Source organism: Leucoraja erinacea, chromosome 7 (genome assembly GCF_028641065.1).
Source record: "Leucoraja erinacea ecotype New England chromosome 7, Leri_hhj_1, whole genome shotgun sequence".
In the NCBI taxonomy this organism is placed as follows: Eukaryota; Metazoa; Chordata; class Chondrichthyes; order Rajiformes; family Rajidae; genus Leucoraja; species Leucoraja erinaceus.
In genome coordinates, this window is record NC_073383.1 from 15,893,343 (window position 1) to 15,965,431 (window position 72,089).

At 42.6% G+C, this 72,089-nt stretch overlaps 1 protein-coding gene across 5 annotated transcripts; it reads left to right on the forward strand.

The window, feature by feature from the left end:
• Nucleotides 1–23,494: 23,494 nt before the first annotated feature.
• Nucleotides 23,495–56,080, forward strand: zswim2 (zinc finger, SWIM-type containing 2). Of its 5 annotated transcripts, XM_055637826.1 has the most exons (12): nt 23,495–23,761; nt 27,343–27,442; nt 27,579–27,654; nt 28,697–28,879; nt 31,027–31,103; nt 35,763–35,803; nt 36,685–36,904; nt 46,936–47,187; nt 48,525–48,609; nt 49,031–49,158; nt 50,581–50,740; nt 54,808–56,080. In XM_055637826.1, exons 4-12 carry the CDS (start codon nt 28,730–28,732, stop codon nt 55,591–55,593), a joined length of 1,899 nt encoding a protein of 632 aa, XP_055493801.1. In that variant the 5' UTR covers nt 23,495–23,761; nt 27,343–27,442; nt 27,579–27,654; nt 28,697–28,729; the 3' UTR covers nt 55,594–56,080. The 5 variants fall into 5 exon arrangements, with proteins under 5 accessions (XP_055493801.1, XP_055493802.1, XP_055493803.1 ...); XM_055637827.1 differs by lacking the exon at nt 27,343–27,442; XM_055637828.1 differs by lacking the exons at nt 27,343–27,442; nt 27,579–27,654.
• The last annotated feature ends 16,009 nt before the right edge of the window (nt 56,081–72,089 follow it).

A 72,089-nucleotide genomic window follows, 5' to 3' on the forward strand; every position in this document is an offset into this window, starting at 1 on the left:
CATGGCTATTCCTTGAAATTCCATTTCAAGCAGGGTGCAAGGCCACCAAATTCAAGTGCAGTTTCTTACCACTTTGAGCAGGGTGCAAGGCCATCGAATTCAAGTGCAGTTTCATACCACTTTGAGCAGGGTGCAAGGCCACCAAATTCAGTGCAATTTAATACCACTTCAAGCAGGATGCAAGGCCGCCAAATTCAAGTGCAGTTTCATTCCACTTCAAGCAGGGTGCAAGGCCATCAAATTCAAGTGCAGTTTCATTCCATTTCAAGCAGGGTGCAAGGCCACCAAATTCAAATCCATTTTCCTACCATTTCAAGCAGGGTGCAAGGCCACCAAATTCAAGTGCAGTTTCTTACCACTTTGAGCAGGGTGCAAGGCCATCGAATTCAAGTGCAGTTTCATACCACTGAGCAGGGTGCAAGGCCACCAAATTCAGTGCAATTTAATACCACTTCAAGCAGGATGCAAGGCCGCCAAATTCAAGTGCAGTTTCATTCCACTTCAAGCAGGGTGCAAGGCCATCAAATTCAAATGCAGCTTCATACCATTTCATGCAGGGTGAAACCACCATAAACCCAAACAAAACACTAAACTCACAGTTCAGTAGACATTCAGTGTGTTCAGTTGATTCACAGCTCAGACAGTCGTGACCTCTCTCACCCCCATCATGCAGAGACTGAGCCACACCCATACTTCCCGGTTTTATAGCCCCGCCCCCTCCCACCGGAAAAGGTGAGGCCTTCATGGCGTGATTGACAGGAGAGAGATTCTCAACATTTTTTAAATACTAATAACACTATTATTTTTCATTGATGGGAAGAATTCTCTGCACCTGCTGAGCAGAGGGGGACTGAGTAAGGTGGCCAAAAATCACAGCCGTAAGTGGTAGCTTATCTAAAATATCTAAAATCAATATACAGTGCAAACAGGAAGTGCATCTGCAGTAGTGCTTTTCAAACAAGCCAAAGTACCCAAGCCACCATTTGCAGTAAGTAGTGCCTTTCAACTTCATGCCAAAGCACCCAAGCCATCATTTGTAGTAAGTAGTGTCTTTCAACTTCAAACCCGAGCACCCAAGCCACCATTTGCAGTAAGTAGTGCCTTTCAACTTCAAGCCAAAGCACCCATGCCACCATTTGCAGTAAGTAGTGCCTTTGAACTTCAAGCCAAAGCACCCGCCACCATTTGTAGTAAGTAGTGCCTTTCAACTTCAAGCCAAAGCACCCAAGCCACCATTTGCAGTACGTAGTGCCTTTCAACTTCAAGCCAAAGCACCCAAGCCACCATTTGCAGTAAGTAGTGCCTTTCAACTTCAAGCCAAAGAACCCAAGCCACCATTTGCAGTACGGTCCTTTCAACTTCAAGCCAAAGCACCTGCCACCATTTGCAGTAAGTAGTGCCTTTCAACTTCAAGCCAAAGCACCCAAGCCACCATTTGCAGTAAGTAGTGCCTTTCAACTTCAAGCCAAAGCACCCAAGCCACCATTTGCAGTAAGTAGTGCCTTTCAACTTCGCCAAAGCACCCAAGCCACCATTTGCAGTAAGTAGTGCCTTTCAACTTCAAGCCAAAGCACCCAAATAACCATTTGCAGGCAGTGCCTTTTTACTTAAAACAAACCATATTTCCATTTTCAAACCACATTAAGGGGACTCACAGTTGAGTAGACATGTGTTCAGTGTTATTCGGAGCTCAGAGAGACGTGACCCTTTGGCTTCATCCGCCTTGCAGAGATTGAGTGAGGCACACCACTTCCTGGTTATATAGTCCCTCCCCCTCCCTCCAGCAGGGGCAGCAGAGAGAATGGTGATTTTTTAACAAACATTAATATCTCTCTGATTTCTCATCGATGGGAAAAATCCTCTGGCCCATGAAGGCGGAAGGGGCCTCTGAGCGAGGTGGCCAAAAATGACAGCCGTAGGTGGCGGCTTTCTCTCGGAAATCGCAGCACAGTGGTCCAAAAGCGGTCAAGATCAGACTTTTAGTAATATAGATAATAATGGCAGATGACTTTGATTAGAATTACTTTGCCATGGTAGATTGCCAAATCCATTTTTACATCTCAGGTAGACTAGTCTGGTCCGAAGATAGACACAAAATACTGTGGTAACTCAGCTGGTCAGGTAGCGTTGCTTGAGAAAAGGAATAGGTGACATTTCAGGTCGGAACCCTTCTTCAAACTGAAAGATAGAGGTGGTTGGAGAGGGGGGAGAGGGGGGAGGAGGAGGAGGGGGGGGGGGGGGGGAATGGGGGACGGACAGACTGGTCTGGTGTTGAAATGACTTATCTGTATTCTAGGTAGGCTTAGAAAATGCCTACACTACATCTTACCAAATCGATCCATATTCCAAACGTATTAATATGCTAATGTGGTTCTAAATGCCAGAGTTCACCCGTCTTTTGAACCCTGTCAGTTGGAGAATTCATGACAAGATTCTGTACTCGTGGAATAGCAAGGTACTCACATCTAAAGTTCAACAGCACTTTTCAAACACTCTTGAAGAGGGATAAGGAAGTACAGATGCATTTCTTACAAAAATAGCTCAACTAACAACTGCAGTATATCATCCATCTTACTGGACTCTTGATCAAGCAATGTTGAACTATACGCAGTGGCGGACTGGGTCTAAAAATATTGGTTGTCAGGGGGCCCACTTCATCAGGAGCCCACTTGCCATCGGGCAAGCTGACACCCTGGCCAGTCCGCCACTGACTGTACGATTACTGGATGTTTCAAATTTAGAGCTTACATGCAGCTGTAAATTCAGCGAATGAATTCTAAAAATAGCAAACAAAATCGATTACTCTGGTGAGAGTGTGGCCAGTTGTAGCCTCAGTATTATAGTCAGGATTTGGAGTCACGAGAAATAGTGCAAACAATATTGCAAGAATAATGCCTGAATTGAGGCTATAAATAATCAGGAAAGACCAAATGGAGTGATATCTACAATATTCTCCAGAAGATAGCTGAACAGTGACTTCATTATGATCTTTAAGAATTTTGAAGGATTTGACAAGGTAAGCATGGTTAAAATATGTCCACTTGTGAAAGAGTTGGCATTTGTGGCCTTCATGAGACAATCACCAATCTAATGAGGGTCAGAAGAGATATTTTACAGATGAATAGAATGCAACATTTTTGTTCCACCAGAAGTATTTCAAGTTAATAATAATGAGGCATTTAAGAAGAAACTAAACAAATACATATGAGAAAAGAAGAGAGGATTATGTTCATATGATTGGATAGAGCAGGATTACTGGAGGTCATTGTGAAACCTAGACCAGTTAGGCTGATGGACGCTGCTGTGATGGATGTTCAATGTTATTTTATGTTGCAGATGTTATAGAATTGACAATTCTGGATCCTGAAGGCAATGTCAAAGTGCATTTTTTCAATGAGTGTGGTTCCAGGGCATTGGAACAAATTAAATTCATAAAATCATAAGTGATATGAGAGGAAATAGGCCATTCAGCCCATCGTCTACTCTGCCATTCAATCATGGCTGATCTATCTCTCCCTCCTAACTCCATTTTCCTGCCTTCTTCCCATAACCTCTGACACCCGTACCCATCCTAAACAGATACCAGTAATTGTACTTGCACAAGGAATCATGAGCAAAATGCAAAGTGCTGGAGGAACTCAGCGGGTCAGACAACATATGTGGAGGGAATAGACAGGCAAAGTTTTGGGTCGGGAACCTTCTTCAGACTCTTTGTAATAGGGGAAAGACAGTTGGAAAAGAGATGTGGGGGCTGGACAAGTGATACAGTATGTGGATACAGGTGCGGGGGTTTGATTGGCAGATGGGTGGAGTAAATAACAAAGTTTTTGGACATACTGGCACACGTTAGATTCAGTATATCAATTTTGTGGAGGTCCTACCATTTTGGAGTGGAGATTCTACCATTTGAACATGCTCAGCATCTCAGCTTCTATCCAATACACAATCCTCAAAAGAGTTAAACAAAAATGCTGAAAGTCTTAACTAAACAGCATAGGAGTACCTTTAGCAAGTAAACTGCAGTAGATCAGCATTTATAGAAAATTGGGTAGCAAATTTACACACACCAATGCCCCACAATTTGTGATGAGATAGTGACTGAATTGTCTTTGTGGAACATTACTGTATATTTTACTGTAATTATGATAGTTGAAAAATAAATATTGTTGAGGCACTGATGAGTGCTCCCCTGCTCTTCAGATTAAGAGTCAAGTCAAGAGTGGTTAATTGTCATATGTACCTGGAATAAACAATGACATTCTTACTTGCTACAGATTTCAGGCACAACAAATAAATCTCTATAATACTAAAACCCTTTGTCTTGTTTGTGGCTGTGTGTGCTGTGTGTGTGTGTGTGTGTGTGTGTGTGTGTGTGTGTGTGTGTGTGTGTGTGTGTGTGTGTGTGTGTGTGTGTGTGTGTGTGTGTGTGTGTGTGTGTGTGTGTGTGTGTGTGTGTGTGTGTGTGTGTGTGTGTGTGTGTGGGCCGTGTCGTGGGTTTCCAGTGGGGAGGGTGGTGCTGGAGCTGGAATGTGGGCCGAGTCGGGGGCTTGGGATGGGCCCGAGTCCGGGGCCAAAAAAGAAGCCGCCACTGGAACCAAGGACGAGCCTGGGTCCGTGGTCAGGGACGAGCCCGGAGAAGAAGTTGTAGCCTGCACTATAGCCCAGGCGGCGGCCGAGCTAACGGCGTGGAGACTACAGCCAGGGCCAGGCCGAGTATGAGAACCAGGCTGAGTTCCAGGCCCTGGCACTGCTCTATGACCTGGTTAGGTCCTGGGGCAGGGAATGGGAGTGAGGCGAGGAGGATGAGAGAAATGAGGAGGAGGGAGATGGGGTGGGGAGTGGGGTGGTAGAGGGAGATGGGGGAGTGTGGAGGAGGGAGATGGGGAGGGGTGGAGGAGGGAGATGTCCCTTCCCTATCTACCCTTCATTCTCCTCCCACTCAACCCCCTCCCTCTCTACCCCCTCCCACTCAACCCCCTCCCTCTCTACCTCATCCCTCTCTACCCCCTCCCTCTCCACCCTTCCTCCCCCCCCACTCTATCCCCCTCCCTCTGCCCTACTCCCTCCCTCTCTCCCCACCCTCTCTACCCCTCTCCCTAACTAACTACCCCCCCCCCCTCACTCTACCCCCTCTATCTCTGCCCCCTCCTTCTCTACCCCCCCTTCCTTTCAACCCACCCACTCCCTCTCGACCACCCCTCCCTCTCTACCACCCCTCCATCTCTAGCCCCCTCCCTCTCTAGGGACTGAAGAGGGAGGGTGAAGAGGAGGAGGAGGGAGTGCTGGGGAATGAGGAGAAATGAACCATGCCTGCGCAGTTGGGGGCTATGCATGAGTGGTGCAATATTGTATTGAGGGAACGGCTTGCGTTGAGGGAACAAGTGAGTGGTGGAATCTTGCATTGGGCGAGCAGACCCGACGGGTCTGCACTTGGTCTCGTATACAATAAACATGAATGCAATAAACGATCAGTTATACTAGGTAACCAGACCAAAATAGTGAAAGCCGAAGTATATAGTGCAGCATATAAAAAGTTCATTGCTGAGGTAGGATTGTGCAGTGTGATTCAAGAGCATAACGGTTAATGAGAAGAACCTGTTCTTGATCCTGGAGACAATGGTTCTCAGGCTCCTGTTCCCAATGGTAGCAGCGAGATGGGAGCATTGCCAGAGAAGTGTGGGTTTTTGATGATGTTAGCTGCCTTCACAAACCATGGTAAAGGACATTTGGCATGTTGAGTAGAGCAATCCCATCTGTACCATTCTTCAGCTTTTAGTTGGGTTTTGAAAATTATCCTCTGTCACGCACATTTCCAATTTCCTTTTAAAGGCAGTTATTATTTCTGTTTCCAGCAGTCCTATATGCAGCAAGTTGCAGATTATGTTTACCTTCTGACTAATAGAGTTTTTGCTCACATTGCCCCCCTTGCCCCAAAAATGGTTAATTTGTCTCCCTGGACAATTTGGTAATGGGAACAACTTCTTTACAATGATTAGATGGATTACATTGCCTCTACTTGAGAAGACAAACACAGTATCAGTTTCATCGAAAGGACAGCATTTCAAATAGTATTACACAGGAATGTTGGCCTAGATCTTGTGCTGTCATCTCTAGAGTTCAGGCTATGAAGTGAGAAGGCATCCAGTGAGGTAAATACTTGGAAAAGGGGAAGGACAACGAGACCTGGGTGTCCTAGTACATCAGTCACTGAAAATAAACATACAGGTGCAACAGGCAGTGAAGAAAGTTAATGGCATGATGGCCTTCATAAAGAGAGGAGTTGAGTATATGAGCTTAGAGGTATTTCTGCAGTTGTACAGGGCTCTGGTGAGACCACACCTGGAGTATTGTGTGCAGTTTTGGTCTCCAAATTTGAGGACGGACATTCTTACTATTGAGGGAGTGCAGCATACATTCACGAGGTTATTTCACGGGATAGCGGGACTGTCATATGATGAAAGAATGGAGAGACTAGGCTTGTATTCACTGGAGTTTAGAAGGATGAGAGGGTATCTTATAGAAACATATAAAATGATTAAGGGATTGGACATACTAGATGTAGGAAATGTGTTTCCAATGTTGGGAAAGTTCAGAACTAAGGGCCACAGTTTAAGAATAAGGGGTAGATCATTTAGAACTGAGATGAGGAAAAACGTTTGCACACAGAGAGTTGTGAATTTGTGGAATTCTCTGCCTCAGAAGGCAGTGGAAGCCGATTCACTGGATGCATTCAAAAGAGAGTTAGATAGAGCTCTTAGGGCTAGCGGAATCAAGGGGTATGGAGAGAAGGCAGGCAGTGAAGAAAGCGAATGGGATGTTGGCCTTCATAACAAGAGAAGTTGAGTATAGGTCAAAGAGGTCCTTCTTCAGTTGAACAGGGCCCTAGTAATTCCCAAATCTGAGGAAGGACGTTCTTGCTATTGAGGGAGTGTAGCGTAGGTACCCAAAATTAATTCCTGGCATGGTGGGACTGTCAAATGTTGATAGAATGGAGAGGCAGGGCTTGATGCTCGCATTTAGAAGGATCAGAGGGGATCTTATTGAAACATATAAGATTATTAAGGGTTTGGACACGTTAAAGGCAGGAAACATGTTCCTGATGCTAGGGGAGTCCAGAACCAGGGGCTACAGTTTACGAATAAGGGTTAAGTTAATTAGAACGGAGATGAGGAAAATCTTTTGCACACAGTGGGTTGTGAATCTGTGGAATTCTCTGCCTCAGAAGGTAGTGGAGGCCGATTCTGTGGATGCATTCAAGAGATAATTGGATAGAGTTAAAGATAGTGGAGTCAGGGGATATGGGGAGAAGGCAGGAACAGGGTACTGATTGTCGGTGATCAGCCATGATCACATTGAATGGCGGTGCTGGCTCGAAGGGCCGAATGGCCTACTCCTGCACCTATTGTCAATGTATCTATGTATCTAACTTTGAAAAAATCTATGTTAGAACTGGCCAGATGTCAGATATTAATATAAAGATCTAATCCGTGTTCCGACCGCTGCCAATCCTTGTATACATTTTGTATCCAGAACCTGAAACTGATACCAAGCCCTCGGTGGAATTATCTTTCGTGCTGGGCACCCTTTACAGTGGGATGAATATTTAACAAAGGGAAATGTTTTGGTTTTGCTTTTCTCACATCTACTAAATGCCATTCATGACTTTAAGTAATTTTATAAGCACATTTTGCCTTAATAATATTACTGACACATTTGAATCATTGATGCCACAACCTGATAGAATACAGGGAGGTAAATTGAAGCTTATGGTGATGATACGACCATTTATTTCTTTAATTTGTTGTAAGGACGTGGGAGTCATTGGTAAGGTTGGCATTATTGCCTGTCCACAGTTATCCTGAGTGGGTGGTAAAGGTCCACCTTCTTGATAACCCGAGTGGTGTGTTTCGTAATTCAAAGGCAGTTAAGAAACAATTGCATTAGCGTAGCACTGGAGATGGGGATTAGATAAAGTCTCTAGGCTTCAGTTTTAGTTTAGAGATACAGCGTGGAAACAGGCCCTTCGGCCCATGCTAACCAGCGATCCCCGCACACTAACACTAACAAAGACAATTTTACATTTACACCAAGCCAATTAACCTACAAACCTGTGCCTCTTTGGAGTACGGGAGGAAAGCGGAGCACCTGGAACTGGGCTATTGCAACAATCCAACTGTCTTCTTGCCACATTTTTCTGATATCATTTTTTAAATATATCTTCCTTTCTCTTATATTTCATCTCTGACTGTTGAGCCGCGAAGCTGCAATTTAAAGTTATCTTCCCCCCCCCCCATATTTGTGTCCAAGCTTTTGAATCGCCTGATGCAGAATTTTAACAGCAAAATATTCCGTACCTTAATTTCTGTTTGGGCTGAGATGCAGAAAAGAAATCTCTTGTTTGACTCACCTGCTTCTGGGGATGTTGGGGTGGGGCAGTGGAAGAGGAAAGATACAATCAACACATCATTTGTTTGAAACTAAGAGACAAATAGTACATAAGATCTAGGAGCAGAATTAGGCCATTTGGCCCATCAAGTCTACTCCGCCATACAATTATGGCTGATCTATCTCTCCCTCTCAACCCCATTCTCCTGCCTTTGCCCCATAACCCCTGATACTCTAACTAATCAAAAATATGTCAATTGCTGTCTTAAAAAAAATCATTCCCCTTCATCCATACCACGTTTCTTTTCTAAAGAATTCCAAAGATTGGTCTAACACAATTTCTTTGATTCAGAAAACCATGGTGATGCTCATTACTCCATGCTCCCTGATTACTTGGAATCTTTCCAGGTGTCCTGCTATAACAATAGTTTCTACCTGGCTGGACACATCCTGCTTTCTCTCTGCCTTTTTGAATAATAGAGCTGCATTTGTTTCAGAGATGAGGAACCGTGTAAAGAACAAAGAACATGCCTGTGATAGGGTGCAGAACAAGAGAAACTAAACAACTTGTGTAGGTGCAGAGAGCAAATGGTTGTTAATCCAAATTATTTCTCTGTTGGAATAGCAAGAAGAAGAATGAAATGGATTGATACAGAGTTGAAACAGGCCCTTTGGCCCCACGGAATCTTGCCAATCACCCATTACCTATTTACACTTGTTCTATGTGTCCAATATGCATATCCACTCCATATACACTGGGGCAATTTACAGAAGCAATCAACCTACAAATTGACGCATCTTTGGGATGGAGGAAGAAACCAAAGCATGTGGAGGAAACCATTGCGGTCACAGGGAGAGCACACAAACTTCACACATATAGCACCTGACGTCAGGATTGAACTTTGGGATGGAGGAAGAAACCAAAGCATGTGGAGGAAACCATTGCGGTCACAGGGAGAGCACACAAACTTCACACATATAGCCCTGACGTCAGGATTGAACTGTGGCTGGATCTAAAATGTGAAATGGAAATTCTATGGGGCTCCCTGTGGAATATAAGACCATAAGATCAGAAAACATAGGAGCAGAATGAACCATTTAGATCATCGAATCTGATCAGCCATTCAATCTAGCTGATCTATTTTTCCCTCTCAACCCTATTCTCATGCCTTCTCTCCTTAAACTTTGACGCCCTTACTAATCAAGAACCTATCAATCCTGCTTTAAAAATACCCAATGTTCAGCCATCTGTGGCAATGAATTCCACAGATTCATCACCCTCTGGTTAAAGAATTTCTTTCTCATCTCCATTCTAAAGGCACGTATCTTTATTCTGAGGCTGTGCCCTCTGGTTCCAGACTCTCCCACTAGTGGAAACATACTTTCCACATCCATTCTATCTAGGCCTTTCATTATCCAGTAGGCTTCATTAACCCCCCTCCCCCATCATCCTAAACTCCAACAAGTACAGGCCCAGAGCTTTCAAATGCTCCTCATAAATTAACTCAATCATCCACGGGATTATTTTTGTAAACTTCCTCTAGACCCTCTCCAACACCAGCACATCCTTCCCTCGATATGGGGGCCAAAATAGCTTCCAATGTTCTCCAGCACCTTATTAAGCTGCAGTATCACATTCTAGCTTTTATATTCTGGTCACCTCGCAATGAATGTTAGCATTGTGTTTGCCTTCCTTACCATTAACACAACCTGAAAAATGAACCTTTTGGGAATCCTGCTCCAGCACTCCGTTTGCACCTCTGATTTCTGGACCTACTGTATGCCTTTATTCCTTCCACCAAAGTGCATGACCATACTCTTTGCTATACGCTATTCCATTTGCCACTTCTTTGCCCACTCTTTCAACCTGTCCAAGTCTTTCCACAGCCTCCTCAATACCTGCCCCTTCACCTATCTTTGTATCATGGCCACAAAACCATCAATTCCCTCATCCAAATCATTAACATATAATGTAAAAAGTCATGGACCCAACACTCACCCGTCATTTCTTTGTTCACCATTACTACTTCTCCAGTGTCATTTTCCAGTGGTCCAAAGTCCATTTCCCGGTGGACGGTGACATCGGGAGCTCGCGGGTCCCTGGTGGGAGACCGCTTTTCGGGGCTTCCGCAAGGTGACTTCTCCCGCCCAAGTTGCGGGGTTGAGGATGACCTGGAGCGGGGCCTTACATCATCCGGCGCGGTTTTAAATGGTCACGAGACTTACTAGCGCCCACCGGGGGCTCCAACATCAAGACCCGGAGCATGGCCTTGCATCGCCTGGAGCGGCTTGAATGGCTGCGGGACTTACTTACCATCGCCCGCTGGGGGCTTTGACTTTGGCATCAGGAGGAGAATGGGGAGTGCAGGGGAGAGATAAGACTTTGCCTTCCATCACAGTGAGGAGGAGATTCGCTGTGATGGATGTTTGTGTAAATTGTGTTGTGTCTTGGTTCTTCTACTTGTGTGTATGACTGCAGAAACCAAATTTTGTTTGAACCTCAATGAGGTTCAAATGACAACAAATAAATTGTATTATTGTATCATGAAGATCTGGACTGGGCTACATAAGGGATGTGTAGCATGCATGATCTGTGTGGTGATATATGTATAGTAAAGGCATACTAATCTACAATAAGGTCAGAAGGAATAGGAATAGAATTAGGCCATTCAGCCCATCAAGTCTACTCGGCCCTTCAATCATGACTGATTTCTCTCTCCTTCCTAACCCCAATTCTCCCCATAACCTCTCATCATCGGCGGTCACTCGAGACAAGTATGACTGTCCTCTCTATGGAGAACGCCTGTGTATGACTTTGTTTAACGTGGGGAAACTGGTGCACAGGCAGCCACCACACGGTCCTTGACAGATCTGGGTCAAGATCCAATGGCATGGAGTCCAAGCCGACCGGGGGCCCTTTTCTGCTGCAGCCTTCACCTGCCTTCCCAGCCATTGTGGCGCTCCACTAAAGTCAGCCATCATCCTCCGCCTATTTCACCGTTGAGGTCTTGGTTGGATTGCTCTTTGTCAAGGACCTCCCCCTTGACCTTACCACCATGGGTGGCCCTACCAGGAGCATAGCTGCAGACGGCATCGCTCTCAGGATCTCAGGACCACACAAGCTTCTCCGCCACAACAAGGTGACAATCCACGGAGAAGCCATAACCTCTAACACCTGTACTAATCAATAACCTATCTATCTCTGCCTTAAAAATATCTACTGACATGGCCTCCACAGCCTTCTGTGGCAAGGAATTCCACAGATTCACCACCCTCTGCCTAAATAAATTTCTCCTCATCTCCTTCCGAACAGAACATCCTTTAATTCTGAGGCTATGACCTCTAGTCCTAGACTCTCTGTATAGGGGTATATGGACAGGGAGATGGCACCTGCTAAGGACCTGTTGCAATGATAATAATAGTAATAATAATAATAAATTTTATTTATGGGCGCCTTTCAAGAGTCTCAAGGACACCTTACAAAAATTTAGCAGGTAGAGGAAAAACATGTAAGGGGAATTAAATAAATAGTAGAGACATGACTAGTACACAAAGTAAAGACAGAATACAATTCAAAACACAATATGAGGCAATTAATGCACAGATGAAAAGGGAGGGGGATGTGGGGCTAAGGATAGGCAGAGGTGAAGAGATGGGTCTTGAGGCGGGATGGAAGATGGTGAGGGACACGGAGTTGCGGATCAGTTGGGGGAGGGAGTTCCAGAGCCTGGGAGCTGCCCTGGAGAAGGCTCTGTCCCCAAAACTGCGGAGGTTGGACTTGTGGATGGAGAGGAGACCGGCTGATGTGGATTTGAGGGACCGTGAGGGTTGGTAGGGGGAGAGGAGGTCAGTGAGATATGGGGGGGCCAGATGGTGGAGGGCTTTGTAGGTGAGGATCAGGATTTTGTAGGTGATCCGGTGGGAGATGGGAAGCCAGTGAAGTTGTTTGAGGACTGGAGTGATGTGATACCAGGATTTGATGTGGGTGATGAGTCGGGCGGCTGCGTTCTGGACCAGTTGGAGTCGGTTGATGTAGGTGGAGCTGATGCCAAGGGGAAGTGAGTTGCAATAGTCCAGTCGGGAGAAGATGAAGGCACGGATAAGTCTTTCAGCAGCGGGAGGTGTGAGAGAGGGTCTGAGTTTGGCGATGTTGCAGAGATGAAAGAAGGAGGTTTTAATGACATGGCGGATGTGAGGCTCAAGGGAGAGGGTGGAATCAAAGATCATACCAAGGTTGCGGGCCTTGGGAGATGGGGAGACAGTGGTGCCGTCGATAGTGAGAGTGGGGTTATTGATTTTGCTGAGTGTGGCTTTGGAGCCTATGAGGAGGAATTCTCTCTTATCGCTGTTGAGTTTGAGGAAGTTATGTTGCATCCAGTTTTTATAGCTGACAAACAGGAGTTGATATGGGAGAGAGGGGGGGTTGTGGGGGGATTTGGTGCCGAGGTAGATCTGGGTGTCATCGGCGTAACAGTGGAAGTCCAGGTTGAAGTGGTGGAGTATCTGACCAAGGGGGAGGATGTAGATGATGAAGAGGAGGGGGCCGAGTACGGAGCCTTGGGGAATGCCTTGAGTGACTGTGGCTGTAGCAGAGGTGTGGTTGTGGAGAGAGATGAAGTGGGATCTGTTGGAAAGGTAGGAACGGAGCCAGCTGAGTGCAGAGCCTTCAATGCCGAGGTCGTTGAGTCTGGTGAGCAGGATGTTATGGTTCACTGTATCGAAGGCTGCGCTCAGGTCGAGGAGGATGAGGATGTTGAGGGAACCAGTGTCAGCAGAGGTGAGGAGGTCGTTGAGGACTTTGAGGAGAGCAGTTTCTGTGCTATGGAGGGGGCGAAAGCCAGATTCGAGGGGTTCAAGTAGGTTATACGCAAGGAGGTGGAAATGAAGTTGCGACGTAACGATACGCTCCAGGGTTTTTGAAAGAAAGGGGAGGTTTGAGATTGGGCGATAGTTAATGAGAGAGGAGGGATCAAGACCAGGTTTCTTTAAGATTGATGTGACAGCAGCAGTTTTGAAAGCGGAGGGGACAATTCCTTGGGACAATGAGGAGTTGAAGAGATTAGTGAGGTAGGGGCAGAGAACGGGGAGGCAGGACTTCAGCAGGGGAGTGGGGAGAGGGTTGAGGGAGCAGGTAGTGGGTTTGGATGAGCTGATGAGTTTGGAGATTTCAATAGGGGTGATCAGGTCAAACTGGGAGAGGAAGCAGTGTGGAGGAGGGGTAAGGAGGTCAGTGGAGATGCTGAAAGGAGGGGCCTTGGTAGGTGTTGGAGCAGATGCTGGGGAGTCGGGTACAGGGGATAAAGATTGATAGATGGTGCTGATTTTATCAGCGAAAAAGTGGAGGAATGAGTTGCAGAGATCCGGAGTAGAGGTAGGGAGAGTGTTTGCTCGAGGCTTGAGGAGGGTGCCCACTGTGGAGAAGAGGGTTCTGTGGTTTAGGCAGGGATCAGTGAATATGGAGGAGAGGTAGGCAGATTTTGCAGCAATGAGGGCATCTTTGTAATCAGTGAAGTGGAGTTTGTAAGCTTCAAGGTGGACTGTGAGAGATGATTTCTTTGTGAGTTGTTCAAGTCGGTGACCAGTCTGTTTCAGTTTACGAAGTGCAGGTGTGTACCAGGGTGAAGATGTGTTGAAAGTTACGGTTCTTGTTTTGAGGGGGGCCATAGTGTTAAGGGAGGTAAACAAGGTGAAGTTGAGATGGTTTGTGAGATCATCAGGAGAGATGGGGGCTGAGTCCAGGGGGAGAGTGGTGGAGAGGAGGTCAGAGAGATGGAGGGGATCAATGGATTTTAGATTACGGAAGGTGATTTCTCGGAGGAAGCGGGGGCGAGGTGTCGGAGAAGGGATGGTGAACCATATAAGCTTATGATCAGAGAGGGGGAAGAGGCATGGTCGAGTACCGGTTGATTTCTGGAGCAGACCAGGTCAAGGATGTGACCTTTGTCATGGGTGGGAAAGGTGACGTGCTGAGTGAGAGAGAAGTTGTCAAGTAAAAAGGCGAATTCAGATGCGAGCTTGCAGGTGGGGGAGTCCATTTGAATATTTAAGTCACCAAGTAGCAGCAGGTGTGGGGAGAGGGATGAGGCAAGTGTGAGGAGTTCAGTGAAGTCAGATAGAAAGGAGGGGTTTGGTTTAGGTGGCCGGTAAATGAGGGTGACTGTCATGGAGGAAAGGGTTTTGAAGGCGAGGAATTCAAATGATGCTACTGTGGGGAAGGTGAGTTCAGTGATCCGAAAATTCTGGTTGAAAATAACAGCGAGGCCACCTCCATGGCGGGAGGGGCGGGGTTTGGAAATGTAATTAAATCCAGGTGGGGATTTAATGATAGGTCAACTGCTGTCAATTAAGGCAGTCAAGGTGGAAGACAAATGGAAGAAATATCCTTTCCTAATTATTCATCCTGACATTTTTCATTACTATATTTCCGTATTGTACCACACTCATGAAGTATCAGGTTTCTCCATCAGGAACCCAAGGGCAAAATGATAAGGTTGCAGAAGATTACTACAATGGTAAAACCTGTTCAATAACTTCTAAATTCCCAGTAACCTGCCATGTAATAAAAAATGCAAATGAAAAATTATATTTGTTTTCAGAATCTAGTAAGCCTTAAAACTCATCATGAGTTTTAAGGATTACTAATTTTGCTCATCGTTTGTTATACTTGGATGATATTTTCTATATTTAGGAATTTGATTTTAAATATAAAATGATAAGACACTTAACTAAGGAAGCAAAGTAGCATTGCTCATCATTTTTGCATGCAGTTCAGGGAAAATGTTCCACTTCCCTTTTTTGTCAGGTTACTCCCTTATTGACAGGTTGAGAAGGAGTTTCTTCCCAGAGGCAATTCTGACTGTAAACGCCTATCTCACCAAGGACTAACTCTACAGGACGTTTTTCCTTCCATTATTTATTATGTAAAAGAATATGTGTGTTATGATTGTGTTTATAATTTGTTTGGTTGTTTTGTTGTTTGTCTTTTGCACAAAAGTCCGCGAGCATTGCCACTTTCATTTCACTGCACATCTCGTATGTGTATGTGACAAATAAACTTGACTTGACTTGACTTGACTACAATGATGTTATTGAGAGCTGTGTAAATGAATAAGCCAGACCTCAGGTTAGTGATTTACCTGAAGGGCAGAATCTCCAACAATGCTGTGAAACATCTGGGCGGCACGGTGGCACAGCGGTAGAGTTACTTCCTTACAGTGCTTTCAGCTCCAAAGACCCAAGTTTGATCCCGACCACGAGTGCTGTCTGTACGTAGTTTGTACGTTCTAACCCATGACCGCGTGGGATTTCTCCGAGATCTTTGGTTTCCTCCCACACTCCAAAGACGTACAGTTTTGTAGGTAATTGGCTTTCGATAAAAGTCTAAATTATCCCCAGTGTGTGTAGGATAGTGTTAATGTGCGGAGGTTGCTGGTCGGCACAGACTCGGTGGGCCTAAGGGCCTGTTTCCACGCTGTATATCCAAACTAAGCTCAACTAAAATAATTTGACAAAGATCTCTGTGAAAGACAAAGCCCTCAAAATGTTGTTAATTATTGTGGTTGAATAATATGAAGAGCTGAGAGATACTGTAGATATTCATTTTAATGGTTTAACAGTTTTATGAAGATTTTGTATCCATGAAATTGAACCTTCATATACTTGCTTGAGAATTTGCTCATAACATGAAGCCTATCTAGATGAATGAACGTCTGTGGTGGGCACCCTTGCTTTGTATTGTACTGTTTATACCTTCCACTGCCAAGAGCAAAGGAAAAAGATTAACAAATAGATTGACTTCAAAGCACACAGTGGTTCTCTGAAATTCTCTCAGTCACTTTGTATACAGGATAGCAGCTTTTATATATTGGATAGATGCCTTTAGCATCCGTGGAAGTCAAGTACTTGACTTTCATGATATCTGACTGATGAGTTTCGAAGAAATGAAAATAGACGAAGGCGACTAATCTGTTATCTTTCAATAGACAATGGACAATAGGTGCAGGTGTAGGCCATTCGGCCCTTTGAGCCAGCACCGCAATTATATATTGAAATATACTAGAAAATCGAACAAAAGGGAACCGAAGGTACTGGATTATGCCAAAGATAGACACTGAATGCTGGCGTAACTCAGCGGGTCAGGCATCATCTCTGGAGGAAATGGATAGGTGACGTTTCTGGTCCGAAGAAAGGTCCTGAGCCAATTTTTTCCAGAGAGGCTGCCTGACCTGCTGAGTTACTCCAGCATTTTGTGTCTATACTAGAAAACTTGCTATTCTTAAATTAAAGGTTACTTTGAATCATCAAGAAATATTACATATTTATTCAATAAACTGATAGACATAGTTAAAATAATTTACTAGTGAATAAATTTGACTATTCATTCACGCAGATAATCCCATAATTTTTGAGTAATTTTCCCACTTTTTCAGCAAGTACAGCAAACATTACATGGATAAGATAGGTTTGTAGGGCCAAACGCGTGCAGGTGGGATTAATGTAGCTGGGACATGTTGGCCGGTGTGGGCAGGTTGGGCCGAAGAGCTTCTTTCCACGTTTTATCACTCTATGGCTATGACATTACATATATGGCTGATACCATTGGCTCTTATTTATGGGAACTTAATATTCATGGCAAGCAAGTATGAGAAAAAAGGACTGAAACCTCTGTTGCTATCTGTGCATAACATAACATCATCAGTGAAATAAAAAACGTTTTTTTAAGAAGATTTACAAACAGTTTCTAATGAGTGCAGCTATTATTTTATGGGTTACCATGCAGTAATTTTCTGCAAATATTATTAATGAAAATTAAATGGCAAAATAAGTTTATCAATATGCAAATTATTGCCCCGATAAATATGTTACTGATTAATCGGCACTTGTTGGAAGCAATTTAGCCTTTTGAGTCAGAACATTGATGGTACAATTTGTACCTTGAGCACAAAAGTCTTGGGTGACTCTTCAGTGATGTACTAGGAGAGAACAATATAGCAGATGCCATCTTTTGGCCCCACCTTCCTGCTTCAAGAGTTGCAAAATGTCACAAACCATAACAACAAACAGAGTAGTGGGTTATCCCCAGAGTCTTGGCTAATAGTTATACCTTAATCAATATCTTGAAAAGAAGTTGGTGACCGGTCACCTTTTCACATTTGTGTTTGTGAAAGCTTGCAGTGCATAAATTGGCTGTTATGTTATATCACAGCAGTAACTACAATTTAATACCGTTTAGGTTTTGGTTCATTATTGTCACACAAAACCTTTTGATTGGGTCTAAGATGCTTTAGGATATACGAGGATCGTGAGAGGCGTAATATAAACAATTCTTTCTTATTCTGCAAATATATTGAAAATAACTGGCACTACGGATGTTATCATGTTAGAATCGAATGCACATCACTGAATCAAGGCATTCAGGTCATTGACTTCCCCATCCCTTGGTCGTCTAATCCTATGAGTATAATCTTTCTTGAATTACTTTTATGAAACCGAGCTATTTGACAAAACTAGTAATTACATTTGAAAATGAATATCAGTAAATTTCAAATATCAGAAATCTGAACTAAAAATAGTACTCGAAAGCAGTACCTGTGGAAAGAGAATACAGCTGATGTTTCAGGTCTTCAAAAATGGGAGAAAGCTGAAATAAATCATTTGCATTGTAGAGAAGGTGAAGCAAGGATGGATAGAATAAAGGGAATATCACTGGTAGGGTGAGGCCAATGTTGCAGTTGGGATAAGTTGAAGAATTTATGTAGTCTGAATTTATGCAGTTAAGAGGAGCAGTTAGAAAAAAAGTGACCAACTGTGAAATGAGTTAAAGGTTGGTATTACAAGTGACGAAACATAAAGCAATGTGAAATATGGAGCTTCGGGAAGGAAGAACAAGTGCTTGACCTTATGGTGCATCTGGTAATAATGCAGGAGGCTGCAGGCAGATAGGTCAATGTGGGAGTGGGATGGAGAATTAAATTGGCAGGCAGCTGGGAGATCTGAGTAGCCAATGCAGACTAAATGCAGTTACTCCATAAAGCAATCACCCAATCTGTTTGTGGTTTCTCCAGTATTGTGCAAAGCTAGATAGGAAGAAATGAACCACTGTTTCACTTGGAAGGACCTCTCACTCCCTTCCTTCTTGGACAAAGCAAGAGAGTTACCCTCCACCCCAGCAGTTTCTGCATTCAACAGGTCATTCTTAACAGTTTCAGTAAGCTTTAAAAAGATTCCACCACCAAATCACATCTTCTCCATCCCTGCCCTGTCAGCATTTTGAAGGGATAATTTCTATTGCAATTCTCCGGTTTGCTCTTTTATCTCTCTTTCTTACAATCCTTTCCCAATGAAGACACTGGAGATGCAACACGTTGACTTTTTACTTTGTTCCTTCCTACCAACCAGAAACTCAAACAATTTTAAAATACTGTACAATATCTACCAATATATTTCTGTAATTCCAACTACCTTAAACAACAGCACCACCCTGTGGCAACACTATACAATTTTTTGCTTTAGAAATATATCATAGATGGAACAGGCTGCTCAATTATCCTGAAGCAAAATAAATCCTTGAACTAAATGGTTAAGAATTTACTGCAAATACAAAACATGGATTTCTAAGCTCTTTAAAATCATTCAAATTTATTGAATCTTTACGAATCGTGATCAATCATCCTAGTGCACTGCTGGCCTGTGGTTTGTTGTCCAGTCCCAATTACTCCGGAATGAATGGTGGAGTTAGGAATCACATTGATGTACCAGGCATCACATTTAGGCCAGATCAGGTAAGGACAGCAGATTTCCTCCCTTTGAAGGATATATACATGAATTAGACAGACTTCAATGACAATCAAGATGGCGGATGTGCAGGAGTGGGCGCCATCTGTGTATGGCAGCCTGCCCGCAGTCCGTCTCTTCACCTTTTTTTATTTTAAGTCCTGTTAAAAAAATGTTTGTTAGTTAGTTGGAGGTCTTTTATGTGGTGGGTGGGGGAAACTTTATTTCTTAGTCCCCTACCTGGTCGGAGAGGCAGCATCCCTCCAAGCTGCTTCTCGCCCCGTCCTCGCGGCCTGCCATCAAGAGTGGAACGACGTTTCCTGTCGGGACCGTCCGGGACTACAGCTTCGGCGACGGTGCAGCGCTGGGATACCAACAGGGGGCGGACGATGCCTTGCCGGGTCGCCATGCGGTAAGCTCCGGAACGCTGTGGCCGCCAACTCCCAACATAGCGGAACTGTGGCTGCGGGCATCCGGCCGCAGGCGGCGCTGGATTTGGAGCGCCGCGGAGCCAGGGATCGAGTTCGCCAGGGTCAGAGCTCCAACTGGCATGGCCTGAGGGCTACGAGTGCCCCGGTCTCCAGTCTCCGGGGAGGAGGCAGCCGCTCCAGACTTTCCAAGCCGCTTGAGGAATTGTTTCATCCGACGCCGGAGTTCCATCTTCATGGCAAGAGGGCCCTGAAAATCATTGGACTGGCTGCAAGGCCACAAATGGGCCCCGACCTCGGGTGTTTCAGAGGAAGAGGACTTAACTTTCTGGTGCCTTTCCCCACAGTGGAAATTTTTGATTCTGTGGGGAGACGTTTGTGTTGAACTCTATAATGTGTTGTGTCCATTTTCTTTAATTTTTTTTTAACCTTTTTCTATGGTATGGAAACTTATTATCTATTTTATGTAAAGCACTTTGGTGTCTATGCTAGTTGACTTAAAATGTGCTATATAAATAAAACGTACTTACTTACTTACTTTATCTATTACCAGGACCGGCTTGTTTTGTATTTCCACAATTTTACACACAAAATTAGATGTGGTGGAATTTCAACATCAATGGTCTTGACCTAATGATCTGCAAGTGCAGTAACCTAAGTAGCATGCTACCATATACCTAACTTCAATTTCATAGTCAAATGAGATTTAAAAAAAACACACGTGTTGACATTGCATCAAAAGTTCTTGCTCTAAAAGACTTCTTGCCTTGGGATGTTGTTTATTCTAAAATAATGTTTGAGCAGTGACACAAGATTATAAAATGCATAACATTTCTATCAGCAACCAAAAAATTCCAAGACTTTCAATTGCAAAACTTTTTTTTAAGACATTTGGACAGATATAGGGGGGTTGCACGTAAGGTCATCAGGTCAAAGAGCGTGACGCACGGAGTAGCTCAATCCTTCTGCAGTACAAGGCAGCTTCCGGCATATACTAGTAACACATGAAACATGTACCGGCACCGGACCCCGACCCCCACACCGGAGTGATTCATCCATCCAACACGACCCCTGGGCCCCACACGGGGTGATTCACCCACAACTGCCCCCTCCCTCCCCGCCCCTGGACCCCCACCACCACACCGGGCGTTTCAGCCGCCAAACACCGGCCACGGGGACAGACGGCCCGGGGACGAGTGTGGAACCAGTCAGCATGGAGTCTGGATGCTGGAACAGAAGACGGGCCCGCTGTACTAGTAGCCATAATAAGTGCTTACCTGACGTTCACTGCTTGTACTCCAGAAGGCATGGCAACAGTAGGAGACACGGGTCGTGACCTCGACTGCCGTGCAACCTTCCTATATGGATAGAGAGGACTATGGGCCAAATGCAAACATATGGGACTAGCCCAGTATGCCAACTTGATCGGCATGGACTAGGTGGGCCGAAGGTCCTGTTTCCATGCTGTACAGTGCTGTCTCTAAAAAAAAACAATTGTTTACATTTCCTCCATGTCAACCACTGGCTGAGTTACTTGAGCAGTTTATGTTCTACACAAGATTCCAGCATCAGCAGTTCCTTGTGTCTCCAGATGTTTATATTTGTTTGGTTTCCCAGTTATCATTTTGTTATCTGCAAAGTGCACACATATTGATGTGGTCAGACAAAATTAAAAGAGTGAAAATCAAATGTTTGTACTTATTTCACTTGTCAAGAAATCAAGATATTGGTTGGATGAACAGCATGTATGATTGTTAATCTTTTAAAAAGTTTCGCCAGGTTTTCAAAATTCTGGTATGTTGGACGGGAAGATATATATTTCAAAAACCTATATGTCAGTTATTGTCAGTAATAAAAACAGAAGTTGCTGGAAATGCCAGTGCATCAAGCACAATCCAGAAAGGTGGAAAATGTCATCAGAATCTTTTCTCTTTTCAGTGATGTTGTCTGACTTACTATGTATCTTCATAATGTTCTAGTTTTTATTTGTCATCTCAGCTGCCTACAATAGATCTTCCCTTTGATTCATTCTTTCCCTCCCACCTCACTGCATCTTGAAATTTGTTTTATCTCTCTTTCCCAATTCCAATGAAAGCTTTCTAGATGTTGCATTTTTTCAGAATTATTTCTATTTTCCAGGATTCACAATAATTTATTTTTGGCAGCCCAACTGTATTGCATGGTACGGTTTTACCCACGATTATATTTGAGTATTTTACTAAAATGGAAGCAAATTTACCAAGCTCACATACTGAGTATTCAGTAACTCGTTACTTTATTTTTTTCACCCTCTCCTACTCGTCTCCCTGTTGTCAGCCTCCAGAGTTTTCTGCTTCTGTCGTTTGGCCTCTCAAGTTTCGCTGTTTCATCCGAACCTCTTTCTCTTAAGAACTGTAGATGCTGGTTTACACCGAAGATAGACACAAAATGTTGGAGTAACTCAGTGGGACAGGCAGCATATATGGAGAGAAGGAACGTGTGACATTTTGGGTCGAGACCCTTCTTCAGACTGAATCAGGAGAAAGGTGAATGAGCGATATGGAAGAGTATAAAGAGAATGGAAGGTGTGAAAACAACACATCAAAGCAGGTGCTGGTAACACACGTGACTGTGGTAGGAGTCTGGGATAAACGTGGTCTTAGATCTGGAGAGCAGGAGGAATCTCAGAAGGGAAGCTGCGAGAGAGGATGTTGCAGAACTCCCATCGAAGAGAGGAGAACTTCTTCAAAATAGGCATACCTTGAGGAGATTGTGCAGTGGAGCAGACAACAATCACCTTTCTGTCCTGCTGAATTACTCCAGCATGTTGTGTCTATCTTTGGTGTAAATCAGCATTTGCAGTTCCTTCCTGCACATGCCTGCTTTGAAAAAGTTCTCCGACGAGAGTTCTGCAACACCCTCTCTCGCTGCTCACCTTCTGTGATTCGTCCTGCTCTCAAGACTAGCTACCACAGCCAGTAGTGTTATCAACCTCTGCGTTGATCTGTCGTTTTCACACCTTACCCTTCCATACCTCTCCCTTGACTATCAGTCTGAAGAAGGGTCTAGACCCGAAACGCCACCCATTCCTTCTCTCCAGAGATGCTGCCTACCCCGTTAAGGTACTCCAGTATTTTTGTGCCTATCCTTATCTTAAGACTTGCTCTGTGTCTACCTTTTCCGATGAAAGACTGAAACATTAATGCTGTATCCACCCCGCGCAAACCTCGCCCGACTGGCCGAGCAGTTTCTTCCTTATCGTTGCAGGATGCCCACGGGAGGCCGGTACATTCCTCTCCCTGAGGGCGGTGTTTGGGATCCTGCTCCGGATATACTGTATTTTTCCTCAGACATCTGCAGCTTGCAAGCGGGAAGGAATGGGCGGGTGGGTTTTGCACAGACTGTTGGAAATACCAGTACATCTAGCACCATCCAGGAAGGTGGAAAAACAAAGTGATAACATTTCATCAGTAGATTGATTCTCCTTTCAGTGATGTTGTCTGATTTAATACGTTTCTTCATAATGTTCTCCATTTTATTTGTCATCCCAGCTGCCTATAATAAGATGTTCACTTTGATTCATTCTTTCCCTCACACCTCACTCTGCAAATTGAAATTCGTTTTTTATCTCTCTTTCCCGGTTCGAATGAAACTTTCTGAATGCTGCATTTGTCCAGAGTGGGGGGCTCCAGGATTCACAGCTCTGTCTCTACCCCTTTTTCCGATGAAAGATTGAAATATTAATTCTGTGCCCTCAGTCTCCGCGTTAAAAAAAAAAAGGCACCCGACTGGCCGAGCAGTTTCATCCTTATCGCCGCAGGATGCAGTGGGGAGGCCGGTGTATCTTCTCCCTGAGGGAGAGCAGCGTTTGGGATCCTGCTCCGGGATATTGTCTCCCAGCTTGCAAGCGTGAGAGAGTGAGTGAGGGGATGTGCGGTGGGTATTTTGCTGCGTCTGGAGCAAAGGCGACTCCAGCAAAGATACTAGAGGAGCTCTATAATCTTTGGGCTCCAGGCCCGGGGCGACGCTGACCTCCCCCTGACCCGCAGGGCTGCCTCCGCATCCCGTCTCCCCGGCAACGCGGGCCCGGCCCGGCCCGGCCGCCATTGCAGTCGCGGCTGCAGAAGGAAGCGAGCGCTCCCCCCACCTCCCCACCCCCGGCAGCAGCCGCAGCGGGATCCCGGCCTCCCCTGCAGGTGAGAGAGTCCCAAAGGCAAACCCGGCAACGGTAACGACGGTCAGGTCAAGTTAGCGGCGACGGCGGCGGGGGGGTAGAGGGAGGCGACTCTGCAAGTCAGGGGGGGGGGGGGGAAAGAGAGGGGGGAGGGAGAAAGGATATACAAGGGGGGGTGGCCTAGCAGGGGGGGGGGGGGGGGGGGTGGTGTCGGGGGCAGAGGAGGGGGTGTCGGGCATAGAGGAGGGGGGGTGTCAGGGGTAGAGGGGGGGGGTGTCAGGGGGCAGTGGAGGGGGTGTCAGGGGGTAGAGGAGGGGGTGTCAGGGGCAGTGGAGGGGTGTCAGGGGTAGAGGAGGGGGTGTCAGGGGCAGTGGAGGGGTGTCAGGGGTAGAGAGGGGGGGGGTGTGTCGGGGGTTAGAGGAGGGGTGTCAGGGTGATAGGAGGGGGTGTCAGGGGCAGAGGAGGGGGTGTCAGGGGCAGAGGAGGGGGGTGTCAGGGTTAGAGGAGGGGGGGTGTCAGGGGTAGAGGAGGGGTGTCAGGGTTAGAGAAGGGGGTGTCAGGGTTAGAGAAGGGGGTGTCAGGGGCAGAGGAGGGGGTGTCAGGGGTAGAGGAGGGGGGTGTCAGGGGCAGTGGAGGGGTGTCAGGGGTAGAGAAGGGGGTGTCGGGGTTAGAGGAGGGGTGTCAGGGTGATAGGAGGGGGTGTGTCAGGGGCAGAGGAGGGGGGTGTCAGGGGGTAGAGAAGGGGGTGTCGGGGTTAGAGGAGGGGTGTCAGGGTGATAGGAGGGGGGGGTGTCAGGGGCAGAGGAGGGGGTGTCAGGGGCAGAGGAGGGGGTGTCAGGGTTAGAGGAGGGGGTGTCAGGGGTAGAGGAGGGGGTGTCAGGGGGCAGAGAGGGGGGGGGTGTCAGGGTTAGAGGAGGGGGTGTCAGGGGCAGTGGGAGGGGTGTCAGGGGCAGTGGAGGGGTGTCAGGGGTAGAGAAAGGGGGTGTCGGGGTTAGAGGAGGGGTGTCAGGGTGATAGGAGGGGGTGTCAGGGGCAGAGGAGGGGGTGTCAGGGGCAGAGGAGGGGGTGTCAGGGTTAGAGGAGGGGGTGTCAGGGGCAGAGGAGGGGGTCAGGGTTAGAGGAGGGGGGGTGTCAGGGGCAGTGGAGGGGTGTTGGGCAGTGGAAGGGGTGTTGGGCGTCAGGGGCAGTGGAGGGGTGTCGGCAGAGGAGAGAATGTCGAGAGGAGGAGGGGGTGGCGGAGGCAGAGGCGGAGGGAAGGGTCAGAGGTAGATAAGGGGGTGTCAGGGGCAGAGGCGTGGGTGTCCTAGACAGAAGAGAGAATGTCAAGAGATAAGGAGGGGGTGTCAGCGGAAGAGAAGTGGATGTCCAGGGTAGAGAAGGGGGTGTCACGGGCAGAGGGGATGGTGTCAAGGGCAGAGGAGGGGGTGTCAGGGGAAGATAAGGTGATGTCTGAGGCAGAAGAATGGGTGATCGGGTCAGAGAAGGGGATGTCCGGAGTAGATAATGAGGTGTCCAAGGCAACGGAAAAGGTGTGAGCGGAAGAGGAGGTGTGTCAAGGGCAGAGGAGCGGATGTCAGGGGAAGAGAAAGGGCATTCAGAATAAGAGAAGTGGGTGTCAAGACCAGGGGAGAGGGGGCCTGGGGCAAAGGAGTGGGTATCCAAGGCAGAGGGGAGAGTGTCAGGGGCAGAGAGAGGGGAGGGAGTAAGGGGCAGAGGATAGGGTAGACACAAAAACCCAGAGTAACAGCGGGACAGGCAGCATCTCGAGAGAAGGAATGGGTGACGTTTCGGATTGAGACCCTTCGTCAGACTGAAAGAGGGGAAAGGAAACAAGAGGAATAGATGTTGATGTAGAGAGATATAGAACAGTGAATGAGAGTCATGCTAAAAAATAACGGTGATAAAGGAAACAGTCCATTGTTAGCTGTTTGTTGGGTGAGAACGAGAAGCTGGTGCGGCTTGGCTGGGGGAAGGATGGAGAGAAAGGGAAATCAGAGGTTACTTGAAGTTAGATAAATCAATATTCATACCACTGGGTTGTAAGCTGCCCAAACGAAATGTGAGATGCTGTTCCTCCAATTTGTGTTTTGCCTCACTCTGACAATTGAGGAAGCCTAGGACAGAAAGGTCAGTGTGGGAATGAGAAGGAGAATTAAAGTGTTTAACAACTGGGAGATCAGGTAGGTCCAGGCGGACTGAGCGAAGGTGTTCAGCGAAACAATCGCCCAGTCTACATTTGGTCTCGCCAATGTATACAAGTCCACATCTTGAACAATAGATATAGTAGATGAAGTTGGAGGTGCAAGTGAACCTATGACTAACCTGAAAGGACTGTCGGGGTCCCTGGACAGAGTCGAGGGAGGAGGTATAGGGACAGGTGTTGCATCTCCGGCACTTACAGGGGAAGATACCTGTGGAGGGGTTGGTTTGGGTGGGGATCCCAATAATCCTCCTTATCTCCCACTCAAAAATTCTTTAAACTGATGCTCAATTTTCAGTTCCTCACTATCTCTAGAGCTGTTATTTTTCACTATTTCAGATTTTTTTTGTGTCATGACAACAGACACAACATATTTATTACACTACTATTTCCTTGTTTCTGTCTTCGTCTGCAGGGAACCTACATTAACTTTTGCTGTCTTTTGCTCATTACATATCTATAATAGCTTTTATTTATGTTTAATATTTCTTGAATTGTTAACCTTGTATTCTACTTTCCAATTTCTTATTAATTTTTTTTGATCCTCCTTTGTTGAACACTTAATATTCCCTATCGGGCGTATTAATCATTTAAAAATATGAGTTTTTTCCTTTAATCTAATAATATATTTAACTCAGGAAGAAGGGTCTCGACCCAAAACATCACCTATTCCTTCTCTCCAGAGATGCTGCCAGTCCTGCTGCATTACTCCAGCATTTTGTGTCTAACTTTGATTTAAACCAGCATCTGCAGTTCTTTCCGACACACTATATTTAACTTCCATGTTAGCTGACGAGTGGCACTGACATCCATGATGATGAAATGCTTTGAGAGGTTGATTTTGTTGCATATCAATCTTTACCTCATCTGGACCACTGCAATTTGCCTACTGCTACAAAAATTAATGGGGGATGTGATTTTGGTGGCTCTCTACTGATAGTTTTTATTATCTAAACCACTTAGACAATAAAATACATATGTCAAGCTGTTGTTCATATTGTCCAGCTCAGCGTTCAACAGTATTTTCCCCTCCAAAACTGTAAACAAGCTCAAAGGTCTCTCCGCATCTCTTTGCAAATGGATCCACGAGTTCCTCATCAACCGAACACAATCGGTACGAATTGGCCACAACATTTCCTCCTCAATAACCAATCAGCACAGGGGCACCTCAAGGCTGTATGCTCAGCCCCCTGCTCTACTTTTTACCCATGACCGAATATGGTCATGGGAGTAGAGTGAGTGGAACAGGGGGCTGACATTATGGACACTGTTCCAACTCCATCTTTAATTTTGCCAACGACACCACCGTTATTGGTCAAAGTGCAGATAATGATGAGTCAGAGTATAGGTGGAGATCGATAGACTTAATGGTGGTAGAAAAACAACCGTGCTCTCAATGACAGTAAAACCAAGGAACTGATTGGTGGCTTTAGCAGAGGAAGGCCGTGGATCTACAAACCTGTATTCATCGACGGGTTGAAGGTGGAGCGAGCAACAACTCAGGTGTGTATATCTCTGAAGATGTGTTCTGGGCACAGCACATTGATGCAATCACAAAGAAAACCCATCAACGCCTGTACTTCTATAAAAGATAGATGAGATTTGGTATGTCAACAAATACTCTCTTGAACTTCTTCAGGTGTACAGCAGAGGGCATATTGACTGGTTGTATCGGCAACTCAAATGCCCAGGAACAAAGGAGATTACAAAACGTGGTGAGCACTGCCCAGTCCAGCAGGGGGCAGAAATCGCTTTTAAAACATGGTGGGGGCACACAATGTGGACTAACATCTAGGACAGGGGTCGGCAACCTATGGCTCACGGGCCGGATCCAGCCCATAACCCAAAATCATCCGGCCCGCAGGCGTTTTTTTTGTTTTCAATTCGTTTTTGCAACCTTGGAACTGCAGCCAGTCCCGGGGGCATGCAGGCAACCTGGGTGCTGTAGCCAGACCTCGGGCAAGCGAACCAACCTGGAGCGAATCAATTGATGTTGTTACTGACAGAATTGTGTGATTATGCATATAACAACATCATAAAGTGTACAGTCGGCCCAGGGAAAATGTGCACAGAAAGATTGGTCCAATTTTGTAATTGCCATAATTTCACCCAGACTTGCCATTGCCAGTACAACCTACTTACAGCAAATTCAAGATTTTGCATGTTTTGTGCATACAATCTGATATTTTGCAATGTAATTTCCAAATCAAAACAGATGTCAAAGCCACAAACAGTTATATGTTAAAGGGAAAGTTGTCACAGAATGAAATGTATTGTTTTCTCTAGTTTGTACTGTCACTTTGTATTAATTTATTTAGATGAGTGTAATTACTAACTGCTGCAGTGCATATTTACCTAATTGCAAAATAAACCAGTTTATTAATTCATATGTGGATTTGTTTTTTTTCATTTAATTCCTGGAAAGATTGCAAATGTGCATGAGAATGTGTGTAAAAACAAAAGACCCGGGTCACAAGGGCACTGCTGCTACACCCAGAGGTTATGTTATTGTGCATATAGATAAAAGAAAGCGTCAATTCCCATCAAAGTCAGGCACACAGATCATTTATAGGAGTGGCTGATCCAACCGTGAGAAATCATAAACTTGTATCACTGCCCAAGATTAAAACACTACAATTTGATTAGTAACATATAAATAAACTACCTCAATGAACCTTTGCTCTGAGTGAAGAAAAAAAGTAATCCACACTTGACCTGAAATGTACAATTTCACTGACGTTGCTTAATTCTTTTCAGATTTTTGAAGTTATCTCACCTTGATCTCTCAACATGTCACGAGTAGCACCCTTGAGACGAACTGCAACTGATTTAGTTAACAGGAATCAAGATCTGGCACTCAATACAACTATATACATTTTGAGAGAATTAGGCCCTGTTGGATTCCTTCTTAAAGAAGAAGGTATACCTAAATGCTTTAAAGTAAGTATAAAAAAATCAGCAAACAATTTCCTGTTTTATTTGGAATTAGTTCAAAAATGAAATTTGTATTATTTTAGCTATTTTGCATTTCTCAGACTTGCCATTTAGAATATTATTTGATATTTTTTTTATCATTTAACTGAATACTACAGAACTTGAGCCATTTCCCCAATTGAATCTACCATGACAAATTAAATCAGGATCTTCCTCAAATTTACGGTATCATTTTTTTTCTTCATTGCCAAAAGCATTCAGGAATTAAAAAAACAATTTAGGAATCTGTGGTACTTCTTTCTATTACTATGTTCTTAGTTCTCCATTCTTTTATTCATCATGTTCAAAGAACTGAAGGCATAGAATGTATTTGGGATAGTATTCATGTTGTGAAGACCTCTGCAATTTTACTTGCATTTATCAATTGCTAACAGTTAATAAGGGCATAGCTTTTACCCATACATGCTGCAAAAATATACGTAATTCTGTAAACTAATTTCTACAAAATGTTAGTTTTAATCAATGGTTTGAATTCTCATATTCCTATTGTTATCTGTAGCTTCATGGAGAAGGTACCACAGTACCTTCACCTGAATTAACAAACTGTTTTTGCTTAATCGAATGACAATTTACTGAAATGAATCACATGAGCTCCATCTAATCAAAAATAATCAATCAAATAAAAAATGAACAAGTTTTATAAAAACCAACCCATCTGTTGAAATAATATTGAAATCTTTGTACTGGATGCTTTGATTCTTGAGGCAATGGATAGATAAATTGGGTCGAATTATAAGGCACGACCCCTTAATGTCCTGTGTGAACCTCCCATCTAACTGTGTCCACGTTTAACATCTCTTCCTTTCTTCACCATATAATTGTCCAGAAATTGCATAAATGGCAGTGTTTTGAATCATTTCATTTGATCGAGATTTCCACATTCTCATCATTCATTGGTTTAAAAAATGTAAAATGCATGCAGCACAGAAACAGGTCCTGCAGCCCAACTCGTCCACGATGACCAAGATCACTCTGCTCTCCCACACTCGCCAGAGCCCTGTTGTTTACTATGAAGTTCCTTCCCTGGTTTGGCTTCCCAAAATGCAACACCTCACACTTATCTGAATTATACTCTACTCATCCCACTTGCCCAGCTGATCAAGATATTGCTGAAACTCTTGATAACCATATTATTGACCATGATATCAATTATTTTAGTCTCATATGCAAACTTACTATATATGCCTTGTACATTGTCACCCAAATGGTTGCTATAGGTGACAAACAGCAATGGGCCCTGCATTGAAGCACGAGGCACACCACTAATCACAGGTTTCCGGTCTGAAAAATAACCTTTTGCTGCCACCATCTGCTTCCATCCATGAAGTTAATTCTGTTTTCAGTTAGCTCATTCACCCTAGATCCCATGCAATATAACTTTCCAGAGCAGCCGAAAAAACAAAATCTCTGCTTTTGGTTAACGAAAAACCAAAATCTCTGCCTCCTGCTCAATTCCTCAGCCACACATTCATCTATTCAATCATTCTATCTTTCTATATTTCTACTCCTACCCTTACCAGCACATGGCACCAGGAACAAATCGGAGATTACTACCCTTGAGGTCCTAATTTTTAACCTTTTTTGTAATTCTATATAGGACCATAACCCTTTCCCACCACTGTAATTTGTGCCAATATGCACAATGAGTTCTGGCTGCTCACCTTTCCCTTTGAGAATATTCTGCAGCTGCTCCAAGAAATCCTAGACCCTGACAGCAGGGAGGCAGCACGCCATCCTGGAGTCCCATTTACGATAAAATCTCCATGTTCCCCTAACCAATGAGTCTCCTAACACTATAGTTCTGTCTGATTTCACTCTAAATCTATTAATATCAGTAAAAAATGGCCAGATCACATAATAATTGAGAAAAATAGAGTGATTAACTCACGTGTTTAATTTGAGTATCCATTTTTTTCTCTGTTTAAATTAATATTTGCGAATATTGTCAATGACAGACCAGAAAGAGTTCATAAAAATCTGATCACCATCTTAGATGAAAGAGGAATAAAGGATAAGTTTGTGAAAAGACATAATGCTGTGTTTATTTAGAAATAAGGAAACCATTAATTTCTCTTACTTCTGTTTTCTGGAAGGTAAATATAGGAAATCCTCACAATTGCAGCTGTTCCATATTTCTCAAAGAAAACGACCTCTGCAAACACATATGCTGGTGAATTTATTTTCTTGTTTTGTGTCCAATTCATGGACCACTTTTCTGAATTTAAAGTCTTGATTAACCAATAAAAATACAGATTTAAAACTAGCTTAGGAAGAATACTATTATCAAACTAAATGTTGTCCCCTTTATCCTTTATCATTGCACTGTGTTCATGTATAGTTTAGTTTAGCTTAGAGATACAGTGCGGAAACAGGCCCTTCGGCCCACTGAGTCCTTTCCAACCAACGGCACCCATACACAAGCACTATCCTACACGCTGGGGACAATTTACAACTGAAGCCAATTAACCTACAAGCCTATGTAGGAAAGAACTGCGGATGTTGGTTTTAATCAAAGGTAGACACAAAATGCTGGAGTAGCTCAGCGGGACAGGCAGCATCTCTGGAGAGAAGGAATGGGTGACGTTTCGGGTCGAGACCCTTCTTCAGTCTTCAGCATTTTGTGTCAACCTACAAACCTGTACGTCTTTAGATTGTGGTAGGAAACCGGAGCACCCGGGGAAAACCCACAGGGTCACAGGGAGAACATACAAACTCCGTACAGACAACACCCGTAGTCAGGATCAAACACGGTTCACTGGCGCTGTAAGCCGGCAACTGTACTGCTGCACCACCATGCCGCCTCCTGTAGCCTTTTCTTTGACTGGATAGCATGCAAACAAAAGCTTTTCACCATACCTTAGTACATGTGACAATAATAAATTAAACTAAAATATTGTTAACCTGAAAACAGCTAAGCTGGGACACCTCTTTGGATCAGTCTGAAGTATGTGAGACTTTAGGTAAAATTCTCAGTTCACTTTATGGTACATTGCTCTTCATAGTCTTAAAAACAAGAGCAAATGATTCACCTATGTGCATCTTCACAAACACCCAGCCCTTGCTGACTGGACTTTATGGAGGAAAAGCGTTTATTGAATTACTGAAAGGTAATGAAGGAACTAACAATAACATTTTAATGCTTATGTACTTGCAGCAGAAGAAAGTCATTAAGATCCACGTAAATTGGCATGAACATTTAGTCATTTTAGCCAAACAAATCTACAATTATCGATGCCTTGGTTGTAAATATGGTCAAACAAAAGGAATCATTTGTAAGGATTAGGAAAATGAAATACAAAAAGGTCTGAAGAATACAAATAGAGCAGGAAGGAACTCAAGCAGGGAATTTGGAGGGACCAAATGGTCCATGAAATACCTTTGACAATAGGATTAAAGAGAATCCCAAGGCATTTTATACCTATGTTAAAACAAGAGCGTAATTAGGGAGGCGGTAGGATCTCTTAAAGGTAAAGGAGGAAATTTATACTTGGAATCAGGGCATGTAGACGTACTAAATTAGTGTTTTACTGCTATATTGACATAGGAGAAGAAACTGGAGGTTAATGATTCAGTATTGGGTATACTGATATGCTAGGGCATTTCAAGATCACGAAGGTGGTCAACAACATTAAAGTTGATAAGCCCCCAGGGCCTGATGGGCAGTGGATGATGCCTACATCAACTTTAGTAAGGCATTTCACAAAGTTCCTCATGACAGTTGCATCCAGAATATTAAGATGCATGGGATCCACATGACCTGGTAGTTTGGATTCAGGATTGGCTTACCTATGGAAGGCAGTGGGTAGTGGTGGAAAGATTTTATTCTGGCTGGAGATCTGTGACTCGTGATACCTCACAGGAATCATTGCTGGGATCTCTGTTGTTTGTGATATAAATGACTTGGATGAAAATGTATAGGGAAGAACTGCAGATGCTGGTTTAAATCAAAGATAGACACAAAATGCTGGAGTAACTCAGCGGGGCAGGCAGCATTTATAGAGAGAAGGAATGGGTGAAGTTTCGGGTTGAGACGTCACCCATTCCTCGTCAGAGATGCTGCCTGTCCCACTATTACTCCAGCATTTTGTGTCTATCTTGGATGAAAATATAGATGGGTTTATTAATAAGTTTGCAGACAACACAAACATTGGTGGAGTTGTGGATAGTGAAGAAGTCTGTCAAATGGTGCAGCAGAATTTAGATCAATTATAGATATGAGGAGAGAAATGAGTGATGGGTTTTAATATAGGCAAGTTTGAGGTTTTGCACTTTGGGAATGTAAAGGGGGAAATGTAAGAGGAAAATATGCAGTTAATGGCAAGTCCCTGAACAGCAAAGATGTACAGATGGATCTTGGGGTCCAATTTCATCGCTACCAGAAAGTAGCAATACATGTAGATAGTGGTATTGAAAACATATGGTATGCTTAATTTCATTGGTCTGAGCATTGAGTCGAAGAATCAACAAGTCATGGTGCTGCTGAATGGAACTTTGGTTATACCACAGTGAAGTATTTTGAGCAGTTCTGGTTGCCATACTAGAGGAAGGATGCAGAGGCTTTGGCGATAGTACAGAAGAGATTTGCACAATATTATATGGATTAAACAGTATTAGATTTAAGGGGAGGTTGGACAAGCTTGTATTGTTAACTCTGGAGCATTGGATGCTAGGGGATACCTCCTAGAAGTATTTAAAATATGAGAGGCATAGGTAAGGTAGACAGGATATTTGGCCCAGGGTGGGAATGTAAAATACCAGAGTACACAGCTTTAAAGTGAGATGAGGACAGTTTAAAGGAAAAGTGTGGGGCAAGCTTTTTTCATAAAGAGTGTTAGGTGCCTGGAGAATGCTGCCAGGTTTGGCGGAAAGTAGATACAACAGTGGGTTTGAGGTTTTTATATAGGCACATGGATATGCATGGAATGGAAAGATGTAGATCATGTTACAGCAAAAGAGATTAATTCAATGTGGCATCATATTTGGCGCAGATATTGTGGACCAAAGTGCATGTTCCGGTGCTGCACTGTTCATAGCAAAATGATTTGAGTATAGGAGCAGGGAGGTTCTATTGCAGTTGTACAGGGTCTTGGTGAGATCACACCTGGAGTATTGTGTACAGGTTTGGTCTCCTAATCTGAGGAAATACATTCTTGCCATAGAGGGAGTGCAGAGAAGGTTCACCAGACTGATTCCTGGGATGTCAGGACTTTCATATGAAGAAGGACTGGATAGACTCGGCTTGTACTCGCTAGAATTTAGAAGATTGAGGGGGGATCTTATAGAATCTTACAAAATTCTTAAGGGGTTGGACAGGCTAAATGCAGGAAGATTGTTCCCGATGTTGGGGAAGTCCAGAACAAGGGGTCACAGTTTAAGGATAAGGGGGAAACCTTTTAGGATCGAGGTGAAGAAAACATTTTTCACACAGAGAGTGGTGGATCTCTGGAACTCTCTGCCACAGAAGGTAGTTGAGGTCAGTTAATTGGCTATATTTAAGAGGGAGTTAGATGTGGCCCTTGTGGCTAAAGGGATCAGGGGGTATGGAGAGAAGGCAGGTACGGGATACTGAGTTGGATGATCAGCCGTGATCATATTGAATGGCGGTGCAGGCTCGAAAGGCCGAATGGCCTACTCCTGCACTTATTTTCTATGTTTCTATGTTCTATCTGAATATATTGAATACAAGAAGAAATATTTCTGATATAATATTTAATTTTACCAGGCTTGTGACATTGGTGCATAGTTTGATTTGCAGATTTGATGATATACCTATTTTCGATCCTTCTTCCAAATCTTACAGTTTTATTTTTTAAACTGGTTCCCATTGTAGTTATGTCAGTAAATAATGATGTAAATGGCATAGCATTGTAATTAACTGCAAGAGGAAGTTTGTGGAAGAGGAAAGCGCTTTCAGTAGAAATTATGTTCCCTTTTTTCCAACCCTGCAATGTGGGCCTTGTATCTCATCGGGGAGCTGCTCTTCAACATAGTGTTGATAAGCATTCTTTTTCTCTTCCTGTATCTAATTTGAAAATATCTGAGCCAGGAAAACCCAGCTCTAATTGAGCACTGGTGTGTATTTGGCTAGTTCTGAATTTTCCCAGCATAGGCACCTCGCAATCTGCATGCAGGAAAAGGAAGGATATCAATCAGCGTTCTTTCCAAAAGGGACACAGAGGGTTGCACAGCTAATATAATCTAGACTGCTTCTTGATGAGAGGGCAGATTCAAAATGATTCTCCATAGGATAACAAAGTAACATATCAAATGTATTTTAATAACTTGATTATAATTACCATTAAATGGAGGGGAAGTCATTTATATTTTAAACACTCCCTTAGCAGATTTTTTTAAACAAAACTTAAGCTTTCAACGTATATTTAGTAAGTTAATGAAAATAAATGTTAAGTGTGTGAAAATTCTGCTTTTGTGCTATTTATCCTGTGATTCAATAGCACTACAGATGGCCAGCAATGTCCAGGTATAGTTCTAATTTATGTCAAGTTAACTGATTTTAGGTGAAATTGTGTTAGGATGCTGTTGTTTCCCTCATTCTCCTGTGCCAAATAAAGTTAAATTACTCATGTTTTCTCCTCTGTAATGTTTATCAAAGATTAACTGCTGCAGTCAAATGCCCTGCCAACATTTCACATTAACGTTCAAGAATAAATAATCACCTTGCAAATACTACGGTGCCAAGAATACGCCATTATTCTTCAATAAGGAGTTAGCACTTTGTAAAGGAAAGAGAAAGTAGAAAATAGAATGCTGTGGTTATTCTGAAACTGACATTTAGCATGTTCAGATATATTTTACTTTTTTAAAACAGGGTTTTGTTAAAGAAGTTCAAGCTTCCACGTGATCATGAATGTAAGTGCGGAATTCATTTCTTCATTTAACCATTATGTAATATTCTTATTTTTTCATTGCAAGCCAAAGAAAATGGAACACATTTGAACTGTAACGAATAATCCATTAACATTCAGATTAAACTAAATTCTTGTAACTTAAACTGAGTAGATTTATTTTACAATAGATGCTAATAAATTGCCTGATGGTAAGAACTATGATATTCTCACCACATTTAATCACTTTGCTTGCTATTGCTTCATCGATGATCATTTGCAAAAACATAATTCTATTTAAGTGAGCCTGCTTAAGGTCAATCCTTGCACTATTTCAATGAGATAAAAGGAATTCAAGTGTGAGTAAAACAGTACTACAAAGCAAATCTGAATGGGCTGGAACTATTTTGGAGGACAGGCCGCTTTTATGGAGAGATAAACATTGCTTTAACATTTCAAAGCAAGCAGATGGAGCCACAAAGAACTGGAGATGCTAAAATGTTGAGTCTGGTGAAGGGTCCCAACCCAAAACGCAGCTGTCCATATCTCTCCACAGATGTTGCCCGACCCGTCGAGTTACTCCAACACTTTGTGCTTTATTTCAAAGCAATAACTTACCATCACATTGGGAATATTATAAAGCTTTTCAACCTATAATTGAAATTAATAGTGGAGATAAATCACATGGAGAGTAAATTAATTTTACATTAAGTTCTATTCATAATATACTGTAGCTGTTGAATATTCTAAGCATAAGCCGATGAACAGATGATGTAGAAAGTTTGTGTTAATTTTATAATTACAAGGAACTTAGTACAGGAAAATAAGTCTACATTAATGGTAAATTAAAGAATTTCCATGAATATTGGAATGAGTGTGCCATTTCTGGGATTATATTCCTTTCAGGTGCCTTCCAATTTGGCCTTGTGGACCGAGAAATTGAAATGCTTCTGGACAATCTTCACATGAACAAAACACCACGGCATCCCACCAAAAATTCTAAAATAAAGCAGAATGTTGAAGAAGCAGTTGGACTTGTGACTCAGAAGGAAATTTATCCAGAGGATGTCTGTCCTATTTGCCAGGAAGAACTATTGAAAAAGAAACAACCCGTGACATATTGCAGGTCAGACATGTGCTTGTGCGCTGTTACATTACGATTTTGAACAAATGGGCAGAATAAGAAATGACACAAAAAGCTGGAGTAACTCAGCGGGACGGGCAGCATCTCTGGAGAGAAGGAATGGGTGGCGTTTCGGGTCGAGACTGGGCGAGTTATAGAGTGATACAGTTTGGAAACAGGCCCAACTTGCCCACACCAGCCAACATGTCCCAGCTACACTAGTCCCACCTGCCTGCTTTTGGTCATATCCCTCCAAACTTGTCCTATCCATGTACCTGTTAACTGTTTCTTAAACATAAACAAGTGAAATAACTCTATTTTCTGTTCTACAACTTGACATCATCTGCCTCTAAAATAATAGAATATCTCTAGGAAATTGTTACACAGTTGAGTTAAAACAGTTCCAGGTTTGATTCCTCATCTACAGTGACCCAGGGAACTTGTCGCTCTGTTGTGTGATGGTGGCAGATTCACCTCAGCAAGTTCAATAATATTAACCTTTTATTTTCCGATGAGGGAAATTGTACAACACTAATCCTGGTTCTTGAATGCTAACCACTCTATTACTACAAATCTGTTGAGGTTGGAAATAGCCTGTGTTTTGATACATCATGAACCCTGAGTAATCTTTACTCATGTTTCACTTATGCCAGAGCAAATGATGTTTAGTGACATTTTAAACATACAAATACTATTTTTATTTTTTTAAAAATGTCATAGTGCTTTTTCATAGGTTTCAACATTTAAAATTAAAGCAGTTTTGCATTTTTTTGCCTCTCTCTTTGTTTCTCTTTGATCTACCATACCCCACCGGGCGATGGTAAGTCAGTCCCGCGGTTCAAGCTCCACGGCCCGGGGGTGGTCGAAGCTGCCGCCCTCCAGTCCAGCGGACGCAGCTGTTGCCACGGGAGCTCCGGAAAACAGACACTTTCTCACAGGGTGGAACTGAAGTTTACCTGAAACTGAATGCTTTACAGCATTTTAAGTTTAGGTTCCCTCATGACTCCTTGGTCCACTCTTCCGTTCACATCAACTATCCCACCTGCCTGCGTTTGGTCCATATCCCTCCAAACATGTACCTGTTAACTGTTTCTTAAACATAAACAAGTGAACTAACTCTATTTTCTGTTCCACAACTTGACCAGTTAACCAGTCTTATTGCTGTATTCTCCCTTGCTCTCAGGCAAAGCAGCATTTGTCCTTTCATCTCTTCCTTTCCCACCATCCACAAAACCATATAGTCGTTCTAAATGAAGCATCGATTCACTTGCACTTCTTCCACTCCAGTCTATTGCAGTTTGTGAATATCAAGGACAGTAGGTAACACAGACATCTTTGTTGGTGAAACTGCAAGTGACCGGTAAAGAGTCCAGAGGCTGCCTGTATCGAGACTGCCATGTATTTTGCTGGGATATGATGAGATACTGAGTTCCCCGATGATTGGAGTTGCCAGTTGTGTCATGGAGCCCATTCGGAACAAATAGATTGACACAGAGACTGGCATAGGCTACTTTGAGGAAACTGGATAATATACATATTTAATTTTGTACAGCCAATGCCACTATCAAACAATTCTTGATTACTGACAAAATAAATAGATGATTTTACTTCGGAGTCACGTGAGTGACTACGTGAAGAACCCGTCCAGCACGCATGCGCGACACATTGCGTTCACGCAGTGCAACAGCGACGAACGGGAGTACAGGCGCTCCCGCTACAAGCCTGAAGGAACGGACCGTTAGGTAAGTACTTACCTACAGGTTAAACTCGCGACTTTGCCTCTCTTTGTTGCTCCAGGGGAACTGGAGACAGCAAAGCAGCAGAGGGAAGCGGCCCCCGTTCGACTCCAGGGAAGGAACATCCCGTCAGTGGAGGGGGGAGAGGCGGCAACGGGACCGCACACGTTGCGGTCCACAGACACGGGTACTGCGCCGATGCCCAGTCCGCTAAACAGCTGTCTGACCAACAGCAGCGGACTGGAGGGAATTTCAAAACCGGCCAGTAACCCCTGCATCTCCCGACAAGGAGATTCGCCACCCGAGAACCGCTGAAATGCCGCCCGAAAACGGCAGACAGCCTCTATCAGCAAAGCCAGCAACCAAACCTCGGGCTGAAGACAGACACAGAAGATGGAATCGGCACTTCAAATGAGAACAAGTAAGTGTCGGTTCTCCAAGCCAGAGTAAGGTCATGAAGCCAAAAACTCCAGCGAGACTTGCCTCAGGAGCAGGGGCAAGTCCGCCAAGGGAGCATAACACTCCCACTCCAGTGCCTACAGCACTGGCCACCTCCCTTGTCGAGGGATCGATGGCGACCAGGGCCGGGCTGGTCAAGAAGAGGGGTCACTGGCTGAAGAATATCGGGAGTATGCTTGAGGTACAGGAACAGGAAGAGCTGCTGGGTGTGGCCGTTATGTGGCTCCACCACTAGCGAGATGGCCTTTTCAGTCTTAACTGACGGCCAGTTTACTACCTGTTCTTTTCAAAACCTCTCCAAGACAGGTAGTCATGAGGCGCTGGTTTCATCACGCCTCCCCTAAATTGCATTTACTCAAAGTGCCCACCATTATTGGGGGGTACATTGAGCATAGCTTTTTAAAAAACCCAAATATCTTAAATTGCATTTGATATCCCTGACGTCAGCTATCATTTTCGCATGCTCATTCCAGAGGGGCATGGTAGTATGGCAAAACACCTGACCCTACTGTTCACAGATGCTCTGCAACTTCTCAGGAAGTTATAAAACCTACCCTCAACTTAAAAAAATTTACAGGACTGTGAGAACGCCAACCTCACAACCACAGATCCTGCTATCTGGCTAAGTTATCAAACCAAGCCTAAGAAACTGGACCAAGTATCCAAAAATTCGGCATCAAGAGGGCAGGGCCTGGAATGAGCACCACACAAAACCAGACAGCAGTGCCTCTACGCGTCCACCAGTAGGCGTCTACTTAAGAGTACTGGTGAAAGCTCGGGGCCCGTAAGCCCTTTCAGGCCAGGGTCCAGAGCGGGTCCCATGGAAAATGCGCCACCCCCAACAACACCATCCCTACAGACAAGGAACCAGAAACCGAAGAAATGAACACACCACCAAACAACAGTGAAGACAGATAAGTATGGTTCCTACCATCACATAAAGGTGAAGGGTTTGTACTAACAGAGGAGGGGGGGAATCACACCTGGTTGGGAAGCTATCACTCTTGGTAGTTATATACCAAAAAATATTCAAGGGGAATAGAATTAATATCTTGCCACCAGTTCAGCTTGCACCCCAAAGGGTCTACCCTCCCACTAAGAAACATGAGGGTCTAGCTACTGGGAAAGATATACCAGGGGTCATAAGAAATCTCATATGAGCCTTTGGTACCAAAAAACCCCAGGATGGTGAATGTCGCACCATCATTGATTAACCACTTGAGTATTTCACCGGGTATACCCACTTATGGAATTTGTAACTACTACCATGGATTCCAAGGATACTTTATGGTAGACATCGACTTTAAAGATGCATACTATTCAGTACCCTTTTATATAAGATTTCGGATATACCACAATTTACCTGGATGGGGCAACCATGGCGAGCATTGCCACTTTTCATTCACTGCACATCTCGCATGTGTATGTGACAAATAAACTTGACTTGACTTGAGTTGACTTTTATTGAATTGGCTTATATGAGCCAAAGCTATTCCAGAATTTCAAACCAGCCCTGACACTTAAGGAACATTTTGTCATGGCATGTCTATATATTAACGACAGACTATCCTTGGATATAGCTATATCGGTTGCATTAGCTACTAACTTATTTTAGCCTGGGCTCTGTCATATTATCCAGGTATCTACGTTGACCCCATCCACAACATTGTCTATCTGGTAAAAATGAAATGAAATGAAAATGAAATGAAAATGAAATATTCATGAATGCTATCAGTTATGGCAACATTTAACCACCTATCAACTACGTGGCAAAAGTAATTGGGATAGTAGCAGCATTACCAGCTACTGAACATTGTACCTTTCCAATGAGCTGAGATACTAGTGTTCAAACTATATCCCATACCTAGAATATGGTGGCAAATGGACTAATCTGGAGTTGTCATCACTATAGACACTGGGCATTAAACCTAGTTAGAAATATTGAGTATGTTCTATTGAGTATATTCATCGGACTGGCTGCAAGGCCACAAATGGGCCGACCTCGGGGGTTTTCAGAGGAAGAGGACTTAACATTCTGGTGCCTTTCCCCACAATGGAAATTTGATTCTGCTGTGGGGGGTGGGGAGGAGGAGGAACATTTGTGTAGAACTCTATATGTGTTGAGTCCATTTTCTTCATTTGTTAACCTTTTTCTATGGTATGCAAACGTATTATCTATTTTTGTAAAGCACTTTGGTGTCAATGCGAGTTGACTTAAAACGTGCTATATAAATAAAACTTACTTATATTGGGCAAGCATATTGCTCAGTAGTGCACCATTTTTGCATGTTCGTTTATAAATTAACAACATCACAGTGGTGGCATATACCAAACGACTTGGGCGGAATAAAATCAATATTATGTGACAATTTATTTAACAATTGGTAACCGTATGTCGTCAAACATGTTTGACCATCAGTAACTTACCTATCAGGTGAGCTAAATACTGTAAACAAACATTTAAACCAAAAGTATTTGCTGAGATTACAAAGCAATATGGACACCAGATATCGATTACCTTATATTCCAATTGAACCGCCATGTACGCAATGTATGTCGCATGAAACCAACTCAAGGCATTGGCATGGATACATTTCCGCGTATTGAGGAGGTGGGGGGGGCTAATCTCTAACTAATCTCTATGTTCTCCCCTTCTCTCTACGCATATCCACTAGGGAACATACCTGGGAAGAAACTGTTCAAACTCAGGAACTACACATTCAACTACAACAAAACCCGTACTGGAGTTCCTGGCAGGCCTTCACCACAATGAAGGACTCAGCTACTGCGCCATCAATATAGCCAGAAGTACTCTGTCAGCCTACTCAACTCAGGCACCACGACAACAGGGCAAGGGTACCATCCACTGGTGATCAAATTCAGGAGAGGTATATTCAATTCCCATTCCCCAGAACTAGGTACACCCAAATTGGGAAGTCAGTGAGGTCCTGACATACCTTAGGGGATGATCACCAGCCAGGTCCCTCACCCTGGAACAGCCTACCCTGAAGATGGATATGCTGACGGCCTTATCTCAGCACAAAGACCCAGTTCTTCCATCTACTGCGATTGGACAACATGGTGATAACACCGGATATGTGAGTCGCGGTTGGCGGCGCGACTCACCCGTTGCAGCGGCCCCTACAGCCTGTCTGTCTTTTTTTTATATTTTGTCTAGTTAAATGTAGTGTTTGGTGTTTTTTAATAGTATTTTTAAATGTGTAAATGTGGGGGGCGGGGGGGGGGGGAAACTGTTTAAATCTCTTCCCTGTCCGGGAGACCCGACTTTTTCCCTGTCGGGTCTCGGCTGTCGTTGGGGCCTAGCACCGTGGAGCGGCCTCCAACCTGAACGACCCGGGGGCTCCAGTCCCGGAGACTGCGGAGCTGCGGATCTGCGGACTCACCATCGTCGGGGGTGGCCGGCCTCGGAGCGTGGGGAGCGGCGGTGACTCGCTGCTGCGACTCGACTCCTGGGGCTCGGAGGCTCCAGCAACGCAGCCGCAGGTCCGGTGGACTGTGACATCGGGAGCTCGCGGGTCTGGGAGGAGAGAGAGAGAGACCGCTTCCCGGAGCACCCGCAACGCGACTTCTCCAGCCGGTGTCACGGGGTTGGAACAACCCGGACCGGGACAGTACATCACCCGGCACGGCTTCATGGCCGTGGGACATCACAGCGCCCGCCGGGGGCTCCAACATTGTGACTTTCAGACCGGGAGCGGGGCCGTAAATCGCCCCGCGCGGCCTAAAATGGCCGTGGGACTCATCATCGCCCGCCTGGGGCTTGGACATCGGGAGAGACACGGAGAACAGGGGAGAGAAAAGACTTGCCTTCCATCACAGTGGCTTCACTGTGATGGATGTTTGTGTGAATTTAATTATGTGTATGTCTGTAAGACAGTGTCTTTGTTTGTATGGCTGTGGAAACAACATTTCGTTTGAGTCTCACTGGGGCTCAAATGATAATAAATTTGTATTGTATTGTATAGTGTCACATTTTCCATTCAGGGGCTGGCCAAACAGAGCAGACCAGGAACATCAGGTCCAGTCATGGAATTCCGGGCATACCCACCTGAACCACGGTTGTGTATCATGACCCACTTAATGAACTACATTGACACAATAAGAAATACCCGAGGGAGAGGAAAAAGCCTTGTGGGTCAGCCACAAGAAACCTCATGGTCGGGTGACGAGCTAAACTACCTCTAGTGGCTCAAGCAGGTACTGGGGGTTGCTGGAGTAAATACTAACCTGTATAAATCTTATTCCACCAGGGCAACTTCCACGTCAGTGACTAAGAGGATGGACGTGCCTATGGACCACATCCTGGCTACAGCGGGGTGGTCTAGGGAGTATACGTTCCAAACCTTGTAACACGCCGCTGGCAGAACCTGTATCAGTTGCAGAAATAACATTAGAATCTGCAAATATATAATTTAAGCCCGGGGGAGCATTTGTCTTGTTATTGTTGATAACACCATTTTTGTTTTACAAACAGATTCATGGTTGATTACGATAACATACTTCCTCCCTCTAATGCCTTCGGCAGCGAGTGGTATGAACTGTTACACGATTTGAAATCACAGAGCTTTAAAATCTTCACGTAGTCACTCACGTGACTCCGAAGTAAAATAGTAAGATTAAACGAGAACTTACCAGTTTGAAGTTTGATCTGTATTTTATGAGGAGTTACGTTGAGGGATTACGTGCCCTCCGCTCTCACCCTCAATAATAGAGATCAAACTGGTAACTAAGCTCTCCTTTTCTTTACTATATTTATTTCAATTACTGTGTCTGTCTGTGATTCCACACCGCTGCTTTGAAGCATGTCACACATGCGTGCTGGACGGGTTCTTCACGTAATCCCTCAACGTAACTCCTCATAAAATACAGATCAAACTTCAAACTGGTAAGTTCTTGTTTAATCTTACTATTATAGTTCCCTCTTTTCTGGCTCAAACAATGTCTCTGCATTGGCAGTTTAGTTTAGTTCAGTGATACAGCACGGAAACAGGTCCTTCGGCCCACCGCCCCCACGCCAACCAGCAATCCCCGCATATTAACACTATCCGACACACACTAGGGACAATTTTTACATTTATCAAGTCAATTAACCAACAAACCTGTAGGTCTTTGGAGTGCGAGAGGAAACCGAAGATCTCAGAGAATACCCACACAGGTCGCGAGGAGAACGCACAAACTCCATACAGACGGCACCCATAGACGGGATCGAACCTGGGCCTCTGACACTGCAAGCGCTGTAAGGCAGCAACTCTATCACTGTGCCACCGTGCCGCCATTGTATTGGCATTGTATTTGTCATTTTCTTCCTCAGTTTGTCATTTAATGATTTTATTCATAACCCAAAAGCAATTTAAAAGGTTATCATAGGTAGACAAAAATGCTGGAGAAACTCAGCGGGTGAGGCAGCATCTGTGGAGTGAAGGAATAGGTGACGTTTTTCGGGTTGAGACCCTTCTTCAGACTATCATTGTCATTGTCAAAGATTATCATTGTCAGCATTACACAAGTTATTACATCGAAAAATATTTCATCAATCTGGGTTGTTTCAGTTCATTCATACCTTCCCACAAGTCAGTTATGCAGAGGTGTGATGTCTGTTGGCCTTATGTTGAGTTTAATCCTAAACAGTAATGCATAGGATTAGTATCTCTCGTTACTAGGCAATGGAAGTTTAGGAAGAGGACATCTCTTAGGTGATGCTTTGAAAATCAGTTTTGGAAATGGCACTTTTTCTATTACACGCTCAATTTCAGTGCACATGGAACAACGCAAAAGGTGTTCAACAACTTTGTTCCATTGTGAAAAGGAAAATACACCAGCTAAATGCCATATACCATCACACCCTCCCCCCTTCACTAATTTAAAATGCTCTCAATATTTGCCTTGCAAGAAGTCTGTCATAAAAGAGAACGATAACTATTATAACAGAAATTATCATTTGTATGTAAAGGAATCCACACCATTGGAAAAGCAAATGACAATATGCTCTGTAATCTAGTTGCTTAAACTGGGGATAGAAGGATCATCTTATTCTAACAGATTTACATACACATCACATATTGTCGGAAAGAGGTAGGACTGGAAGATCAAAATCTAGGTAATCATCCTCATCTACCAAAACAAAACCCAGTGGATGCCAAAAATCTGAAATGAAGCAAAGTCACAGGGAATACTCAGCAGGTTAGGCCGTAGTGTGCTATTGAATGGTCATTAACCTGAAATGTTAATACATTTTTCCTCACTCTGTAGATGGCTGTCGAATATCACTCGCACGGCAGTGTTGCTATGTGTTGTTTCCTCTGATGTTAGATTCTGTGCAGAATTTTAATTTTAGTCACATTTTGTCATGCATGACAACAACTATCTCAAAAATAAGTGGACTGCCATCCAGCATAGGGTTATAGTTCCAATGTTTCATATAAATTCTAAGCCACATTAACTATTTTTTCTATTAGGGAAATAACAAATGTTAAGGTACTTTAAATGTAGAATCAATTAAATATATATTTATAAAGATATTTGCTGCACTCTAGTGGTTATAGTTGAGTACTACAAAAGATTAATATACAATACTACAATTAATATAATGCTACTTTAAAATTGCAAATATAATATGTGCTGAGTTTCTGATTACATAACATATACAAAATGAAAATAAATGCAGCATTTGGATTTCCTTTTTGCTTTCCTATATCTTTGGTACAAAATGTGTTTATTGAAATGTTTTTACTCTGTAATTGTCATGGAAACCAGCACAGGGGCAATGAGAGAAGCTACAACATACATCTTATTTGTTAATTTTTCTAAAATGAAATGATGTTACACCATTATTTGCAACTATCAATATAGTTGTAAGTAAATTACTGCTCATTTTGCAGAAAGATGCTTCCATGTTAAGGCATTGTGTGGTTACCATTAATTTACAGTGCCCAATTTCTCACATTAATGTACCAAATTTCATGCTATTTTTAGCAGTTGTAACACCATGGGCGTTAAAACAATAACATTTTAATTGCTAGAAGCTGTAGTCCTGGAAATGACTATGATCGATATCAACTTAGTCCAAACAAAAAAGCACAGATGCTTCAGTTCTGGCAGCAGCATTGGTACTTTATTTTGCGGGTTCCCACATTGTTCTTTATTATCTCAATACTCAATCTAACTGTTATAAAGGGGTAAAAGATTATGCTGATGAAGATGTTCTTGTAGAAGCACAAACTTTGGCATAAGCTAAATTCTGGAAAAAGATGACCTCAATCTGAAACAGTAACTGTTTCTTTCTGCACAGATGCTGTCTGACATTGAATTTTCCACCATTTTCTGTCTTATTTCAGATTTCTATTACATTATTTTGCTTATGGTTCAAGTTAGTGGACGAGTGGTCTATGGTCACAAAGAAGATGTTTTGAAATTATACTAGACCAAGTGGGTCCCGCTGGGTCCCGTCGCCTTAACGCGTGGCCCGAGTACGGGGGGGGGGGGGGAGGGGGGGGGGGGGGTGGTCGGGGGGGGTGATGTCGCTCGCTGCGCTTGCATCATAGCGCAGGCAGTGCGAAGCAGATCCATTGTGACGTCATCAGCCAAAGCAAGGCTGTTTTTTTCAGATTTTCTTTCAGATTTTGATTTTTAACGAGAAATAAAGCATGAATTTTTCAGGTAAGACAATTTCGGAGTCCACGGGATAAATCTCTACCAGAATATGTAAACATTTTACCATTAGAGCGAGACACACACACACACACACACACACGTTTTATAATTATAGAGATACATACAGTTGATGTTTGGTGACAATTTCTTTTGCTTTCTTGTGCACAGATACACCTGCGGAAACAGTGTCCATATCAAATGCATGAATATTTGGGTAGAATACCAAGCAAAGACTGAGAATGAAACCACTATCAAGTGTCCTCTGTGCAGGGAGGTGTTTGCACCACTGAGCCTCCTACAGGAAGAATTTAGAAACATCACCAAATTTACCATGGCAGCAGAAAGGGAAAGACTTGACAGACACCTTGGAATTCCTTGTAATAAATGTGGAATTTGTCCAATTCAGGGCAAATGCTACAGGTGAACAAATTTCTAGGTATCATGTATCTATTTGCAGGATATAGTGCCTTGCTTTTTTTTAATGTAAATACCATCAGTTGTTTGCTTTATGATAATCTTTAAAATATATACAATGCAGATGCACAAGTTGCTGTTTGGAATGTGGAAATTAAATTATAAAAAGATGAATAAATGTGGGGCTTTTTCAGAGATCGTGGAGTGGCCTGATAAAGAATCTATCAAAATAAATAAAAATAAGATACCCCAGTGATCTTAAGTAAGGGATAGAGATGTATGATTCTGTGCAGCAGATTTCCCCTCTTATAAGGACAAATTCTTTACTTAGTACCTGGTAATGCATTGGAATGCACCCCCTGACTTTTACTGATTGAAGCAGAGAGCATGTTATAATTTAGAGATAGGCTCGAGACGATTGAAGGAAAGCCAAGCAATAGGATATGGAAAGTGATTGGATACATTGGATCGGGACCACAATTCTTGTGGAGAATACACATTAAATGGATTGAACAAAGCACAAAATCCTGGTGGAGTTCAGTGGGTCAAGCAGCATCTGTGGAGAGAGTGAACAGGTGACGTTTCTGGTCAGGACCTTTCTTCAGACTGATAGTAGTGGGGAAGCAGGGGGATGCGTGAATAGTGGCAAAGGACGGACAAAGCCTGGCAAATGATAGGTGGTTACAGGTGAGGGGGGGTTAGGTTGTCAGATGGGTGGAGTGAGTGACAAAGGAGACAAAAGGGTGCCAGATAAGGTGCGAAGAAGAGTGAAATATAAAGCCAGAGGGAGGGATATAGGTTGAAGGGGACATAGGGAGGGGGGAATCAAAGGGTAATAAGGGGAGAAGGGAGATGAAGGAGGGGGGGGTGATCAGGGTTACTGGGGGGAGGTGGAAGACTTTTTATTTGAATCTCTAAAATATTAATGATAACTGGAGCCCCATACTCTGATATCCAAATGTTGATAAAAAACGTTTTACAAGTTAGGCTACAAGAATGGGGCTGCTGTGAAAAAAAAGTTGAAAATTATTGGACCCTCCGATTTTGAGGTTTGATGTAATGGAAAGGGTGGCAGCGGTAGTTGGAGGGAAGAGATCATCAAGGAAAGGAATGAGAGAACTGTGTGGCAGGTGGATGAGAAGGAAATAAACAGAAAGCATTTAAAATGGATAGAAATTAAAGATTAATCAGTTAAAACCAGTTTTCAAAAAACAATACAAAGTGTCCTAATGGAAGTGAATTACAAAAACAGAATTGATGTTGGATTTGTTTTCTGAAATAAATGTACTCTTTATAAAGTTAATGCAAATGTTGTTTCTGTTTCCCCTTCTCATTTTCGAAAGATGTTCGAGCTGTCCTGATTTTCACCTTTGTCAGGAGTGCTTCCCATGTCCGAGCCACTCTCAGCATAAGTTCTCTTTTCGGGAGGTAATTCCAGTCACTTATGTTAAAATATTTTAAATACACTTGTTTATGGAGAAAGGAAAAAAATCTACTTGCTAAAGCAATAGTAATAAATGCGTAAACTGTGATAACCACAGAGTGTTATGTGGGAAAACATCTGTTTGCACTTAGGCAATAGCTTAAGCAATGATAATATTAAGAAAACAATCCAAAGTTCAGTTTAAGAACATATCTAGGCTTGGACATTTAACCTGTTATGCCCAGATATCGGCCATTGAAAGATAAGATTATGTATCAGGTGACTTGGAAATGAAACTAATATACTTTCATAACAGTTTTAGGGGTGGGGGGGAAGCAAATTAAATGAATAATAAATACAATAAGAGCACCCTATTCTTCATCAATCTTTTTCTAAATACAAAATATATATTTTTTTTTATTTTAGAAGAGAAATCAGCGTTGGAGACCACTCCAGCAAGTTTCCAATGTGCCTTTACCTCTAGCAGTTATCAATGACCTGATGAATAGAGAAATAGTTGCCAATGATTATAATTTACTTCTGCAGTTGGACAGGTAAGTATTTTTCATTCACTCATGGCATTGTGGTCTTGAAAATGGATCATGAAGCACCTAATTCTATTTGCTGAGCAATTCTATTTTAACTAAAAAAAAATCTAGCGTAAGGAAAGAATTGCTCTTTTTTAAGTAAAATGTTGTTCATCGTGGCAGGTGTTCCTCAGGATCCCAATGCACCTCACTGCCATTCATGATTCCATATTTCCCTAATCTGTAGCTCCATCTTCCACCTGAGCCTCTCCCAGTCAACCCCTATCACCAATTTCCATTCAATGTACTAGCCCCCAACCTATCACCTGTCCTTAAGCCCAATCTCCCATCCCAGCATTAATGTCCAATTCAATTAAAGTCCGAATTGTTTGCATCCTAAACCTATATCGCAATTCAACCAAATCATCTGATATAAACCTACAGCAGTTAGATCAATATTACACCTTCAACTGGGCCTGATGCACTCCGGAGTTATGCAGGACCATTGAGCAAAGCCTGCTATACACTGCCTGTTTCACAATCTTTGTCATAAATCTTTAATTTTAATCCTCTGGAGGTAAAATAAATCAATGTCATTTGAAGTAAACAGAAACTTTTAGCTCTTTTTTTAATACGCAAAGCCCAGGAGAACTGGCAAGACACTTTGTGCAAATTAGTAACAAGACTTAAAAATGAGGAGATGACAAAATATGCCAAATGATAGGCATAGGGTCTAGGAAACAAGCCCTTCGATGCACTGAGTCTGTGTCAACCATCAGGCACACATTTACATCAATGCTATACTATACAAAAAAGGAATGTAAATAATTCAGAGATAAAGAACACATTATGGGTGTAATAGGGAAATCTCTGGTTTAGATTTAGGTTTATTATTGAGGTTTATAATTGTCACGGTAGAGTGAAAAGCTTTGACTGGCCTGCTATTCAATTAGATCAGAAAGTACAATACGTAAGTACAACCGTCAAATTCAAGCACAATAGATAGAGCAAAGGGAAAGATACAGACAATATAGTTCTCAGCATACTAGAGCACCAGTTTCATAGACCGAGTTCAATGTCCGCAATGTGGTAGCAGGTAATTAAACAGCACCCTAACTTATGGAAGAACCGTTCAGAAACTCTATCTGATTCTGGCGGTGTACACTTTCTAGCTTCTGTACCTTTTGCCCAACGGGAGCAAGTGGGACAAATCTTTGATTGCGTTCTTTGTTCTGTTCAGTCTGTACCCGATTCAAGAGGATTTGGTGTGAAACCCACAGCCATCTTGAGTAATTGCAACATTCATTTGATTATAGTTGATGCATTACTTATACCACTATGGATGCAAAATGAGTTGTTAAAAAGGGCAACATCTGCGTGTTTACTTGGTAATTTATCATTATAAATTCATCTCGGTAATGATATACACTTCTCCCCATCTGTTTCAAGAAATATATCAAGCTCAGTGCCTGGACATGTAGTACATGCTTTACCCATGTTAATTGTGAAAGAGCGAAGCAAACTGCTCGTGCCTGGTCAGCAGTGCAGAGTTTGTCTAAAAGCATTCAGACTAAGGCAGGAAGTTCGATGTCTCCCTTGTCAGCACAAGGTAAGTGTATTTTTCTCTTTGTTAAGTAAATCAATGGATATTTTTAAGGCAGAGATAGACAATTTCTTGATTAGAACGGGTGTCAAGGGTTATGGGGAGAATACAGGAAAATGGGATTAGGAGGCAGAGATCCGCCATAATTGAATGGCGGAGTGGACTCAATGGGCTGAATGGCCTAATTCTACTATAACTTGTGAACGTAAATTATATCATTGATCTTCATATGCAAGAGAATAGAGTATGTACCATTAACTCTGATCTTGACCCTTTCAGAGTATCTGGAGTCAGTTCATTTTCCTGTCATTTACCGTAGCTTGGTTTTCTGTCTCAGCGAATGAAGAATAGAATTAAAATGGTCAGATTATCTCCAAACACTTCTTCCCAATGCCCCAACACGTTTTGCCTTCTTCAACACCCTAAAATGTAGATATCTCCAAATCAACGTGTTCTGGAGGAGAACCTATCTTTTTGTTAACAGCTGGATTTCCGAGGCTCTGCAGTCCCTCCTCTGTCCTACCCTTTAGATCTCAGTGCGTCACACCACTGGCCCATAACCAATCTGTACACACACTTTCAATTGTCAGGTTTTGGCCAGGGAGAAAATGGATTCACCATCATTCCCATTCAAGTTGCAACTACCAACCCATTATCACTGTGTTACTGGTCAGTTCTGTATATAAATTCTTGAGGGGCATAGATAGGGTAGATAGTCAGAACCTTTATCCCAGAGTGGAAATGTCCAACACTAGAGGGCATAGCTACAAGATGAGAGAAGTAAAGTTTAATGGAGGTGTTCGGGGAATGATATATAGAAGCAAACATATTAGTTGTGAAGGGATTTATCTCTGGCCTTGAAGACATTCAGGTTTTAAGAGGTAGTTTTGATATAGAAGCAAACATATTAGTTGTGAAGGGAACTGACCACAGTCAGTCAATCTCCACTCATCTAATGTAATCTTAAATCAAAAAACTACAGTGGCCTGCTCCAATTTAAATTTATGCCCATTCAAACGTGCTGGAGACCAGAATTTTCACTCGCACTTAATGCTTATAATCTGAGTTATGTGCAGAGTTTTGCTTTCCTCTGATGAACAACAGTGCAAGCAGACAATATAAATTCCATTGCCTGTTTCTACTGCTATTTCAATCCACTCAATTTCAAAAAGACCTGGGGCTTTATGATAACTCTTCAGTTAACTGAGATTTAGTCAAAGTTTCACGGTGAACAAGTCTTTTGCAAATAAGTAATGGCCAACCAGTTAACAATGCAGGTCTTAAAATTAGAGCTGAAAATGACAAGGAGAGGTTGCGTTCTACTCAACAGGAACTTGGGGTGGAAATTCATTCTGCAGGATTGCTTCCCTTTACAGAATTGCTTCAATTTATGACTCAAATGTCACCAGATTTCCCATTCAAAAATAAATGTTGAGGAGTGCACGTCTGGAGACATAGTTATGTGGCGACTTCCATTTATGATCCTGGTAGTTATGAGTAAACTCTGATTTTATTTTTATTTTATTTTTTTTATTAAATATTTTTATTAAAGTGATGTGCAATAATATAAGACATGAATAACATATTACATTTCATGTACAACTTCTTATTTTAAATTTAATAGTAGAAAAAAAGGTAAGAAAAGCAAGAAATATAGAGAGAGAATATTATGTAGCTCGAAAAAGAAAAGAAGAAGGTGATGTGAACTAAGCAAAAAGAGAAAGAATAGGAGAGAGAAAAGAGAGAAGAAAAAAAAGAGATAGAAATTGAAAGGGATATGCCTCCTTCATATCTTTACCCACCTCTCACCCGGTTCTGAAACACTTAATTTCTAAGGTTGTGTTGCACCACATGCTTGTAATAAGTCGATAAATGGAGACTAAATCTTTAAAAATTGGTCTGATTTGCCTGATGGGACGAATCTCATTTCTTCAAGGTGTAACATTTCCAACATGTTTGAAAATGTTAAACTCTGATTTTCTGAGAGCCGGTAAGAATTCCAATCAGGTTAAGTAAAGTCTCATATTGTGCAAGAGAGACAGAATTGATCCCAGAATAGAGCAATTGTTTCTTGCAATAAAACAATTGTTCTGAAGCATTCTTAGTGTAATGAAGCTTCATCTTAGTCACATCAGAAGTTTATGAATACCTTAGGGACATGTCATATAGTACTGAGCAGAGACACTGCCTGATCATATGTAGGCCACCATTTAAGCATTTAAATGACTCTTCTCTGCAACCTGGGATGCAGGACTATCAGAAGTCCACTGGCAAAATAGGAACCTCAAGAATATAATTGCTAATCATTGTGAGACTGAAATTCTGAGGTTCCTATTTTGCCAGTTGACTTACAAGCACAGCAGTAGAGTTACTGCCTTACAGCACCCGAGACCCAGGTTCGATCCTGATTATAGGCGCTGTCTGTACAGTTTGTACGTTCTCCCTGTGATCACATGGATTTTCTCCAGGTGCTCTGGTTTCGTCCCACACTCCAAGGACCTACAGGTTTGTAGGTTAATTGGCTTCAGTAAAAATTGGAAATTGCCCCCAGTGTATAGGATAGTGTCAGTGAACAGGGATCACTGGTCGGCACAGACACAGTGGGCTGAGGGACCTATTTCTACGCTGTATCTCTAAACAAAACTAAACGTTCAATATAAAATTATTAAATTACAGCTGATATAAATGGAAATTAAACCTCTCGTAAAATTCTGATCGACTGCTTTTCTAGCAATCCAGCCTATGGATTGAATCCTGCATTGGGGTTGCATTCATTCATCATTGGATGTGATTTTCCCGGTTTTACAAACATTGTGGAAAAGATACGAAAAATACAATAGAGAGAATGTGTATGACTCTGGGTTGGAATTTCCACTCTGTTCCTTCACATTTTCAAATCCTCACTTATTTTAGAGACGAGCCAATTTTCCAGTATCATATCTGGTGGGCTGCAAGCATATAGTCTAGACATATTTATATGATGATGTTAAATATTATTTTGAAATGATATCAGGCAACATCTCGATAAAATAAGTGGCCAACTTTCCTTGGCAATAAAGAGAAACCTAAATTAATCCTTGCAGAAACACTCCAAAATAGATTATAATCCTGAAATCACTCTGAACTCTGCTTAATACATCTTCTGCACTGGGTGTTTGGAGGAATCACTCCTTAGATTGCTGGAGGGACACCTCATCTTGACCTCTCTGCTGAGGTGGTGAGTGAGCACATTATTTTACTAATGGCTGCCAAGATTGTTCAGCTTACATATTCTATTCAATAAGTACTATTTTGATCACATGACAATTGTAGGTCTCTGTCTGTCAGTTTTATTTTCTAATAAAAATACACTCAGCGACCCTTGTCTTTGTGTCATGCAAAAGAAGTCTGGAAGATTACCCAGCACTTGAAATCCACCTTACAAAGAAAGGATGTCTTCCCGTAATGATTCCCGGCCTTTAAGATTTGTGGACCTTAACCTGTACAGCATCCTAATATCTCCCGCAACCTCACTGAAAAGCTGACAGGGTTGGGTAAAAAAATCAGATGGAAAATCACAGGATATTTGAATAAGGCTGACCCAAGAGCATTGTCTGTACAGTCATATTAACAACTTTGGACATGAATCGCACAAAATGGTGTCAGAAACATGGTGACTCAGCGTAATCTACTATTCTTCCACTCTTGTACTTAAGTATAGGATTGTGGCTATGTATAGTAACATTCATTACTGAACTGCATGCAAAAATCAGTCAGTGTACTTAGGTACATGTGACAATAAAGTACTATTCGATTGAATTGAATTATATTTCATGTTCATAAGTTATAGGAGCATCAAGGCCATTTGGTCCATCAAGTCTACTCCGCCATTCAATCATGGCTGATCTATGTTTCCCTCTCAACCCCATTCTCCTGCCTTCTCCCCATAACCCTTGACACCCATTTGGCCTTGATCTTTAAAGTAAATGATCATGGTTTCAAGGTGCTTATATCTTTTTTATAATGTTGTACAAACACCAGCAGTGGAGTAAATATAAATGTTAATTATTATTAAATTACCTTGTTTTTACTAGTTTCATAAAGAATGCATCGACCATTGGTTGTTGCATGAATGCAACTCTTGTCCCATTGATGGTCAAGTAATCTACAATCCATTAACCTGGAATAAAGGACCAAGCCGAAGCAAAAAGAAAGAAGCAACTACTAATTCAGAGCATTCCGGGCCTCCAGCCCAAACGGAGCAACCACATTTTCTTATTCCAGTAATTGGTTATAATTCACCGCTGAAGAAAGCAAGCAACAACCAAGCCCATGGACATCAAAAACAAGGTCACGTTCAAAGAGGGCATAGGACTCAAAATGCAGTAGGCTTCACAGAGGATTTCGCTGTGAATGGTTTGAGTTGCCTTCATTTAAACAATGCAAAAAGTGAAACAAGTCTTGCTGCTGGACATACAATTCCTATTGGGATGTCTCAGGAACCTTATTTTCCAAGTCTTTTACCTGGTATACTTGATAAAAGAAATGAAAATATTGCAGTGAAATCAAAGAATTCCAACAGCAGTCAGATAAAGAGGGAGATTGGCATGGGTAGGTCTCGTACGACTGGTTCAAGCAGTGCTCCTGTTCTACATGCACGCAGCAACAGCAAGTCAGACTCAACAGAATTATCATCGCCACAAAAGATGCCACACCTGGATGTTTGTCCCCTTGAAAGTAGCAACACAAGAAAGATCCAAAGCAGTGGCTTTAAAGGCGACATCAGAAAACAAGGCAGCGTCCTTTCAAGAAGAGCCAGGTGTCCTCCTGTGAGTTCAGCAGCTGAGAATATGACTTGTGATTGGAGGGAATCTCAGTGAACAACAGGATTTAAATCCATTCACTCATTGCTAAGCGCAGGTTTATTAATATTTCTAGAATTATTAGGAAAGTTATTACTTGAAAATGTTTTAAATCAATGAGTTAAAACAATGATCAAATTACATACATTTTTACCAATTCATGGAGAACGTACAAACTTCTTAGTTCTGTGAAATTTATCTCAATAGAGTTTTCAAAATTATGGCATTTACCTCACTTTACAGTCTTGTTGTCCACAGATGATGGTCAACTCTATAATATCAAAAATCTGACAGATGTAAGTGTTTTAATAAATGAATACAGGCATTTGCAGTGAATACCTTTCTTTGTTTAAGAATTCAATTCTTTCTTATGTATGGAAATATAAATTGATTTTTTTTTCTGTTGATTCATTTACTTTGAATCAGGTGAAGGCTGGTAACTAATTCTGAGATTTCTAATGAACAATGTATTTTCCACGAAATCAAAATAAACCACAAAAATAAGACTTCCAAAATCATTCAGATTTTACATTTTCTTTGCATGCATCAGCTGGTCTTAAAAACCTGTATCATATACAGTAATTAATTTATGAAAAATTTGCATGTGAAATTATGCATTTGATTTGGAGTATTAGGTAATTATATGGAGATACTAGACCAAGGGCAGACCCATTAGGTCTGCTTTCCCAACGCAGCCGTTCCCTACCCATAGCCCCCACGGGAGATGTGGTCCTCCAACTCAAGCGGCTCAGGAGTGACCAGTGCGGCTGGTTTTAAATGGCGTCTTTGAGGCGAGATGCGGGCGCCAGCAGCCGTTATGGTCGCTGGCCAGCAGGAGGCGACAAAATGAGTGAGTGGGGGGGGGAGAAGGATTTAATGAAAAATGTGGACATAAACATAACGAAATCTAATGAGGAGTGGATAGTTGGAATGAAAAGTGAAATGTCTACCGAAATGGCTGCTTCTATGGGTGAGAAGCCAGTTTATTTTTGAAATATTGGGGGGGGGAAGAAGGATTTGATTAAAAACGTGTACTTAAATACGACGAAATGTAATGAGGAGCGGATACTTAGAAAGGAAAGTGAAATCTCTACCGAAATGGAAAAGATCTCGGCGGTTGTGCGTCTGGATCCGGCGTGGCAAGGAATCATAGGAAGAAATGCAGCCGGCAGCCATACATGTAAATGGATCCATTCCGATTGGACATCTGTGAGCATAGGGCATTGTGATTGGACATCTGCGAGCACTGGGCATTGTGACATCACACGATGGAACGAATCAAAAGGCAGAAAGGCAGCCGGACGGCAGGCGATAGCCACAGAGTTTTACATAATAATAGATAGATGTATAAATGAATGAATGAATGAATGAATACACTTTATTAGCCAAGTATGTATACATATAAGGAAGTTGCCTTGGTGCTTTGTACGCAAGTAACAACACGATATACAGTAGACAATTAAAAATAAAACACTATAATTTAAACATGTGAAGAATTAAATAAAATACCAGAGCACAAGGAGGCTACAGACTTTTGGCTGTAGAGTAGAGCTACTGCTCGTAGAAAAAAAGCTTGTTTTTATGTCTGGCTGTGGCGTCTTTGACAGTCCGGAGTCGCCTTCCAGAGGGAAGTGCTTCAAAGAGTTTGTGGCCAGGGTGAGAGGGGTCAGAGATGATCTTGCCCGCTTGTTTCCTGGCCCTTGCAGTGTACAGTTCGTCGATGGGGGGGAAGGTTGCAGCCAATAGCCTTCTCGGCTGATCGAACGATGCGCTGCAACCTCCGGATGTCGTGCTTGGTGGCTGAGCCAAACCAGACCATGATGGAGAAGGTGAGGACAGACTCTATGATGGCAGTATAAAAGTGGACCATCATTGCCTGGGGCAGATTGTGTTTTCTCAGCTGCCGCATGAAGTACATCCTCTGTTGAGCCTTTTTGACTGGAATCGATGGTGCTCCCATTTAAAGTCCCTGGAGATGATGGTTCCAAGGAACGTAAATGACTCCACAGATGTGACTGTGGTGTTGTTGATGGTGAGTGGGGGGAGAGGGGGGGAAGAGGTCTCCTAAATAACATTCTTGTTAAACTAAATAAACTGTGATTTTATGAAAGTGGTCAATTGATTACAGCAATATATGACAAATCAGCATTTTGAAAATAAATGATCAGTGGAAGATTATTATTAAAATTCTGTTGAGATGAAAAATGGTTTAATTAATATTTATACACATCTGACCCATCTTTCGGAAACATTGTAGCATATGCTTGCTTCAAAGAATTGACTAAAAGTTCAATCATTGCCCTTGCTACTCATTTCTTAGTAAACAACTAACGACTGATATTGGTGATTGCCTGGCAGTAGCTAATCTGCCACATGTAAGCACTTTGTATCAAGGTAAAAGTATCACAAAGAGGCCCTTTCAGTTATGTTCTATGATCCTTTTCTTTTATCTTTTATTTCAACCAGTTTCTTTTGGTTTCTATTGATTTATAGTTCATGCATCATAAATCCATGAATCATTCAGAAGCAGGTGTTTTATTCGTCTGTTCAGGACCACATTGTTGCATTCATTAATCTAACTATTCTATAACATACTATGTTTAGTGTTGTTTCTGCAGTAAACCTGAACTCTGTCCCACCATTAGTTAAAAAGTTTAAACAAATTTGCCAAAGATTCCTTGGATAACTGTCAGAAATATTGGCAAATACACACACAGTCACATAAAGTCATGGTTAGGTGTTCACCACTTTATATTTAACAGAGTGTGATCAACCATTGACTTCAATGGAAGGAAACAGTTTGTATTGTTTGAAGATGGACACAAAATGCTGGAGTAACTCAGCGGGGGAGGCAGCATCTCTGGAGGGAAGGAATGGATGATGTTTCTGGTTGAGACCCTTCTTCAGACTAGAGTCATGGGAAAGGGAAACGTTCCTACTCTCCAGAGATGCTGCCTGTCCCGCTGGGTTACTCCAGTATTTTGTGTCTATCTTCAGTTTAAACCAGCATCTGCAGTTTCCTTCCTACACATGTAATTATTTGAATTTGAATATCTAAGTGTTTCAGGATTCTTTTTATTTACCAAACATTTAAAAATGCTTTCAATTGATGTTATAGCTTCTGAATGTCCTTGGATGCTTTTGATCATCTAATGCATTCAGACTGCTGCAGGTATTTCCCAGCACTGAGGATTCTGGTACATTGACGGCATTGTGCAACCCTTTCACCTTTTTGTAGGCGGGCCTGATTTTCGGTTCCAATGTTCCTAAAGGGGCTGTCCCACTGCGGCGACCTAATCTGCGAGTTTACACGAGTTTGCCCTCGACTCAAACTTGCAGCATGGTCGACACGAGGTCCTAGGAGGTCACTGGAACTCTCTTTCATGCTCGAGGGAAGTTCCCGAATACTCGTGACCACAGTTAGGTAGCGGAAAATGTTTCAGCATTTTCTGCGACTAAAATTCGGTCAGCATGGTTCATTTTGACTCGTAGTGCAGTGGAATGGGGTCGCTATTTAGTTGCAGGCAGTAGAGGGCAGCTGTAGGCAATCTTCTTCGCTGACCGGGCATTTTGATTCGCTTATTGGAGTTTTCAGGACCAAGGACAACCGACCGTTAGGTAAAATGCCCGCTAAACTTTATTATACTTCTTAAAAGGTCTCCACTCCTTCTTTCTCCCAACCCCCGCGCTCTCTAAAGGACTCACCGTACACTGTGGCAGCCGTTTACCTTCCTCTTTTTTTGCGGGTGTGAATTTCAGACAGCGCTCTCCCGCTTTCCCTGGCCCCCGCCTTTGTTGTGCGTGTGTTTGTGTGTGTGTGTGTGTGTGTGTGTGTGTGTGTGTGTGTGTGTGTGTGTGTGTGTGTGTGTGTGTGTGATCGAGTTCGCGATTTCAATGCGGACGTTGTTTCGGCTCGAGGTTTACCAGACAAGTGCCCTCAAGCTTGAAGGTCGAAGGCACTCTTCTTAACTCGCGGATTAGATCGCCGCAGTGGAACAGCCCCTTAAGGATAGCACAACATCACAGAAAACTAATTCTCATATCCAACAACCTGGGCTCAATCTTAATATCTAGTGCTGTTTAGTTTAGAGATACAGTGCAGAAACAGGCTATTTGGCCCACCTAGTCTGCACCGACCAGCAATCCCCACACACTAACGCTATCCTGCACACACTAAGGACAATTTACATTTATACCAAGCCAATTAACCTACAAACCTGGAGGAAACCGGAGATCCTGGAGAAAACCCACGCAGGTCACGGAGAGAACGTCCAAACTCTGTAGAGACAAGCACCCATAGTCAGGATCAATCCTGAGTCTCTGGCACCATAAGGCAGCAACTCTACTCCCACACCACCTGTTCTGTGCCTGAATGTCATAAAGTTATACAGCACATCCATGCTGACCAATACACCCCATCTAAGTTAGTCCCATTTCCCTGCATTTGGTTCATATCCCCTAAAGCTGATGCATTGGTGAATGCAGAAATATAGTCCTGAATGCAACTGCATGTGTATCCCCCCTGGTACGGTGTTTGCTTCCATGTCACAAAATGGGTTGAATGGTAGATTATTTGTCCACTGCGAATTATCCCAAGTGTGAGCGGATGTCAGGAGAATTAGGAGACTTGATGAGCAGGTGAAAGGGATTAGGTTACTGGGAAATATGGGAGAATGGGAATGATGGAACTGTTCTAATAGCCAACATAGACTTGGATTGAATGATTTTAGTTGAGTTCAGTTTAGAGATACAGTTCAGAAACAGGCCCTTCAGTCCACCGAGTCCTCGCTGACCAGCGATCCCTGAACACTAACACTATCCGACACACACTAAGGACAATTTACAATTTTACCGAAATCAATTAACCTACAAATATGTATGTCTTTGGAATGTGGGAGGAAACCGGAGATCGCGGAGAAAACCCACGCGGGTCACGGGGAGAACGTACAAACTCTGTACAGACAAGCACCCATAGTCAGGATCGTACCTACAGACAAGTCAGGATCGTACCTGGGTCTCTGGTGCTGTAAGGCAGTAGCTCTACCGCTACGCTACGATAACTTCCATCTATGATGTACGGAAGTGGGTAAATTCCGGTTGTTGCCGCTGCAAGCATTGTCTTGAGAGATCTAGTCAGTATTCCAGAGTAAATGGCAAGCTTGTACTGCATTGCTGACTGCAAATATTCTGCAAGTATCTAAGGTTGGGAGAACCAGAACTTTAGGTGTATACTTAAAGTTGGAGCAAGGTAATTGGGGGAGGGATATCTGTAATTACCCTGCTTTATTTTCCTACAGAATGACCTTTGAACTCTATAACCTCTCTATTTCATAATTTCCATCTCCCTATTGCCAATTATTTGCCAGGAATTAGCCCTCTTGCTCTCTTTGTCATCCCTAGACTTAACTGTTACTATGCTTGTTTAACAATCTTCACCACATATACAACCCATAGATGTCAACTGAACCAAACCTATTGAGTGTAGTTTTGTTCACCAAATCGAGGACTATGCTATCCTTGGAGACACTGCTGAATTTCATCATCAAAATCCCCCCTTTGCTGAAGTGGTTCTCAAGGTACAGCAGATGATCCACTTTTCCAGGGTACTTTTAAAATGATAAGACGCCAACTAACTTATTTGATTTAACAGCCGAGGTCTCAGAGTCTTGTCTTTATCACGTAATCACGTCAGTATAATGTGATTATAAAGTCATTATCAAAAGACTTTGGCAACTACATTTGGCTGAGTGGTTGTTTGGCTGCAACAGGGCAATGATTGGTCCAATTTAACCTACAATGCAGTCGCATTTGCAGCACAAATTACATCATCCTCCAAGACCATGTATGCCTCCTTCCCCTTTGGGATCTGCTAAACCTTCACTCGGACTGTCAATTTCTTGCAGGTCAGCTGCCGATTGATCACTGCTTCAGCTTACGTCACCTGGCACTTCCAGACTTTTATTATTTGTAATATCTGCAGGGATATGATGTATGGGATCTTGGGAGTTTGTGATGACCTCAGGAGTATGGCAAACTCTCATTGCACTCAGGCATAGCTCATGTCATAGGAGCAGAATTCGGCCATTCATTCAGCCCACTGAGTCTACTCCCCCTTTCAATCGTGGCTGATCTATCTTTCCCTCTCAACGTCATTCTCCCGCCTTCTCCCCATAACCTTTGACACACTTACTAATCAAAAACCTGTCAATCTGCGCTTTAATAATACCCAATGACTTGGCTTCCACAGCCGTCTGTGGCAATGAATTCCACATTTAACTGCCCTCTGACTAAAGAAATTTCTCCTCATCTCCTTTCTAAAGTATTGTCCTTTTATTCTGAGGCTGCCACCTCTGACCTAGTGTGTCTCACTAGTGGAACCAACTTCTCCACGGCCACTCTATCCATGCCTTTCACTATTCAGTAAGTTTCATTAATGTCAGGAGGACTCTATGGCCTGACTAGACTATGTCCCATTACCCTGCTCCTTCCCCATAGATATCAGACCAGTGTTATCTACTGACGATCACATTTGTGGAGCCTGCTTTACAAAATGTGACTTACATTGCCAACATTTTAACTGTGCCTACATTTCATTGGCCTTGGAATGTCCTGGCAGTGCTTTATAGAAGTCTTTCTATTTTAAACATACCATTGTGACATAAAACAAACAGCAGCTGTTAAAAGGCAAGAGTTAGTTTTATTGAATAAGGTCAAACATGACAGAATATTGCGTTTCGCACAATTTTGTAAAAAGATAGCAAGAAGGAGTTTTAGACCTTGTTAGGTATGACAAGAGTTTTCTCATCTTTTCTTCAAGTGTCTTGCAGGACATGATTTCAGAATACATTTCATTGTTGAGACCATTTCCCATCATGAGGTCTGCGATTTCATCCACATTCTTTATTTTCTGAACCAGATTTCCCCAGTTTTGTTGCAGAAACTTTTCCTTGTCTGATGATGACAGAAAATGAAATGTAGAAATGAACAGCGGACCAGAAAGTAAGATTTTCGGACACAATATTTTTTGAACAAAATTAAATTGGAGAGTTTAAAATATGATTTAATGAAGTGTGATTCTGTTAAGTGGTTGGAGAATAGGAAGAACAAAGGAACTACTGATGCTGGGTTAATACACACAGATCAGGCAGCATCTGACTTGCTGAGTTATTCCAACACTTTACATCCTTTTGTGAAAAATAGGTATACTTATTTTGACATGATTGGAAAATTTGATGTAATTTTATTTCATCGAAAAATCACAAGAAAATTGTTCAGCAGTTACTTTAAAACAGATTTGGGAAGAGATAATAATGCATTTTTACTCCAGTGCCTTTTGACGTAATAACATAGTTCCAGAGATGAATGAGGACCAATGGGCCAAATAATGGATTTTTTTAAAGCAATTTATTCTGTGACAGCGGAAAATGGTCTGAAGTTAAGGACTAGCCAGTACTATAAGAATAAAACCTGCTCCAGCCTGTTAGACCATTGTATAAAATAAAAGCTGATCTTCTACCTTGTAGAAACTGTGGGTTCTGGTTTACACAAAAGGACACAAAGTGCTGGAGCAGGTTTTATTCTTATAGATGTTGCTTAACTCAGCGCGTTAAGCAACATCTCCACAGAACAGCAAGAGGTGATGTTTCATTTGACTGCATTCTGATAACTGATTCCGACCCAAAACGTCACCTCAGGTGCTGTCTGAGTTACTCCAGCAATTTGTGTCCTTCTTCCACCTCATATACTCTCTCAGAAGATCCCCATTCTCCTCAATTCCTTTAATCTCATAAATCTGTCAAACTCAGCTTTGAATGTACACAACCACTAAACTGCCTTCTGGGTATAGAGGTCTTCTGAGTTGAAAATTTTCAAGAAGCAAAATTCTTGAGACTATGACCCTTCATTTCCAGGGTCACCAGCCAGAGGATCCTGTTTCCCAGTATCCGACCTACCCATTCCTTGTGGAATCTTAGGAGTGAGGTCAATGCAAGAAGAGAGCCTCTCGGAGAGTCACTTTTTGGTGCAGGCTTAAGTCCAATAATTTCTCAAAGCTTGTTAACATTTATGAATATTAGACTTTATTTAGTGATGCAAGATGGATTAAAAGCTTTGCAATGGTCTAATTACTGCTGCTGTTTTACTTCATTTACCTCTTCTCCCCATTCCATTTTTGTTGAAAGTGACTTGTTCACAAATCTCTGCCAATGCCAGTATAAATCAATTATCAAGAAGCATGCAGCAGTGGCTCAAGTTATGCGTTTGCCTTTGGCCCACAAAGAATCATGAGATACAGCACAGAAACTGGCCCTTTAGGGTACAGAGTCCAGGCCAACCATCAATCACACATTTACACTAATCCTACATTAATGCTATTTTTATTCTCCTGCAGGATCTCAACACAAAACATCACCTATTTCTTCTCTCCAGAGATGTTGCCTCTCCCGCTGAATTACTACAGCTTTTTGTGTCTTTATTCTCCCCACATCTCGTCAACTCCCCCCAGATTCTACCACTCACCTACACGCTGGGGGCAATTTACAGTGCTCAGTTAGCCTATCAGTCAGCACATCTTTAAGGTCTGGGAAGAAATGGACACAAGAAGGATACCCAAACGGTCACGGAGAGAACATGCAAACTTCATGTAAACAGCATCCAAGGTAAGGACTGAACCTGGGACTCAGGCACTCTGAGGCAGTGACTCTAAAAGGTGTGTCACAGTGCTGCCCTCTGGAAGTGGTAAGTTCTACCTCTCTACAGCAGCAGTTTGAATCTGGCACAATTGCAATAGGGGGTTTGTAAGTAAGGTCACTGGGTCATAGGGCTCAACGCACGGAGCCGCTCAATCCATCTGGAGGACATCCGTCACTTCCGGTATATGTTATTAATGCTAAAAACGCGTACTTTCCTACCTGTTAAAAACCGCCAAAATGTTGAATTTTTGTGCTGAAAACAATTGTGGGAGTTGGGGTAAGTGTGGGAGACATGTACCCAACTTTAGAATTCCAAACGTGAAGCGAAATGAAGGTATAGAGAAGTGAGAACTGAAGGGACTACAGCAGCTAAAGTGCTTGGTAAACATTAGCCGTGCAGATATTGGAATTGAAAATATTGGGAATTATCGCGTTTGCTCACTGCATTTCATCAAGTAAGACATTATTTGCATTTTTTCTGAATTCCTTTGGTATCTAAAAATTCTCAGAAGTGATAAATCTGGTTATAAATTTCTCTTCAGATGCATTTTCATTTTGTATGTAAAAACCCACTTGGGAACAATGGGCGATTTAAAAAAATTACAGCCAGATTTATCACTTCTGAAACTTTTTAGATGCCAAAGGAATCAAGAAAAAACACCTTAGTTGATGAAATGAAGTGAGCAAACAGCCAATGTTCGCCAAGCACTCTGGCTGTTGTTGCCCCTTCAGCTCTTGCTTCTATCTACCGTCATTTCTCCTCACGTTTGAAATTGTGAAGTAGGCTAAATGTCTCTTACACTTATCCCGATTTCCATAATTATTTAAAGTGCAAAAATTGACAATTTCAGCGGGTTTTAACGGGCCCGCTACGCTGGAAACAATGGTAAGTGCCTACCTGCAGTTCATCGCGTGTAATCCATTTGGAGTAGCGTAGCAACAGTACTTGTCATGGGTCGTGAGCCGACTGCCGTGAAACCTCCCTATACGAACAATTGGATTTATGTTCTCCAATTGCCAAGCAACGTGCCGCAAAGAATGACAGAAACCTGTCACTGAGCAGAAACCTTTCTGCTTACTTTAGTTTAGTGCTACAGCCCTTCAGCCCACCGAGTCCGTGCTGACCAGCGATCCCAACACTATCCTACACATAATAGAGACAAGTTATAATTTTACAAAGCCAATTAGCCTACAAACCTGTGCGTCTGTGGAGTGTGGGAGGAAACTGGAGCACCCGGAGAAAACTCATGCAGTGACAGTGAGAATATACAAACACCATACAGACGGCGCCCGTAGTCAGGATTGAAACTGGGTCCCTGATGCTGTAAAGCAGCAACTCTACCACTGCGCTACCGTGCCACATAACTTCTTGTGTCAATGGTGCAATCCTCTTGCAATCTTCTAGAAATACCTAACTTTCTCGTGAAACTGTGCTTTCATTTATTTTTTTTCATTTCAGTTTAATGGTAATGGGAATGAATAAGAACAATAATTCAATGGGTTTGGAAAGAGAGGATTTTGGGTGGGTCTACTGAGCAAAACGCGTGACATGTGGCAAAGGAAATAAGTCAGCAGATTGCAAACTGTGGGCAATACTGGGATTGATTAATAGAAGGGAGCTTGTGAATTATCAATACAAAGATCGTTTAGCAAACTGCAAGCAACATGGATTCAGTAAGGAGATTTGTTTGATCAGTCTCCTCTATCATTTTGAGGAACCATCGACTCAAGTGGACTAACCCATGAACGGATCAACCATCACTAACAATATGTGACAGTTCAAATACAAACTACGTTGAATTAAAAAGCTACAGCATTGGAGCCTACACCCTGGGAGTGGATAAGAACTTAATGTCAGTAGAATTAAATGAGAAAAAAAAATCACGAAAGCTGTAAATCTGAAACAAGTGGAAAATACCAGAAATGTTCAGCATATCAAATAGCATCATCTACCCTCTCCCCTTCTTTTCATCTTAAAATGCATGTGTTTCTCATTTTACTTATCTGAATGAATGGTCATAAACTTATCACTAAGTTTCTGTCTCCACAGATGCTGCCTATAACCATATAACCATATAACCATTACAGCACGGAAACAGGCCATCTCGGCCCTACAAGTCCGTGTCGAACAACTTTTTTTCCCTTAGTCCCACCTGCCTGCACTCATACCATAACCCTCCATTCCCTTCTCTTCCATATGCCTATCCAATTATTTTTAAATGATACCAACGAACCTGCCTCCACCACTTCCACTGGAAGCTCATTCCACACCGCTACCACTCTCTGAGTAAAGAAGTTCCCCCTCATGTTACCCCTAAACTTCTGTCCCTTAATTCTGAAGTCATGTCCTGACCAGTTTTTCAGTATTTTCTATGGAATTAAATGTGTACTCGTCACGAGGGAGTTTGTTTGGAGATGGGAGGAAGAAGTCTCTAACTTTAATTACCCTGTTGTCTCTCATTTGTAAAAGTGATTTTGATTCAGAAGCTCATTGTAAAAATAGTCAAAAAGGTGGATGCCACAAAATTAAGAGAGCAAATGGAATCAAAGATGGTTCTGAAATGTTACTGTGCAATGGACACAATGCACATATGGCAGAATAATCACAAAATGTGGATGGTAACATTCTGAAGGAAAAAGGTGCACTATATATTCCACAAATTATGTTGAAATTGATCATCTCAACAGCAAATATCCCTGACATACATGGAACCAGATCTAACAGCGTCTAATCTAAGGAATGTAAGGATAAATAAACTTGAATCAGTCTCAATAATTTACTTATGGGCCTGTCCCACTTAGGCGAATTTTTCGGCGACTGTCGGCGACTGTCGGCGACTGTCATAGTCGTAGCAGGTCGTCGAAACACCGTGACTGGACCCCCCTACGACAAAGTCTATGACAATGTTTACAACAACCTCCCACCTAGTCAATGTCAAGCTACAGCAAGCTACTGACAACCGGCGACCCATTAGGCCATCCACCTACGATCACGCCTACAACAACCAACGTCCGCCCGCGACAAGCTACAACAAGGTAAGACAATTCAAGTGCCGGTACCTGTCGCCGGTTGACATAGGTTTACGTAGTTAGTCACCAATTGAATTCACTGAAGTCAGCACCAATGTCAGGAGAAGTCAAGCTGCGCTCATTGGCGTCAAGCCAACTGTCGCCGAAAAGTTTTAAACATTTAAAAATCCAGCAGCGACCAGAGAAACACAACAATTCTTTGGGCAACCGAGGAGACTACTCACGATCATACAGGCGACGATAGCCATGTACGATAGTCTAGTAGTCACCGACAAAATTGTCAAAATGGGACAGGGGCATTAATCTCTACTTGGTCCAGATATGGAGTTGTGGGGGCAAGATTACTGGAGATACTAAATTCAGTGGAGAGTTGTGAAGGTAATCTTACGTCAAGGTGTGAGTCATTAGGAAAGACTGAAAATCTTAAATGTTTCAATCTGTAGAGACGATGGGCAAATTGAAATCAGTAAGCAATAAATATAGGATTAACACACGCTCATCAATGAGATGGGATCGTCTCCAAAGACGTACAGGTCTGGAGGCTAATTGGCTTGGTATAATTGTAAACTGTCCCTAGTGTGTGTAGGATAGTATAAGTGTGCGGCAATCGCTGTTCGGCGCAGACTCAGTGGGCCGAAAGACCTGTTTCCATGCTGTATCTCTACACTAAACTAAATCCATGTAGGAAGTAACTGCAGATGCTGGTTTACACCGATGATAGACACAAAACGCTAGAGTAATTCAACGGGACAGGCAGCATCTCTGGAGAGTAAGAATGGGCAACATTTCAGGTCGAGACCCTTTTTCAGACCCTGGAAACCTTTAACAAACAAGCAAAGGGTGTAATTTTCACCAAGATCTTTTGGAATGATTCTGTTAGATGGGCCAATGGGTTTCTTAATCTACAATTCCGCCAATACCTTGTGAGCAGAAAACTATGTGAAGAGATTCACTACCTGGTATTTTCTTCTCCAGCTCTTTTACTTTTTCTTTCAACTTTGGATCTGCAAACAAAAGATAACTTAAATCACTATTGTTCCACATTATCGTTCCACAATTAACAGAATTAATTTAAAACCTTCTGAATGTATTGAATGTTCAACATCCATTTTACATAAAGTAATTAGATAGAAGGTAACTGGTTTATATGTCAAACATTCTTTTCCACCCTTTTTTGCAAAGGGTAAACTTGATCGTAAATGTATTCTGATTTTGATTATTCTTCAAAGTACCAATTGGAAACAAGCAGATTAGCTTTGTCAATTCTTCACTGCAATCAACGCCGCATGTTGTGGATGGTAATTCAATACTCCAGACAATAAGGTTATGTTTCTACCCAACCATCGCTTTGATCGCATGGACGTGCTGATGTGAATGAAGGGCAAGAAGTCAGTCTCATTAACTACATGACGATAATTCCTGTCCCCCTGCTCATTGAGATGCATAGAGAAATAATCGATACCGCACGGAAGCAGGCCCTTTGGCCCAGCAAGTTCATTCCGAGCATCACTAATCCTATATTAATCCCATTTTTATTCTCCCCACTTTCTCATCAGCTCCTCCCAGATTCAACCACTTACCTGCACTCTAGGGGCAATTTACAGTGTCTAATTAACCTAGCATCTTTGACATTTGGGAAGAAACTGCAGCATCCAGAGGAAACCCATAAGGGCGCGAGGAGAACGTGCAAACTCCACGCAGATAGCTCCTAAGGTGAGAATTGAACCTAGTCTCTGGCTGTGTGGCAACAGCATTGCTAATTATGTCACCGTGCAGCCACTGTGTCGGAAAATTCCAAAACAACACCTTTTTATTCATATGGTGCAGTAACATCCCATCTAGACTAAGGAATATATATATATATACAGTTGTCCAGTCCCCACTGTGCAAACAGCAAACATGGATCCTTTAAGCTGTAAATCTCAATGATTTTATGAATTTCTCTCAGAATAGTTGTCACTTGAATACTTACACTGTGTATAGTGTCTCTACAATAAGGGAATTCCCATGGAAATTCAATATCAAAATATCTTCACCTTAAGAGGTAATGGTTTAGTTTAGAGATACAGAGCAGAAACAGGCCCTTCGGCCCACCAAGTCCGTACCAATCAGCGACCCCCGCACATTAACACCATCCTACACATGCTAGGGACAATCTATACTTATGCCAGCCAATCAACCTACAAACCTGTACGTCTTTGGAGTGTGGATGAAAAAAACCCCACGCCGTCACGGAGAGAACGTACAAACTCTGTATGGTCCCATAGTCGGGATCGAACCCGGGTCTCTGGCGCTGGAAGTGCTGTAAGGAAGCAACTCTACCACTGCCACCCTGGAAGTGAATGGGAAGTGTAGAATAATGGTCCACCCAACCTCATCAGAAATTGTAAATTACGTTCAGAAAGTGGCACAAAACACCTTCTGTCCAGAAGCAGAAATCCCTGGCTCTCAGCGCCCACTCTTCCCCAGTCATGCTGAAAAATAATACAAGGTTTCAAACTTCTGAAACCCGTTCGGAGTTCGGAAAACAATCATTGTAAAAGGGGATGGGCTTCATTTAAATTGGATCAGTGCAAATGATTTGTAGAGATCTTAAATAAGTTAATGGGAAAGACTGGAGGGTTGATTCCTAGTTTAAAGATCATTATTTACACAGAGAAATTTAATGAGCTGGGACTATACAGAAAAAAAACAGAAAGCAAGAGATGAAGTAAATAGCTTTTGCATTTTTCCAGCTTCATTCAACAAAAGCTCAAAGTCTGAAGAAGTGTCTCGAACCGAAACGTCACCCATTTCTTCTATCCAGAGATGCTGCCTGTCCCGCTGAGTTACTCCATCATTTTGTGTCTATCTTTGGTGTAAATCAGCATCTGCAGTTCCTTCTTACACATAAAAGCTCAAAGAACAACTTTGAAGGCTTGCATTTAAAAAAATCAGTTGGTTTCCATAATAAAACTCTACGCTGGTAATAAATGATAACCCTATTGTATACTTTCATTAATTTTGTTTTATGAACACTGCACTCAATTTCAAAGTCCTCAAATAGTTCACTGACCAATCCCATTTGTTTGTGATATCTGCTGGATTGCTGATAGACAGAGAATTTTAATAAGCTAACATGACTCTGAATATTGACATATTGTAGTTTCTATCACCAATTTCAATTTAGTTCTGCTTAATAGAGAATAAAGAACAAAAACCTATTGACTGGCTTTCGTAAATAACTAAGAAGACCTGATTTTGCCAGACTAATTAAAGTGCAAAACCTCTCGATGACTGAAGCAATAAAAAAGAAGCATTTAAGCTCTGAAAGTGATGCAAAGGCTGGATTCCATGCTTAGTGACGGAATATTTCAGTGTATCGAACTGCAGGGAGCTGGGAGCAGATGCATGGGAGAGCATGGGTTTAAACAGCAAAATAGGTCTTTGTTAGTAGAATCTAGTTTAGAGAAGTCAGTCTTTGGAATGCCATTATTGTCACTATACATGTAGAGTGAAACTGAAAGCTGCGTACTCAGTGGAAACAGAAAAAAAACAAAAAAGGCCATGGGGGGGCCATATCGAGTCTGCGGCGCTACACTGATATTTAACCGAATGAGTCCCGGTGTGTCACATTTGAATTTAATAGTTGTAATTCTCGGAAAGCACACACTGCTTTTAAGTCCGACTGACCCGTGATCCCTGCACACAATATCCCACACACACTAAGGACAATTTACACTTATGCCGAGCCAATTAACCTACACACCTGCATGTCTTTGGAGTGTGGGAGGAAACCGAAGATCTCGGAGAAAACCCATGCGGTCACGGGGAGAACATACAAACTCCATACAGACATTCTGTAAAAGGGCTGGATGGTTTGGAGTTTGTAAAATGTGTGCAGGATGTTTTTTTGCAGCAATACATAGATGTACCTACTAGAGAAGGGGCAGTGCTGGACCTCCTGTTAGGAAATGAGACAGGTCAGGTGGCGGAGGTATGTGTTGGGGAACACTTCGGGTCCAGTGATCACAATACCATTAGTTTCAATATAATTATGGAGAAGGTCAGAACTGGACCAAGGGTTGAGATTTTTGATTGGAGAAAGGCTAACTTTGAGGAGATGCGAAAGGATTTAAAAGGAGTGAAATTGGGACATTTTGTTTTATGGGAAGGATGTAGAAGAAAAATGGAGGACATTTAAAGATTAAATTTTAAGAGTACAGAATCTTTATGTCCCTGTTCGGTTGAAAGGAAAGAGTAATAATTGGAAAGAGCCATGGTTTTCAAGGGAAATTAGACATTTGGTTCAGAAAAAGAGAGAGGTCTACAATAATTATAGGCAGCATGGAGTAAATGAGGTGCTCGAGGAGTATAAAGAATGAAAAAAGAATCTTAAGAAATAAATTAGAAAAGCTAAAAGATATGAGGTTGCTTTGGCAAGTAAGGTGAAAGTAAATCCAAAGGGTTTCTACAGCTATATTAATAGCAAAAGGATTAACGAGGGATAAAATTGGTCCATTAGAGAGTCAGAGTGGACAGCTATCTGCAGAGCCAAAAGAGATGGGGGAGATATGGAACAATTTATTTTCTTTGGTATTCACCAAGGAGAAGGATATTGAATTATGTGAGGTAAGCTATGGAAACTATGAGGATCAAAGAAGAGGATGTCTGGTGACTTTGCGCCCGACCCAAAGTTTCCGTGCTGTTCCCGGAGGTTGCAGGTGGTTGCCGGAGGTTGCAGGTAGTTGAAGCAGGTAGGGAGACTGATAAAAAACCTCCGGGACCCGCACGGAAACCTTGGGTGGGGCACAA

Excerpts from the sequence above, each read along its gene's own strand:
- zswim2 (XM_055637826.1), top strand. The coding sequence starts at position 28,730 with ATGTCACGAGTAGCACCCTTGAGACGAACTGCAACTGATTTAGTTAAC. Across the intron at positions 28,880-31,026 it reads GTATACCTAAATGCTTTAAA|GTAAATATAGGAAATCCTCA; the intron begins GTAAGTATAAAA and ends GTTTTCTGGAAG. Across the intron at positions 47,188-48,524 it reads ATTCAGGGCAAATGCTACAG|ATGTTCGAGCTGTCCTGATT; the intron begins GTGAACAAATTT and ends CATTTTCGAAAG.